The 72,089-nt window shown below is 43.8% G+C and overlaps 2 pseudogenes; one reads left to right on the forward strand and one right to left on the reverse strand.

The window, feature by feature from the left end:
* Nucleotides 1-39,240: 39,240 nt before the first annotated feature.
* On the forward strand, nucleotides 39,241-42,260 carry LOC115329249 (annotated as a pseudogene).
* A 28,267-nt stretch (nucleotides 42,261-70,527) lies between these two features.
* The window catches only part of LOC120847511, a 1,679-nt pseudogene continuing 117 nt past the window's right edge, over nucleotides 70,528-72,089 (reverse strand).

The raw sequence follows: 72,089 nt of genomic DNA on the forward strand, positions 1-72,089 counted from the left end.
GTAGATTTCTTTCTTTGTAAATTAGCGTGATTGTGATTTCGTATAATATATCACGACTACTACTTTTTTCTTCGATAGTAACGCATTTCCTACGATGGGCTTTGCATGCTTTACGTTGACTCGACTTGTGTGTAACAATTGTTCCTTACACTCGGGTCCGACATTTTTTGCATGAACTCCAGCCCATGAACATATGTTTTAAAAGTCATCATCGGTGTAAGAATGCTCTTCTAAATCTAGAGGCTACCTGTGAGCCAATGAGAGTTTCCCTTCCGATTGAACATACTATTAGGAACGGTAAGATGTCGACGGGGTAGTGGCGCGCACGCCCGTGTTGCGCCAGGCCCCACGTGATGGCCCGGCCTTCATAATTTCTGGTGAGTTTTCTCATCTCGTGCCATCCTGTCCTCGCTCCAGCCGACAGCGTCACCCTTACGGTACAAGCGTCATACATGGATTTATGCACCTTTATGTGGGGGTGTTTAAGATATTAAAAAAAAAAAGTTGATCCGTCACCTCGCTATAAAAGGGTTACATGAATGGTATTTTCTTACCTCGTTGGCATCAGGATAATCTCCTCCGCTCTTTTTAGAAAAAGTACCATGGCTGTGACATAAGAACAGAATTCCCAAAAAGAGAGCAATCATTGTTAATCGAGGTCTACACATGCATATACACGCAGGCACAGTGTATGTCTTAGGATAGCGTTACGCTTTTATAGCTACTCGCTGATATAGGTTTCCAATGGACGATCGCCTTTCCTTATTTTTGTTAGCGAAAAATAGCCTGTCACTCATCTGCTGGGGAACAATAATTATTGTTCAAGCATGAAAACATATTATTCACACACACGCTCTTTTGGGTGCACCAACCTTTTCTGTTTGAGGGTCGCATAAAATACCATGGCTCTAGGTATATCGTGAAAGCAAAGTGATAAATCAAAATCAATACGGTTTAAATACCTTTAGGAACAAGAAATGCGGTTCACCTTTCGTATTTTTGCATGTATAAACAGGCAAAGTCAGTGATCTCAAGGCTGAAGATTTTTATTGTCATGGTTCAAAGATTGCATGCTTTTGTATATCTATATATTTTTCTAGAAAACCCGGCCGGACAATTTCGAAATGACTCGTACGGCGCTCCATGTGATAATCCATTGTTTGAGAACTAGGATCACACTTAGCCTGAAGGCACTTGAAGAAAATGGTGCAGTCCTGCGTTAGATCACAGTACAGTCACGGCTCTAGGTGCGACACGTCATGGGGAACGGTCGTCGCGTGCATGCATCGTGGAGCGCATAGAAAAAAGGCTAAGAAAAAAAAAAATGTCAACATTTTCTTTCGAACACTTTTGTTTCTTCTTTGTTCCGGAGAAGAAGTTCTTTACGCATCCATGAAGATGCGTAAAGGCGCATCTTCATGGAAGAGCTCTTGGCATCGACAGTGCCACGACGGTATTTTGTTATCGCCTGTTCATTTGTATTTTTCGAGAGTGCATGTGATGACATAGCCTCCTCTATACTGACAAAGCCTATCAGATCGTCACGAGAGGTGGCCGCCGAAATTGAAATGGTAGAGCGGCAGACAACGGATGAGAGGAGAGCAACGTGACAGGCGCCCCGCTGTGGCAAGACGCGGAAACACACTGCTCCCGAGCGATGGAATGCCAGCTCGAGTTCCTCGCGTTGCTCGGGCTACCGCTTCTTTTCTCGGCGGTTTTGAAAACCATGTTTCGAGTCCTTGCCGGTGCAAAAGCTGTGCGCTAACGTCCAGGTTCCCCGAAAAATGCTCGCGCCCCAAACCTGCGACCGAGTACTCTATGGCTCCGTCGTGTAACTGCCATGCTTTGTGAGTATAGAGGAGACTACATCAGTGGGCGTCGGGTACTAAAAAACACAAAGTTCAAAGTGGGTTCTTAACGCTCTGCTGTAGCTCTGTCGTAACACCCCCGCTTCGGACGCAGGGAACCAGGTTTCATTCCCGCGTGGTGGCAGTTTATCTTTTTCAATAATTAGGCAACATCGACGACGGACTCCCTACTGCGCCAACTACAACATTAACAACAACTAGAACTGCATCATCAACGGCGGACGTTGTTGATATTGCAGTTCTAAGAGCCCATAGCACATATCGCTGTAAAACAACATATTCAAATGTTCATTCACAGGTGAGAGCAAACAACGCTCTCTATAAATCTGTACAAAACTAATAAAACTTGCAGGGATTCTTTTACTTTTTTTTATTATCATGTGCAGAGATGAAGAATTGAGGTGGCGCTCCTTCTTTAGACTGTATTAGCCTCTTAACATAATGGTTATCAGACTGAAAACTGAAAACATAGCGAGGGTCAATGCACCATTCTTGTTGGTTCAGAACACACTGCACGACTTGAAGTCACAAGAATGGATTCTTAAGAAATAACAAACGTAAAGTGAAAGCGGCTGTAGAGCGGACAGCCTTAGGAATCACCGTTTTTCGTCATTTTTTATTCTTATTTTTTTACTCATGAATAGTGGTATGAATTTTAGTAGGAAGCATTAGCAGGCATGGATTAAGAAGTCTCTTATGCAGAAAAGATTACGTATGGAGAGGCACAATTCCATAGCAACTCTCTAAGAACCAACATTTATTCCTAATTAGAAGGACTCATGTTCATACAATACATTTCGTACATAAATATGGAGCCGCGAAATATTCAAGCAATAAAGCAACATACCCTGGACGTCAAACTTCCAAGGGAAATGAAATGAGCAAATCACACATGTTTTAGCGGCAGATACAAATATGATTCCCATAAACAAGGTAATGTTTGCCGGAAAAAAAACAGTAACATGAATTTTTGATTTGTTGGGAAAATTTTATTATTTATGGTAGATTTCAATTTTCCTTTGGAGCTTGGTTGAAAAGCATAAACTCTGCAACTAATATCCGCTAACACCAGCGTTGTTAATGTAAGAATGGGAAGTCAGAAAAAAAAACTGACTTGGGAAGTATACATATTATAAAAATATCTACAGCACGAACTGAAGAAAACATGCATAACATTCTGGCGACTCTGCGGCTAAGCTGAAATGGAAGGCAATTTGCCTGCTCAGAAAAAAGCGTTTTCACAAAATTAATGTCACTGTATATAGGATGTATATTGTATTTCTCACATATTTATCTCTAAACAAAAACATCAGTCGGAACAATAAGGTTTGTTACAGGTGACTAGTGGTCACTATAACTTAAATATTTAATTTGTGTCTCTATTTAATTTCTTCGTTACTCGAAATAAACAAACCGTATCAATTATAAACTTGTTGAGAGTCATCCGAAACCTTTATAAACGTAAGTTTTAGAAAGACAGCGTGTGGAAAGTCCGGTATTCCACTAAAGGAACCACCGATGCTACACGCACAAGGCAGCTGATGTGAAAACGCAGATAAGACACGAAAAAACTGCGCAGGCGCGCTTTCGCAGCGGTAATGCGGGCCAGTAACACGAGTACCATTCAGTAGTGATGCACGACCGCATGCCGGTACGATTTTCGTTCAGATTGGAAAGGGCAGGAGCGGCGTTTGAACCTAGGATTTCCTGGGTGTTATAGCTCGAAAGTTTCGTTCACGTGCTTTGAGCTGTTGTGCGGTAGCCTACTCGGCCACCGATGGCCTTTTGGATTTGCACCGGTTTGCACCTTGTGTTTTTTATTTCAACAGAGCGCACGTTACCTGCCTATCGTTTGCAACTGTGCAAGTTTGCAGCTCTTTGTATCTCTTCGGAGCCGCGAAAATGATCATCAGTTCCAATGCGCCTGCTTTCCGTTTTACTTTTCGGCAACTTTCCATTAACTTGGAAACGATGCGGTTAGTTGCTTCCCTGGTTGCGGCCATGTTTGTCGCGCAGCACCTCTTACCGGCAAAAGGGGACGATCCAGTGATTCATCGTGCAGGCACTTAATAAGGTATAATATAGCGGACACGGATATCTTGTCTACAGCCCTCTTGAGGATCAGACTAGAGTCGATTCATTCTGCCTAGCTTGATAACACCGGCGTTTAATAAGGCTAGCTTATTTCGTCGTTCTTGTATTGCATCCATGTAAAGGCAGGCAGTGCATTGCGTAGAAAACTATGCAAGTGAGCATTGTCAACTAAATTAATTTTGCCTCCTCAAAACTGTCTCTTGCATATTAAGACCTACCCCAATCAACGAACAATTGTTTAAAAAGCAACAAAAAATAAAAAAAAAAATAAAACTCTTCAGTAAAAATTAAAACGAAATACACACAAAATACAAATACACTTATCTTTTCCCATGTTGAACGTCCCTTCCGGAAATTGTACCCGAATATCTAAGTCTTCTCAGAGGTATATTTCTTGAGCTTTACAGGTTGTATCTGTGACGAACGGGTATGCCGCGGTAACACCGCCAAGCCATCATAAGCACCTCAGTTTCCGGATTCTGTTTGTTGCGGGTTTCATCATTGTGTGCAGTCCTTTGATATCGCTTAAAAAAGCTTTGCACACATATGTTGGAAGCAGACATCTGCATGAAGCGAACGTGCTTGGAATACTCTTGATACGTGTTCGCAGAATATAGTATAATTTTCGTAGTGAACATCGTATTTTTTATACGGTTAATTAGTTTTAAAAGTCCAAAACAGCTTGATGAAGAAACTAGTCTCAATTGAAGAGAGCCAAAAGTTGTCTGATACCTGCCTTAACGACTTGCGGTCGCCTTTACGTTCAATGAAGTCAAAATTTGGAACAGGGGCAGACGTTTGCAAATCTTAGCAAATTGCAAAAAAAAAAAGATGGGAGGAAAATTAAAATTATTTAGACGTTTTGTCTGCAAAGCAGGAAGACTCTAAAACCCTGTTGACGGTGCAATCTCCTATCAATGGATTTCAGGACAATAGTTTATGGGAAACGCCTGAGTGATCGGAAGCCGGAGTTAAGGAGGTCCGTAAATTTCAGTTATGATTCGACGTTGTTCAAATTAAGCGAGCTCATAAATTGGGCAAGCTTTCTGCAGAAAAAAAAACATCGTCCGAATATTGTTAACTTGAGATATTTTAAGGAAAAGAAGAGCATCCTCAGAATTGCTCAAGAGCTGGAGAATTCTCCGTCATATCATATGATATTTCGAAAGTTGTTTGCGAAAAACAAAAAATAACATATGTGGCATTATACAAAGGCACGTGGGCTAGAGGGCATAAACACAATCCTAAAATATGACAGCTTGTTTTTAGACAATGCAAAATATTCCTGGAATCATGTCAAAAATTGGATTGTTCGGCACTGACTGCGTGAACGCCCTCGAGCAACCTTCTCGATGTCTCTTGCTATTGTCAGCCTCGAATGCGTCGTGCCTAAGCGCGGCACGTGTATACCAAGTACGTCCGTATACGAAGTTGCCGCGTATATGCGGATGTCATCCTGACGCCGTGCTGGACGTTGCCCTTGAGGTCGTTCTCACGAGTAGTCCTTGAGATCGCGTTAGAGGTTGTCCAAGAGGTCTGCCTAGTCGTCGTTTATGACTTCGTGTGCCAAAAAGGTTTCCTAGATGTCCTCTTAGCAACCAGATAAACCCGTGCCGCGCATGCAGGGAGCTGCAGTACACACAAATTCACATTGGCGGTCAAGCTACGAAGCGATTATCGGTTTAACTTGAGCTAGTTGGCACATGGTCGATGATGGTGTGGGAACAACTTGAACATTAAGCGATTACAGAGCGGGAGGGAATGACACAGACGAAGCTCCAACGGTGATGGGGAAACAGGTTGAATACTAAACAAATGCACAAAAACCAGAAGAATAAACGTTGACAGAGAGTGGAAATAATCACCAGATTCCTAAGTGATGCTCTGTAGTCGCGCTACGTGGTATGTCGTAAACAAGTAATAAAATAGTGTTTTCTCAAGATATGCGTCGTCGTATCAAAGTGAGCTGCATCGTGAATCTCGTGACGAATGCTGTCGCAGCTCACAGACAACCACAATAGTGGTTTCTGAAGCAAATAATTCTTTTACCGAAATTCCAGTGAATGCTCAAGGGAAATCCTTAGTCATTGTTTTTTTGTTTTTTTTTTGGCTACGAAGTTTAATGCCTTACTCGGTTAAACACATTTCCAGTAACCTAGGTGATCACATTGTTTTATCTGTAATTTCAATCTTCCAGCAATTGCATAGTATAGTCAACGCTGGGGGGGGGGGGGCACTGGTGGTAAATTGTTTACTGAGGTGTTCAGCTTATTGGACGTATTTTCGCTGGAACTGTTTGTACCCTAGGACACACGCAATAATGATAGGAGCCATATGGTAGATTTTTTTTTTACGTTGTAACACATGTTGGACGTTAGGACATTAGGGACCTATGAATAAAATTAAGAAAAAAAAATGTTCAGCTTGGCCCAACGCGTATGCTTACGCAAAAGCGAGCAAGGGACAGGCCGTGATTTACACCGGAGTTGCGTGTTCTACCCAACGAAAGAGGAAGGGCCTATCTTAAAGTCAGTGAGATACGGCTTCTGAGAAGTCTCGCTAAACAAAATAATTGGAAAGGGCGGTTAAAGACAAGTAAGAGCCATTTTAAGGCTGCTTCCCTTCTCAATTAGAAAAATAGCATTCGGCGTTCTTCAGAACACTTCTGGAAATACGTCTGCAGTAACGGTAAACACAATTCTTCCTAATTGTGTTTTTTTAAGGTTCGATAATACATGACTCACATGCAATAAAGAGGAAAGTAAAGTTATGACCAGGGATGGACAGTATTTCAAATACAAGTATTTGAAATACGTATTTCAAATACTTTGTGTATTTTGAATTTGTATTTAATTACAAATTGGGTGATGTATTTGACGTGTGTATTTAAATACTAAAACGTGGGGTTTTCAAGTACACTTGTAATTAAATACAATTTTGTGGGCGAGAATACATCCCTCAAATTTATTGTCACGACAATTCTTGTTTTCTCTTTTCTTTGCATGTGGTTGTAAGATATAGTCTCCTTCCTTTATTCGGTCATGAGGCTTTTTTCTTTTTTTCCTCTGGCTTTATTTGAAAGGCACTGTCCAGAGCAGGAAGAAAACTACGTTCTGCACCGAATGCAGTGTCTCTCAATCAAGCACAGGCGTTTAGTGGCTTTGCGATTACGGTGCTGGTGCAGGGAAAGAGTAGTGACGAAATTGACGTTCACAGGCAGACTAGCTAAATGAGTGCTTGTGACAACCTGTGATGCTTTCCAGCCTGATTTCCATCCATATTTTTACCTGGAACATTCTAAATGCGCGGGTCGTCCAGATTTTCGTAACTCGTGCAAGTTACAATGATAAAAAATTCTGTAGCTAGTGCTGCGCGTCTTGGTCGTCTCGCTTCTTTGTTGGTCTATACACAAATGTAATCGACAAAAAAAGCTGTTTGAAGCTCTGTACTTTTTTCACCTATTACGTCCAAGCTGATTAAATTTTTTGTGATTATATTTACTAGAGTCCCGCGCACTAACTCCGGAGTGTGCGATGCAAAGTTAAAATGAGATACCCAGAAACCCGTTGTAGGTGCCCTGAAGTCGCTGACGCAAATTTTGAGGAATGTATTTGGAAAAAGTATTTGGAGGAGACCAAATACAGTTGGTTGTATTTGTATCTTGTACTTAAATACTTTTTTTGGAAATGTAATTAGATTTGTAGTTAAATACTTTTTTTGACGAAGCAATACATATTTGCATGTATTTTGCCCATCCCTGGTTATGACAAAGAAAACATCTAAGGTACCTCTATACTATTATTCGTTGCGCACGTTTTTTTAATGTTTTCATATCAGAGAATGTTCGCCTCTTTGCTCATCGCCGCGATAACCGCTCCCAACTCAAGAATTGTGCGAATGGAGCTTTTATATCCAACTCCTATTATCGCCAATCAGGAGTTCCTTTTCATATGTTTTGGAGGCCATCGCAGCCCGTATATGTTCTGCGAGCGCCCCTCCGATATAAGAATGTGTATATATATATATAAGGTACGATAATACATGACTCACATCTAATAAAGAGGAAAGTAAAGTTATGACGAAGAAAAAAAATCTAAGGTACCTCTATACTATTATTTCTTGCGCACGTTTTTTAAATGTTTTCATATCAGAGAATGTTCGTCTCTTTGCTCATCGCCACGATAACCGCTCCCAGTTTCAGCATAAATGCAATCAATTATTGCACACCGCTAGAGCTTCTATACCATAGTGCACATGAAAATGAACATTTTCCACGTAGCCATGCTTGAGTGGGTGGCTCAGACCTCTAAATTCATTTGCACTGACGAGCGTAGTTAAACAAAAATTTCTAGGCTATGAATTTCACAGGACAAAAAAGTGTATGCCATTGAGTTTTTTAGTGATATATCAGAAAGGGGGCAGCACTGTTTTCCAATTCATATTAACAATAGTGTATTTTTAAATCGAATGTGTTATTTTGATATCCAGACAACAACAATTTTCTTTCTGGGGCGTCTTATTGGCTCCTGCCTTGCATGTTAGAGTCTGTACCTTACACTCGCCCTCAGAATCAGCAGATTTATATAATGCCATAATTGTGAATAAGAACATGTATTGGCTTGATTTCGACTCAGCAAGCACATTAGGAGAAGAATTGTCGGGAACACAAAAGACAAAATATGAATAAACGTTTTAGGTGCAATGTGGATACAATTATGGAAATGGTCATGAATACAGTAAGGACATTCATCACACGAATAATATATGTCAGACGCACACTCTAAAATACCTGCTGCATTTTCTTTCCTGCAAATTAATTTGGAGGACCATTCCATGCAGTCTAGTGAGGGAGCTCGGTGAATGAGTCAGCTAAAAAGAGAGTAAATGAAAACAAAAATCCGAGGAAACCTAAGCCCTTCTTATGAGTTGTGAATGCGAAAGCCTCAATGTCGTTCTTCCGCTCGCTTAGTTTGTCTGGGGCAGAGTGGCGTGGCCGGCCACATTTGGTCGGCGAATGGCCAAGCGCGCGCTCTCGTGAACTGCCCGCGCCGCGCCGACCCGAAGGAAAAATCCATCAATGTAACCCTGTTTGGCAGTCAATGTTTTTTAGTGGACCGCTGACTGTGCCTGACTGTACGTCAAGCATGTCTGATTGGCCAACAAGTTACTCTGACCGACAGTCAAACTCCAGTCAGACTCCGCTTGTCGGCTTTCTGATGGTTTCCTGGTGGCAATCGGCCGCCGCGAATTGCCATCAGGATGTCTTGGTGGCGATCCTAACTGCACATCGATTGTCTCTGACTGTACGTCAAAAAGCTTTGACGTGCAGACAGACGTACAGTCAAGTGACGTCAAGTTCGTTCGGATACCACTATTTCGTCAAATCTATGAATACGAAAAGTAATCTATGCACGAGAAAACGATTTCGGGACGTGAGCCCATAAAACCGCTGATGTTAGAGATATGACACGCAGCCGACCGAAAACCTTGATCAGAAGCCCGCCGAAGCGCCGAACACGACACTTCGCTTCGGCCATAGAGGCTTCGCCGAGCCTTCATGAACGATCGCTCTCGACTCGCTTTGTTCGCCCGCTTGCTCCAACCTGTCGATCCTGCCCGGGCTCTACAATGTCTTATGTTTTAGTAGAATTTCTACTCGAAAAGACCCAGCCTGCTGTGAGTTCCGACGATGTAAGGGACTTTAGCGGTGTAGTTGAAGACGTCAAGGTGTACCAGGTCTACTGGGCCGGTGATGCGCGAACGAAAGGATCGTTCTACGACGCGAAAGTACTCTACATGGCAGGTGAGTAGAACTGAAGTACGGCGAGTGATGTACGAGTGCTTTGCATAACATGCTGACGACTTAACTGCATTTGCAGTCGAAGCATCTCGTACAAAACGAATAGTCGAATCGAGTTTCCAAAGCGGTGGCATGGCAAAGGGGTTACGGTACCCGACTTGTACGCAAGTGGTCGCGGGTTCGATGCGCGGTGATCCTGTTTTTTTTTTTTCTTTTTTTTTTCTCGAACATTTTGTTTTATCGAGGCATTTTGCGATATTTATGAGTGCGTATAGCTTTACTCTTATATAAATAATGCCCTTGTTGATGAAATTCGCTTGGCAGTGGCAGTGAGACGTCATCTGATGGACCATCAGATGACGTCTGATGGTCCATCACGTTCCACCAAGGCTGCTGACTGGCAGTCAGTGTCCCAAATTACGTACCTTGATGGAATTTTCAATAGGGGAGCTCGGCCGTGCCACGTCTCTGGAGCCTCTGCCTGTCTCTGCCGCCAGCAATCCCTCCTCTTACCGGCTGCCGCACCACTGCATGCGGTGCGACGCCATGGAGAAGGCTCCTCTGGTGGCTTTTTTGCAAATACGCCGCACGAGAGACAATGGGAGCCTCGTTCCTTGATGGCGCGCGCCAGACAATTGGAGACTATCCAACAAATATCGGATACAGTCGACATTCGAACGAGAGAAGGTGCCATTTGCCGCGGCTTCATATCTTATGAAGCAGGTTCCCTCTATGGGACAGGAACTTTGTGAAAATATTGATCCCAAAAAGCTACTCTCCGCAATTTGGAAAAGAGCTCGAGGCCTTAAGTCCCCTACTGAGCAATATGCCCACTCCGAGCACTTGCGTTGCCGGTGACTTCTTCTCAAGAGGATCTTGCAAACCACGTTCTGCGCATCTCTCACGTCGTGTGTATTTATGCCGATAAGTCGTCCTGTCCATACCGTATCAGGACCACGTGCTGTTAATGGCTGTAGTGACGATGTATTCACGCCTTGCGAGCTAGATGTCGCTCTTGTTTTGATAAAACCAAACTCATGTCCCGGTCCGGATGGGATAAAATATGATTTCTGAACAGATATGGGAACTGATGCTCGCTATTGGTTTCACTGCGAACTTCTGGCCCTTGTCGTTTACGAACTGTAGTCCACCAATCTTAGGACGCGGTTCGGGCAGCAGAACTCAGACTCGCGTGGTCCAAGTTCAAGGGATCCGCAGCAGCGGGCTCACAGGAAGCTGTTCGGGCCTCGCTGGCTACCGATGGCTTTTTGATGGTCGTCGGAGGAACCGGGTTTGCTTCTTCAACCGCATTCTTAGCCACACGCCTCGTCGCGTTAGCATAACTTGGCCTGGTTTTTCATATCGTTGTGAGAGTGTCGACCACCTTCGCAACGTTGACATTCACAAAGTCTAAGCGTTTTAGCATCAACGCATGGTTCTTTTCAAGTGCCAGCTTTATTGTAGCATTTTCGACCTTGAGGGCGGTCACTTCATCTTCTAGTCGGTCGACCTTCGATAGTAGTTCATTCAGAGCGATAGCCATATCGAATGACTCGTCGTTCGAATCAAAAACAGTAGGCGTAGTGGAGCCCGTTGGCACTACTTCTTCGTTGACGGGGCTTACCTCCGAGCACGGGCGCGTCGTACAGGCACTGCACTGGTAAATGCTGACTCCATCGGCAAAAAAAAACGTCATAATCTTTAGCGCGAACGTTCAAATATTTTGAGTTGAAGTTTCTGTCGCACTCACCACAGCAGGCGAAAGAATGATGCCTGGACAAAATAGCCAGAGTGCACTCTGCGCACAAACCCTTGCCACCCGGCATCATTCGAACAAAAATGTAATCCTAAAATCTTCATAAGTACAGTTTCTTCATGGCTTTTCTACCGGTATCACATTGTTTATAAATGTGAAGCCTTGCAGCCTCTCTGATAGTTCAAACCATACCTGATTTTTTCAAGATTACTCGTCATGAGAAGACGTAACTGGTTTTATGACCTTTCGACAAAAACCCCGAGACTGGGACAAAAAGGGAAGGACAAACACAAAGTCTCAAACACAGCTTTGTGTTTGTCCGTCCCTTTTTGTCCCAGTCTCGGGGTTTTTGTCGAAATGTTTAACCACCACCAGCTCGTTTGCGCCCTTACCTTTTGTTCACTAGTTTTATGCCCTTTTTTTTTCAAGATTACTCGTCATGAGAAGATGTAACTGGTTTTATGACGGACATGTTATGCAATTTTTAAATTATGTTTGTCACACGCATCTCTAAAAGCTATTGAACCCAACATTTCTTTGGGCACTACAATTATAAAAATGCCTACATTCGGATACGGAGTATCTACATACATAGGAAAGAAACAACCTTAGTCTACATGGAAAGAAACACAAATGCATTGAAAATATATCCGTACTCAAACATAGCGTTCAGAGACAATGCTGGAGTTGCGAGAAAAACGAATCTGAACTTTGCAAGGCAACAATATCGCTCGGCAAGCCCTTCCATTCTTTTATAGTTCGGGGGAAGAAAGAGTCACTAAAGAAATCACACTTTGACGTGTATTCTCGAACGTTTTGGTCAGATTAACCATGGAAAATACATTGGAAAAAGTTTAGGCGCAAATACTTCCGTCTAACAGCAAGCGATTTCAATTGCAAACCTTTTTTATTGCTTAGACACTGCTACGAATGTTGTAGTGTTTCGTCATAAACCTAGCGGCACGGTTTTGAATTCTTTCGATCTTATAATTGAGATACTTTTGAAATGGATTCCATACAATCTAAGAATACTCGAGAATGGGCTTCACAGATGAAAAAAGAAACAGAGTGTTGGAGGGATGGTGGAGCGCGCAAGAATTTTCTCCTCAGAAAACCCGGCGTTGTAATAGCTTTCCCTCTTATGCAGTTTATATGTGAGGGCTGTATCAAATCATAAAAAATATCCCCATATATTTAGCTTCTTTATTAACGTGTAAAGCTGCTCCGTGTAAAGTGTACGATGACTGGAAAACGTTGCATTTTCTTGCGAACATTACATGACAGCTCTTTGGAATGCTCAAATTTATTTTTCATCTTGAACACCGCCAACAAACTCTGTAAAATCGCTTTGAAGAGTCGAAACATCAAAGTCTTAATTAATTTCACGGTGCAAATGGCAGTTGTCAGGGTACATTCTCATTCGCGAGGTAATTCCTTTTGTTATGTTATTTACAAAAATAAAAAAAAGACGATGGGCCTGAGCGCGGAGCCCTGTTGTACTGAGGAAGTTACATAAACTAGTTGATACTTTACCTCATTCACAACTAAACATTGTTTACGATCGCTCAAATAGCAATCCAGTAGTACGCGGTCCTATCAATATCTAGACTCCTCAGTTTTTCTAGATTAAAACAGTGCGGAACCGCATCGAAGGCTTTTTAGAAGTCCAAGAAAATGAAATTGACTTGTTTTCTACTGTCCAACGATTGAGATAAGTCGTTGGCCAATTCAGTTAATTGGGCGACGCAAAAGAAGCTGGCTCGAAAGCCGTGTTGTGAGGGAGTAAAAAAAGAATTATATTCAAGCGCAACCTGAGATTACTATAAATGTTGTGTCCATATCTTGCATAAAACACCCGTCAGTGATATTGGTATGTAGTTCTCAACACTGCTCTTGGCTCCAGATTTATGTACAAGTAGAACATTTTCGTGTTTCCAGTCGTGAGGCAATGAACCGCACTGCAGGGAACAGGTAAAATATTGAAAAAGTTATAACTAACTATATCAGCACATGATTTGAGAAAATGGTTCGGGATACCGCTGGGTCCTATCGCCGTTTCAAATTTAATGTTATTTAGTAAATTAAGAATTTTGTTGTGACCTATTCCAGTCTCTGGTATTTGTTCAAAACTACCCTCATTTGCGTGCAAAGGCTTCGCATTTAAACCCAGAGAAAAATTGATTAACACTAACGATTAAAGCAGAAATCTTTAGCGCGTTCATCGGTAGTTAGCGAAATGTCAATCATAAAGGGTGGTAACCCTAATGACTCTTTACGACTATATTAAAAAAAAAAAACTCCTACTTTTGCTTTGGATTTTGTTTGGCCTTGCCTTTGGAAGATTTAAGATAGCCACTCTTCGCTATCCGTGCCTTTCCCTTGAATTCAGCTTGAATATCTTTGACCTTTGCATGCGTCAAGTTTTCTCTACTTTCTTTGTATTTGCTACATTCTCTTTTTGTTTTGTCAATTTGTTTCTTTGTTTGTCTACGTCATATTCGAACAAGTCTTGAAAGTCGCTTGCGAAAATAAACAACACGTGTGGGATAATGCAAAGGCACATCGGCGAAAGGGAACAAAGGCAGTCCTAAAATATGAGTAGTGTTGACGATTGGGCTAGTTGGTCATTCATATTAGCGGAAAACAAACAGCGCAAGGACAAGGACAGAGTAGAAGGCGGTAGACACACGAAATTTCTGAGGTTTTGGCCACTTTTAGTAAATGCTTGGAACCACTGGTTATCACGCATGAATTACCAGTAAACGGTTCCATAAGATTTTTAGACCTTAGGCTGCAGTGTCTCCCCACACACACCTGCTGGCTTTATGAGCCAAGGAGTAATAAACCCCTCCTGTCGTTTTCGTCTGCCCACTCTAAACTGGTAAAAAGGGGAATCATCAACATTTGCTTTAAAAACGCCCTTAATAAATCATGCTTTCACTTAGTCAAGGATAGATTTAAGAATCAAGTAGCGAGGCTCACGGCCGCGGGCTACCCGTTGCGCCTCTTAACGGCAGTCGCAGAAACTCTACTAAAGAGAAGACGGATTGAGAATGCTGAACAAGTTAACAGGAAAAACAGGAACATCACAGTACTGCCGTACCTACACAAAATATCCCATAATCTGAAAAAAGTGGGACGCCGAGCTGGTGTTCACGTGGTCTTTTCGGCTCCAGACAAGCTATCTATGATGTGCAAAAGAGTGAACTCTCATGTAATAGAGAGACAGGTGTGCGCCAAGAAACACCAAAGCCAGTTTGTTGCATGCGTTGCGGGTGTTGTCTACTCTATTCCCCTGTCCTGTGGCCGGAGATACATAGGGCAGACGGGACGTTGTCTTAATGAGCGTTTAAGAGAGCATCGATATAATGTGTCTCAGGTTGTGTCGGGGCACCTTGGGGTGCATTGCCGCGATTGCGGATGTACTCCGTTTTTTGAACGATGCACGGTCATCAGTAAACAAAAAGATAAACTGACACGTGAGATTATAGAAGCCCGCGCCATTGGACAATCGGGCTCTGAGTGTGTTAGTGCCCCGTCACTTGCCTTGACGGAAAAGGAGTGTATTTTTCTACTCAGATCGGAGAGCAACGGCGCCTGCAGATGACTCTAGGAACACGTGTAGTCCTCCTCTTGTGTTTCTTTTCTTGGCTTTTGGGCAGGGCAAATTGTGTATTTATACATGTTGTCAGTGCCAATAATAAAGCTCAGTTGTAAGTCAGCGCTGTGTGTGTCTACCGCCTTCTACTCTGTCCTTGTCCTTGCGCTGTTTGTTTTCCGCTAAAATATGAGAGCTTGCTTTTAGACAATGCAAAACATTTCTGGAATCCTGTCACAAACTAGATTGTTCGGCACTGACTACCTCAATGCCCGCGAGGAACTTGTTCGATTCCCCTTGCTACTGTCAATTATAGAAGCTTGAAAAATAAAGTTGACGACTTCCAACAGCTGCCATTCATGGGTCATGGACATGCCGGACGAAATTAGAGGGCGGTGGTTGCGGAAGTGTGGGCACTCTGGCGGTTTGCCAGCCCACTTGCCAGATTATGGGGCCTAGGCGGCATACTTTCTCGCGGGGTGGTGGAGTCAAGCCGGCCAGGCGCACATCGCGCACGCCGCCTTGATAAGGCGGACCAGAGGCGGCCCAGAAAGGCGGTGCGCAGACTCGAGTGCCGCCGGTTACGACGTTAGAGTATTGCCTCTTTGTGCTTAATTTTTTTGTTTTGATATGAATAAAATGTTGTTTCTTGTTGTGGAAACCGCTGGATGCGTGTTATTCCGCCGGTTCAGCTATGCAGCAAGTCAAACCGACCTCAAGGTCTCAATATATAGACGGGCACCTGCATGCGGATACTGATCTTATACATGAGTTGCACTGACCTAACATCGCACACTTTTGACCAGCATGTAAGAGAAGGCGAAGGAAGCTGCTTTGTAAGAATTTTGAGTGATGGCTTAATCTTTTATAATCTTCTGGGAGGAGAATAGCGATGGTCTGTGCAAAACCGGGAGGCACAAAAGAGGATCCTGGTTAGAAAGGAGCTCCTTCCCCACTTCTTTTGTGGTCATCAAAGTGCTCTTTGAATGATGTCACGTGCAAGCCATTAATATAGCTGTATGGGACCCTGTATACAGATACAAATCCTATAAAGCTTTGTGGGATTCTCTATGTGGATGTGAGTCTCGTATATGTGGAATACACCTTTTTATTTACAAAGCTATTTTCATTGTACTATTTATTAATTATTTTGCACAATCTTGAAGGTGTGCTTTCGTATATTTTTGGGGTTTTGGCCTGTTTTCCTTATTTTTTCATGGAGGATTTCATGCGTTGAATGTGCGAATTTTGAGGAACGTTAAAATCTTTTTTGAATTATTAAATCTACAAATCCTCAAATTTTATATGAAAGTTGTGTTTTCAGAATAATATAGTTGAATCTTGGCGTTTCTCCAGAATTTTATATGTGGTGGCATACTTCATTATTTCCTTTACTTTTGGTAACTAGCCAACACTGACTCTGTTCTGTTTCACCTGTGATATAGTCCAGGAGATGCTCTTAGCCAATTCTTGCAACCAAGTGCATTGAATATGTTGCATGACTCAACGCTTACCGTGCCGCTGCGTCTAGCCAGATAGTCAGATTACATCATCTTCGGCACTTAATTGACTCGAAAGGCTATTCGCATCAGCTTCAGTACACCAGAAGGTGAAACTGAGTATAGCTTTGCGCTAAAATAATTCCTTTTTTTTTGTACGGAGTGGCCTGATGCGGCTTAATCTCCGGTTTGATCCACTACGGCTAAATTCTTCGGATAGGCCCAATCCGATCTAGCTTACGATTTGACGAAGTACGGTTAGACCTCCTGAGCGGTTGTCTCCTGTTTAGTTTCCGGATTTGTTGTCTCCGGTTTATTTTCCGGATTGGCTGTATCCGTTTTAGTTTCCGGATTGGCTGTCACCATTTTAGTTTCCGGAGTGGTTGTCTCCGTTTTAGTTTCCGAATTGGTTGTTTCCGTTTCATTATGATGAACTAAAACTCCGGTTTAATTTCAACACGCTTTTTTCTTTGGGGACCGAATGGCAGGTGCTTCCGGCCCGATGAAAAACAAATCTGCCGTTTAGTAGTCAGTCAGCCCGGCATTCTGGACTGGCTCGTACTGCCCCTGCGGCGGTAACACTTGTGCCCGAGGGATCGGTTTGGTAGTGGGTGCCAACACTGAGTCTGCGTCAAAAGCTCCTGCCAGTACCTCTCTCATGGCTTGAGGACCACCTCGGTGTCCCCCGGAGTCGCAGCGGCCGCAGTCACAGCGTCCCTTTTGAGCTGCTCCCTCTAGATGTGCATCTTGTCCTTGGTGTTCCCCTCCTCGCACACCACGAAGACCTGGCAGACCGCGCACAGAGCTGCCTTTGACTCGTCCATGTAGACGACTGGCGGATCGTCTTCCCGGTCTGCCATGGTCAAGCCATGGAAAGGTGACCTCACCTGAAGCATGTTGTCCCAGAGGGAGGGGAGGTACTGGTCTCTTTATATGATGGGAGGCATAATTAACCCACCACCCGCATCCCAGAGACAATGTTGACGTGGCCGCCTAGCGCATGTTCTTCTCTGCCTCTTCCGAATGTGTGAGGCCAGCCGGAGGTGGCTCCGCGGAGCGGAAACTCCAGCCCTCTCCTCAGCCACGTTTAGTTGCATCATCACTAAGTAAAACCAAAGAGCGAAACCGGGGAGCTTGATTGGTCTTTTTTTGAGGCACGTCAGAAATGCGCGCCCCTTCGGCAGGTAAATGTGCGCCAGTGTTTGACGCGCACACAGATGCCGCCTCCGAGATGGAGGTGCAATCTCGAGAGCAGAACCGAGTATGTAGAAAGTTTGGCCATTCGATGGGCAGTATAGGAGACAAATAAGGATACCTTATTAAACAAAAGCGGACTGGGCGAGTTCCACGGCGTCCTCACAAATTCTAATGTTGCCAACCAGAAGCCGGAAATATTACCCTGGCGGTGGTCGCGAGAAACAAACTTGATAAGTGCCTCGGAGTAACTCTGGCTGACTGAAAATAGGGTGCACGTGATGTTTTGATTACTGTCATGCAAAATAGTGAAAGAAGCGAACGTGCGCTCCAAGCACTACGCTTATAGGACCATGTAGGAGTCCCACGTGGGAGTGGTGCGAGTAACGTCGATCCCGTTTGAAAAATGGGTGGTTTCTGCGCGCTGGGGTGTACAATCCACAGCTCCAAGGAAAATCGGGTCTTTAAACTCTCGAAATCGCCGAGGAGAAGCAAGCTGTGCCTGGACCGAATCAAAAGCGGCGAGAAGTGGAATCCCCTGGACTATAATTTCATTTGCAAGGTGAGGCTTTTGCAGTGCCTCCGTAGTGTCCTTGTGCCCTACCGCTAGAGTGCAGAAAGAGGATTGATCACCAAGTGTTCGCGATCCGACGAAGGTTCATTGCAGAATAAGCGTCCTTTTTAAAGGACGCTTATCTTAAAAATTAAAATCCAGTTTTGTTTTTCGATGGTGCGCGCCAGATGGCACGTCTCCGGTGCCAGACGTTTGGCACGTCTCCTAATCTTACGTTGATGGACACGACTTTGTTGACTGGGTTCTATGGTACCGATTATTTGAGTAAACCAAAAAAGGCGTTGCTCAAGTGTTCTAATTTGTATAAATGTGACTATGGAATAATTGAAACGTGTTCCTACAGCGCAGATCTACCTTCCTCTCGTATGTTGGAGCGGTTGCATTCTTCTTGCTCATGTCGCTCAAAAAGTTACTTAACTGCAGTCCCATTTCGAGCCTTCCCAGTTCCAGACGAGATGTTATGATGACTGGAGGAAGCTGAAAAGCACAACTGCTCCCACCATTATATCTCAACCGAAGGGCCAAGTAAGTACAACTCGAAGGAAGAAAACTAACCCAGCTGTTATGGCTTGGTAGGATATATGCACGCAGGAACGGTATCCATCTAAGGATAGCGCTATGTTTTTTTTTTATTGCTACTCTCTGATATAAGTTTCTAATAAAAGATCGCCTTCTCTTCTTTTTGTTAGTAAAATTTACCTGCTATTCACCTGCTACGAAACAATGGTTATTGTTCAAGCAGGAAAACATGTTATTCTCACACAAGTTTTTTCGGGTGCAGTAATCTTTTCGGCTTGAAGGGCAAATAAAATACTCTGGGTCTACGTATACCGTAGAAGTAAAGTTATAAATGAAACCTCTTGAACAATCTGGTTCAAATAGCTTTAGGACGAGGAAGTGCGTTAAGTCTTACGTGTTTTTTTATGATACTCACTCGCGAAGTCGATGAGATCCAGGCGGAAGTTTCGTATTGTCGTTGTTCAAATATCGCTTTTGTATTTTTTTTTATAAACATTTCGACACGACAATTTTGATATGACTTATACGGCGCTCCATTGGTTGATAACTAAGATCTCGTTTAACCAGAAGGCACTACAAGAAACTTGAGCAGTCCTGAGTTAATTCAGAGTACAGCCACAGCGACTGCTCCGACCACAGCGGCTCTGACACAGCACGGTGAACGGCAGTCGCGCTCATGCATCGTAAAGCGAGTGAAAAAATAAAAAAATAAAAAAATAAAAAAAAAGTATATAAAAAAAGGTCGACATTTTTTTTCGAACGCTTTTATTTGTATTTTATTCCGGAGCGCGTGAAAGCGCATCTTCCGACATCAGCTCGGCATTGAATGTGCCACGACGGTATTTTGTTATCGGCTATTGTATTTTTCCGGAGCGCATGTAGCGGCTCTATACTGACAAAACCTGGCATATCGACACGAGAGGCGGCCGCCGAAATGGAAAAGGTAGAGCGGCAGACAATAGATCAGAGCAGAGCCATGTGAAGGGCGGGCCACTGTGGCGAGACGCGGAAACACAGATCTTCCGAGCGATGGAATGTCCGCTCGCGCTCTTCGCGTTCCTCGCGGTACCGCCTCTTTCACGTCAGGTTTGAAAACCATGGTTTGAGTTCTCGCCGCTGCAAAAGCTGTGCACTGACGTTCTGATCCCCCGAGAAATGCCCTGTGCTACCAAATCCTTGTGCTCCAAGTCTGCGACCGAGTCTGTATGGCGCCGTCGTCGAAATGCCAGGCTTCGTGGGTACAGAAGGGGCTATGGCAGTGGGCATCTGGTGCTACATAATGCCTCAGTGTAAAGGGGGTTCTTAACGTTGTGCTGCAGTTCTGTCGTAACGCCTCCTTTTCGGACGCCGCGGACCCAGGTTTGATTCCCGCGGGCGGCAGGTTATCTTTTTGAAGAATTCAACAACATTCACGACGGTCTCCCTTCAGGGCCAACTACAACATTAATAACAACTAGAGCTACAACATCAAAAACGGACGTCATTTGCAGCACTGGGGAAGAGCCCAGAATATCTATCGGTGTAGAACAGTTCTCCTTAGTGCAGATTCGGGGCTTCAAACTCTTCCTACCAACTGGCTAACGGCAAATGTTACCACGGAGAAAAAAACTGGCAGAAAACATAACGTTGAAAACTACCGTCCTATTACCCTATCTTGCGTCTGTCGCGAAGTACTGGAGCATGTATCGACGGGTTTAACGGTTCAAAACCAGCACATATTCCGGCAGAGGCCATTAATAGTAACACAACTGACAGAAATTATCCACGATTTTACGACTTAGCAGAATGAGAGGGGATAGACGGATGTAATCTGCGTACACCTTTCAAAGATTTCGATCGCGGGCCACACGCGCAACTCATTAAAATCTACTTGACGCCGGTGTAAATTTACATGTATTGTGATGAATCAGAGCCTACCTCACTAATCATACTCAATTTGTAGAAGGAAACGGTGCTCCCTCTAATACATTAAAAGTCACGTCGAAGGTTCCCCAGGAGTCCGTGCTGTGACCGATAATAGTTTAAAGTTTTATTAATTATATTGCAGACAACATTGGCAACATGATCTCTAAAGTTACCACTTGTTTATTTGCAGACGACTACTTAATTTATTCCAGAATTGTGTGTCTTGAAGATCAGATCACTTTGAACATAAAGTTAGAAACTATAAATGAGCGGTGCAAAAGGTCAAAAATGCAAATTAACCATCAGAAAACTGTATGTTCAACAATCACACATCAAATTAAAAAAAAACATGTTTTTTACTTTGAACTGGACGATAGTTCACTAGCGTTAGCCAGTTATTTTGAATACCTAGGTGCAACCGTGTCGGATTGTGGTGCTTGAGACGCAACTGCGAATTAGCAACAGAGAAAGCAAAATCAATTTCCTACTTAACATTTGCACGCCCTGTCTTGGAATATGCGAGCACCGTGTGGGGACCCATACAGAAAAAAAAAGCAGATTGAAAAATTAAAAAAGGTAGAAACGGAAGCTGCCAGATTTATCACATCCAGGTACCGAAGTACTGAACCTGTCAGTGGCGATGCTCACCCAACTCAACTTGTTGCCATTGGAAGAACGAAGCAGAGTAGCCAGATTAAAACTGCGGTATTTGATACAAAACAAAAGGCTAAACATAGATTCGCTGCGATTATTAAACTCTCACGACACTAGAGGACTTCGGGCCGCTCATACTGAAATGCTGATGCCGATGAAAGCCCGGATCGACATTTCTAGTGTGGTTTTTTCGGAGGACCATATCTGAGTGGAACTTCTTCTTGCAATATTCTTTTTCATGTAACACTGTTGAAGGTTTTGAAGCCGGCCTGAAAGGTCTCGCCCAACAACACAAATAATGCATTCTTCTTGCATTTAGTTTTCTGTATTCTTTAATTCGCTTATAATTATATAGGTTCAAATGTGTCTGTGTGTGAATCATTCATATGCGTGTCATTCCTGGAAGTGTGCTATAAACATTTGGTTATTTTACTAAAAACCCGCTAATCTAACGGCCAATAAGCCAAAAATATGAATAAGAAAAAGTCCTTGCGGTTGCGAAGGTTATGTTGACAGTGGGGACAAGTGGTTCATTTTTTTGCTTAAATGAGGCATTTAATTTCTATTCTTCTTCTTCTTCCTATTGTTATGTCCCTCAGATATTCAATTTCTTACCGTCCGACTTCTCTGACTTCACATTCAAAAAGAAAGTTAAAAAAGCTCTTCGCCATCTTTTATTAAACGACGAGGTCCTGTAATCCACAGGTTTATTTGACAAGGCTTTGAATTTTTTAAAAGATGTTTAACACCAGTTTTTTTATTATTTTTATTGGATATTGTTTTTGTTTGACTAAATCAGAACGATCTACACCACCAAGCTTTTTGCGCACCTAGATTGACAACACCAAGGACAAAACACCTCTCAAGACCAACTTTAACGATTACAAGGACCGGCTTGCGTGTCTGTACAAATGTGCATGTGTGTGTACAATTGATTCCCCTCGTGTCTCGGCTTTTTTTGAAGTGTCACTAATGTTATTGGAACTGGCTCAAATATCTTCAGTACTTGGCATAGTTATTTTCATGAGGCCACCGCGTATTAGGTTAAGTCCCACAAGACCTAGATGACTTTGACTAACCTGATTTGTGATGTGGATGTGCATCTCTTGAAATAAAAAAAAAATATTATTATTAAATTATTAATACCATTATTATTATTATTGCTTACGTGCACGGCCTGTGGTTTTCGAGACGCATATCAATGATATGCACGATTTTTCCGAACGTTTTTTTTTTTTATATAACGTAAGATACGTGTAGAATATCGGCGGTGGTGCGATTTTGATAAGAAATGACACAGGTTTTTTGAAATATAGTAAATGGGAGTGCAGTAAAAATGGCCGGGTTTGCGCGAAGGAAGCAATTCATCCGCATGAGTCGTTAAAGGTCGTATCTGTATACGCCCCCAACGACAAACTTGAGCTTACACTTTTTTTTTCACTAACCTTAAGCAGTACCTTAGTACGCCTGCACAGGCCATTCTTGCAGAAATATTTAACAGCGTTTTAAATACTCAAGTCTGCTGAAACGCTCTTTAGTCTAACTCCAGCAAATCAAAATTAAAAAAAAAACTGCTGTGGAAATTTTAATTTTCTGGGTGCTGCAGAAAGGGTCCTCCACCTGAATACAGGCATTAGCAGGGCAGAGGCCATGCATGCTTAGAACGGGTGTAAATATCCAGTGAGCTCACTGGTGCCGTCACCGCCTAGGCGGTATCCCCGGAAGCTTTCTAAGACCATGCACTGGGCAATGTGCGTCTAGGAATGGCGGATTGCCAAGGAAAAAAAGAGCTACTTTTTGGAGCTGGTGGAGGCTTAACGAAAACCAACTTGACGACGAGGCTTTTTGTTCTCGTATAAAATACACTATGGCCGAAGTAGCGCAAAAAGGGGACGTCGATGCAATTGTTTGTGAAGAAATAACAAAAAATGTAAAAATTATATATTTCAATAGAGCAAAACAAAGGCCAGAAGGTAACAAGACGGAAAATATGCTCTGCAACGACCCCTCCGAACGCCCATTGCCGACGAGAACGCAACGACAGGTATCCTCACCGCAGAAATTCGCACAGTAAATCGCGCTTACTTGCTTTCATGGAGCTCGAATGCAAAGGTGCGGTGATAGGAAGCACTCCTCGAGAACTAAAAAAAGAGGAAAATCTCTGAGAAAGCTTTATAAGTAGGGAGCGACTGCTAATTTACCACAACAAAATAAGCACGCTCCACGCGAGGGGAAGTTTGTTCAGGGGCCAAAAAGATATAGAACAAGAACTTTTACGAGAAGTTCGACAGATTTTCACCGGCGAAGGTTATATACGAGACGGTTGGGGGGAGAAATGACTTAAGGAGCTTTCTAAGGTTTCTGCAAGAGTTAAGAGCGCATGATCAAAGAAATTACTTATTCTCATGCATAAGAAAAGCATATAATTTATATTAGTATTAATAGAATCGAATTTTTATGTCTACAATATCTTTTTTTGACTGACAAGTAGTTACAAATATCCTAAAGCTTCGCTGGCCGCAAACACATAAATCCTGCACGCTTTGGAATTTACAAGCACGAGCATGTATTTCAAGCATATCCACGGATGTGCTCAATTAATAAATGGTTATTTTATTTTACTTGACACTTTACTAGTTCACTACATGCGTTTAATTATCATTTAAAACGATTCTTTTAATTTTTTGCACGTTTAGCACGTACCGTAACAACGCGAATTATTAGAATTGCAAGCAGTATTTATATTATTTTAAGTTTGGTTAGTATATGGAGGATAATTTATAAAGCAGAATGTTTTATCAGCCCATGCCATTATGCATTCTACGTTAAATAGAAAAAAATCCGGTTGTAGGATAAGCTTTCGTAGTTTTCGCACCATATGCTTCACAAATATGTATATTTTTAATGTTGGCACTCTGAAGTGAAATTTATTGTGTTTATGTAAAAAAATATATTACCAAAACATTCTATGTAAGCATTATCGATTTTCATGCGTTAGCATCTTATAGATATCATATTTTGAAATTTAACCACCTGATTGTTTTTTAGGAACCTCTCACCTTTGGAACGCCGTAACAGGTGACATAATTTGTTACGACACCACGGCGTTAACTCTTTCAAACGCCGCTTCGGACCGTAAAGGGTGCTCCGTGGCCTCAGAGACCTGAACTTCGAGGTGCTTCCGGACGGTAAAGGTCGTCAGGATGCCACGAGCCACGACCCGAGGTGGAGCTCGTCGTGTACCTCAAGCCGTACTAGGCTCGCTCGGACCGATGAATATTTAAGGTTAAGACGAACCTGCCTTAGAATGTTTGCTGTTATTCGGCCTAGCACTTTATTAGTTTATTAAAGGTGGTATCAGGCCGATTCATTGTTAAACGGGGGAGTAATGCTGCGTCCATGACCGAGAAGGAACGCTTCTCCGTGCATCTAGAGAATTAGTGTTTATTCGTACCCTGAGTGTAAATGATAAAGAGGCAAGACTGACCTTGACTAGTCATTCTCGCCCTTCCTCACTCCCGTACCTGCTAACGGAAATTTTCGAGGGACCGATAGTAGTAGTTAAGAAGCCGAGCGCGGTCTTGCCGATTTATTCCCTTTCGCCCTAGCCAGCTGTGACGCCGACACACAATCGCTCGCTCCTGCCGCCTTCGACGCTCGTTGCTGCTTTCTCAAGGCTTGTTCTTTCTTCGGTTTCTGCCACGGATTTGCAGATTGAACCTTTGTTTCAGTTCGTTGTTATATTGTCTCTTCTTTTTCATCCGGGAAAATATATCTTGTAGGTCGGTATAAACATACCGGTACCATTACGAGAATACCGGTCGCCTGGCATTGTGATCTGTCTTCTATAACATCATGCCGGTGTTGACGGTAGCTCTTCACCGGTGACCATAAAACCCAATTCGGCGGCCCGCATTCGATACCGGGTGACCCGCATTTGTATACGGAAAACCGTACAGCTACGTTAATGGATGATGTGAAAATTCTGGTGGCCTGTATGAACCTGTCTAGTGCCGTATAAAGAGGTTCAAGTTTTCTTCGTGGAAGGTATCCATCAAATTAACCTAAGCCCAAAATATGAGAAAGCTCATTCAGAACCCGTGCTTTTCCCCGAGTGTTTTATTTTTATTTTTATGGCGACATTATGCACGATTTGGTCGCATTCTAGACGAAGTGGAAGTCTAGCTCCTAAACTTTTAAAGGTCATTAGGTGATTTGAGGGTGTCAAGCACAACGGGAATATAACTGAAGCATATATAAAAAGTTCTAACCCGGTACTGTACGATTTTATTACCTCGACAATCTGTGATGTTCAAACATAGAAATGAAGAAGCCAACCAATGGATTTCGAATATAAATTTTATATAACTTGAATAATCAAGTTTTCTTGACCTTCAAAGTGTTTATATAATTTTAGTTATGGTTCTCTGGTCAACCACAGCGACCTATAGTATAGTTGAACGCAGGACCTTTGCAGTGCTCTTGGAATTTTGCTCGGCATCTTGTTAGAGGTTTAGAAAAGCGTTCCTTTGTGACAATCAGGTAACATTCTGAAAAATGAAATCAGTTTTAATTATAACATCGAACTGTTGCGTAAAATAAATTTTCACTTTATACCTTGTTGAATGAAGTATTGGCTAAACAAAAGATTAAAGCAATTTTTTGCTGCCATAGCCTCAATTTGAACACACAAGAAGACTGCAGAACACTACTGCATATATAAAAACGGCATTTTGAAAATTCAAAAACAAGTCGTTATTAGGGTAATGCTTTTAAAACGAAGAATAAAACTGGCGTTTTGGGTATTTCGATATAAAATTATCTATACAAGAAAGTACATTTAATACATTATCGCCATACATTTGTACAGCAGATACTGCCCAGCCCTGCTCTATAGCTATTGTCGTGTCGTAGTGTAATTTGTTCTGTAGAAACTTTGTTAGCGTTATACTTTGCTTGAATTGTAAAGTTTGTTGATAAGATGCAAAAACAAAAATAAAATATATAATTACACAGCAAGAATTTGCTCAGTGAATGCGTTTCATGTGTGCGCTTATAAACGACTGACCAATCGCTTCTATGTCACCGATGTTAATATAATGCAGCTCAACGACGCCATTATTATTTGGCACGCAGCACTTTCTGACAAAGGGCTTATTGTGTGCATAAACTTTTCAGGGGGAGGTGCCAGTAGTAGAGGTGTGCTTGTAAAGAGATTTCCGGCGTCGACTGAGTGTCCTATTCCTATTAAGGGGTGTCTTTAATAAACCTCAAGCTCTGTTGGACGTCGCGTGTTGTCCCTCATTACATGTCTTTCTTTTCCTCCCCTGCCCCAGGTCAAGGTATGTCAGAAGAAACTAATTCTGGTGTCAAGTTACAGGTTTACGCACGCAGAATATCAGTTGTGACTGCATCTCGGCATCTTTGTAAGTACGACATGATTGTGCTTCTGGTTTTATGGGTGGACGCTACTTTACAACAAAACGCTTTTACACAAGATTAGCTAACATTACTGTCAAATCGTAGAACTAAAGAGGAATATTTCTTTTCTAAACGGCATTCAATACTCTGAGCACAGGTAATATTCTTATGCGCGCTTTTCAGTTGCCTAATGCAATACACGGTTAACTGTAAACATTTATTTGATGTCAATGTTTTGAACCGTCAACAGACTCCACTTGTGCTCAAGATAGATTTGGTACCCACCTTTAGACTTTTTCGGGTCCGGGTTTCTTATTATCATACAAGATCGCATGTTCGAAAACAATATTTGTCGAGAGAATGTCACAGGAGCTTCTGTTGAAAAGTATATGGAATATTGTCACAGGCAAAAACTCGACCAAATTAGCGTATTCTTGAACAGCAAGGCTATTGCAATTAAATTGGGTAGGGAGCAATCTGAGATAGCTTTGCTGCAGCATTTGAAGCATGTGGGCTCTCTGCGAATTCCTATCTTGAAGCACACCCGTACATTCGAGGTGATTACGGACCAGCAGATTGCATGCCGACCTAAAATGCCATTGGTGGTACAGATATCCACGACGTAAGGGGAAAGCTGGCAGGTTAAGTACAGGCATACATTCATAGCACGTACATGATATTAACACGACCCACATGTTCCTTAACTAATCAGCGCAATGTTTAAAGGAGACCGCATCAAAAGCTGGTCAAGTACAACGAAACGAATGAGGAAGAACCATCAAAGCTACATGAATATAAATGGAATAAATTACGAATTGCGAAATTGTTTTGAATATAAAAAGCGTATGTCCTAATTTGGCGTCGACATAAAAATAAAGCTATACGCGGTGGCCTACAGACTTAGCAAATAATCCGAACGAAGTATACTCATAAGTCGATATCCATTTTGTTAGCAAAAGAGTTGAGACGTTGGTCGTAATGTAACCGACCACCCCATTGAACAGATTAAGATTTAAAAATTAAACTTGAACTCACCTGGTTTTTCGGCCATAGCCAGTACGTTTTTGTACTGGCTATGGCCCAGTAACGTTTTTTACATAGAAGGTTTTACGAAATCTGCAAAGGAAACAGGTTAAAACGCCGATTTTTGTTTTTGTGATAGACGCACGATACCGATTGTAATGTTATTAATACATTTAGTACTTACGTATAACCGTTGTAGATAAATTTATAATCATATTTTCTGTAGGTCTGATTTCGCTCGGTGTGATTGTAGAAATGGTGATAAGAACATTCTGCTTGCTCAAGATCTAAAGCTGATTGAAGCAAGAATGTTTGAGGTAGCTTCTCCATAACCTGCAAATGTAGTTAGGTATTTAAACACAATGTTGAATAACCTCAATATAAGCACCTAAAATGACAGAAGGATGAAATGACTTTCTGTATCACAAAAGAAGGAGGAAAAAGAATACGTAAAACATGTACCGCAGTATTTCTTTTTTTATGCAATTTACTGGTAAAGCATTTTTTTCTTAATTTCGTTTTATATTTCGGTTAAAATTCGAAGTAATGCATCAATGTTCATTCTAAATAATTAAAATTGGCCGGTGCATAGGTGTACAATACTGCAGAAATTTCCGCGGAATTACGTGTGGGTGGCGCAAAAATAAGAGGGGATTAATTGAAGAGATATTGTGACTTGTATACTCGTCGCAGATGCGTTGTTTATGGCAGCTAGAGATCCGTCCACTGACTCGTGCCGTATGACGATGGCGGTTGCGGGAGAAGTGAATGTCCGTGGCTCAGAGTCCCGTACAAGCAATTATGCATCCCCCCGGGCCGCCATATCTGAGTTACATATGCGGAATCGTGTGCTAAGAAAGTCGACGAAAAAAACCTGGGAGCGCTATTGGGCCATTTCAAAAATGCGATACGACGCTTTTCTTTTCAAGGAGAAGCACGTACGGATGAAAGAAGCCAGCGCCGCCTTCGTGGCGGAGGCGGTGGCATGTTCGCCGCGTAATTCATGTACCGTGGTGCGGGGAGCATCGTCAGGCATGAGAGGTCGCAGTTTTTTATGTTTACATTTTCCGCGTTCAATATAACTTCAATTTTATTTTGACGTGCGTAACATCACTGCTGTGACCAAGTTTTCGTGACACCGACTTCCTAGTTTTGAACGCCCTTGCCAGTGGGAAGAAAAACGTAGCTCTACGTCAAAATCGGGTTTTTTCGGTATTTATAAGGAATTTATGTGACTCTACCAAATTCAATATTCTGGCAAGTCACAAAGCAAAGCGCAGGAAAGAAGTTGGAGTTTAGACCAGCATACTACAAGTAAAACAATATAACTGTAATTATTATAAGCCTACTGTTAATTTCTAGTTTTGAGAAATTATTTTGCAGTGGCAAAATACGCCCCTTCTGCCAAGGAAACACTAATCTAAAATCACTCAGCGGAGCTCATATTATATTTTACGCTCGAAGGCGCACCTAAAGAAGCTCATATCGATACCATGGCCACATTTCCCACTGTTCCCTTCCGTTTTTTTTTTTTTTTTGTTTTTTTTGCGTGCTGTTTTTGCCGCGTTCTTGAGCTTCGACGGAGAAGGACCGGAAAAAGGTTATTCTGGGATGCGTCCCTCTATGGCTCGCTGACGGCTTGATAAGCAGCCGTGGCAGCTTCCGGCGGGCCTCTATCTGAAACATCGTTTTGCGACGCCTTTTCCCGCTGGTGACTTCCTTCGCCCCGTAGTGCTGTATAAGACTACATGTTGCGATCTGGTGCCGGCGAAGAAACGTCACGCCCTGTGAAGTCTCACGCGTGGCTACCCAGGCGTCTGGCCCGTGGTCCGTATAGGAACTGTTTCATGGAGTAAAACCACGGAGCAAATCCAGGGCTCTGACTGGCTTCTTTGAACATCACGCACTTTCGCAAGCACGAGACGACCCTGGTCCTTTCGTGCTCTTTGTTTGAGATAAAACTACTCGTGACAGTGAACCAAGGAGCGTTGACGGTGACGGAATATGGGGACGAAGCACAAAAATAGCGGCTGCGAAACGATGGCTAGTGGATATTGGCTGTAAGCAACCAGTTACAGTAATGGCGCGTAAAAGGGTGCCAATAGGGCAGTAAGCAGGCAAATCTCCGAGAAAACTTCACCATCTCCGAGGCGGCGTCCGTGTACGAGTGAACTACTGCAGCTGTTAAACCAAAACCTCGAGCCCCCCCCCCCAATCCCCCCACTCCCCTTCCCTCTTTTCTCTAACACTTAGACCATAAAAACATGTGTCAGAAAAAAAAAAAAGAAAAACACACACACGCAGGCACTGAGTGTGTTTGGTTGCGGGGGAGCGCGTTACTCTGACGTGTTTGAAATTTTCACATGACGTTACTTAGTTGGATGTGCCATGCGAGCCTCCACTACTGACCTGCTTGAACCCTTGAAGTAGACGCAATCCCGCTGGACGAAGGGTGGTCAGAATGGGACAGCTTGTGGTGTACTTCGGATGTTAATGCAGAGAAGAAATCGTCTGCTTCTTGCGCAAGAGTGCAGGTGAAGTCAGAACGATGCCGAGCTCTGATTGGCTCTTATTGAAGAATAGTGGGTGGACCTCAAAGCAGGCGGCCTTCAGGTGCGCCCGCTATCCTCTATTCAGAACCAATCGAAGCTCGGAGTCGTTCTGACGCCACCGCAGCTCCTGCAAAATAAGCAGACGAACTTGCGGTACACATGAGAACGCTGTAACTCTGACGAAGGAAAATCTGTAACTACAACTTCTTGTATTCCAAAATTGCAAAAATCAATTGTTGTTTCTCTGCGGTTTTTGCAGCAGGTGTGACCGACATGCACACTACCTTAGCCCATCTGGAGTCCACAAGAACTAGCAATTACTGAGGGCTGCTGTAACTGAAATCCGGAAGAATCCTCTCGTCATGTAGACCATTCTCACGGCGTTATGTAAAGGCACGGCGCGGCGTTTTCAGCTAGTTGACAGCGTGACATTCCACTATGATCGCGTTAATGGTGAATGCGTTGCTTTATGGTTAATGCGTTGCTAAGGGGTTGTGAGCCGTATGGGATTTGTTCATGATGGTCATCCAAGACATGAAATACTAATATAAACAACCCATGTGCAGACCAAGGGGACGAGCACAACACCGTCTCTCAACACAGCTCAAAATTTTCAATTGGGAGTCTTCTTAATATACAGCAGCCAATCCCACTATCGAACGGAACAGTAACCGTCAACCCTCAAGGAAGACAAAGTGAACATGAACGGGTGCACTTTGTCTGCTTATTAATCACAGTATTTATTGCTTTATTCGCCCTGCTTATGCACAGTGTGAAGGTGCTGTTTCTAGCTTTTAAATAATCACACCCTTTCACCGTCGCCATCGCCGTCGGCGTAACCACCCGTTGCTTTATGGCTAAACGCCCCATGATGAAACGCGCGTGGGTCTCTCTCGACCCACGCGTTGCATTATAGGACGTTTCCCATAATGACGTCCCCGTGACGTCACGACGGACGTCACGAGTGTCCCGCGCGTTGCATTATGGGAAACGTCCCACGATGACGTCAAGTGTGACGTCACGGTCACTCGTGAAGATCATGAAGAAGGTCAGGACCTTTACTTCACGAGGGCTTTAACGAGTGACGTCATGAGGGGGCAGGCGGAGAGGAGGAGGACAAGGGGGAGGTGCAGGGAAAAAGAGTGAGAGGAGGAGGGTGGAGGAGGAGGGCAGGGGAGGAGGAGGAGGCGAGAAGGAGGAGAGGGTACAGAGGGGAGGAGCGGCCTACATTCATCTCCGTACCCTCCCCTCCTCCTCAAGAGTTGCGCTCTAATTCGGCATTACACGTAGTTGTAAGCGCCTTTCATTTTTTTAACAATTTACAAAGTTGCACGACGGGGTATTTTTAAATAGTGAGATGACTGCAGTCTTGTACACGTTACTAAAAAAAAAGTAATCGATTACAATTACTATTATTCTTGGCTAAAAGTATTCGATTAGATTACTTGATTACTCGACGGCAAAAGTAATTGGACATTACTTAAAGAAGTAATCGTTACTTTTCCGATTACTTTATTGTGTGAAGATACATCTTTAGCGCTCATAACAATGAACTACTTCCAACCTATATTTCACATTTGCACAAGTATTGAAGAAAAACTGGCTCCCTCTTCGTGGACCTTCACAATGCGGACACAAGCGCAGAATTCGTTTGAAGACGTTCAATAATTTGGGCGTTCGCCAGTGTGTGTGTGTGTGGGGGGGCGGGGGGGGGGGGTAGCGGAAGGGGTTGTAGATCTTGTTAAGCTTGAGCAAGGGTTGTCGCTCAAAGTTTGCGTCGCTCATTTTATTATTCACATGTGGATGAGCTCGCATGTTATACAAACGAGCAGCAGTTCCAGGATTTGAAACGAATCATGTGTAGTATCCATTAGCGGAAAAGATCGCCCCGACCACTTCTCAACTCGAAACATTGCTTGTCACAAAGTCCACGTAGGAGAAATGGGGAAATATTTCAACTGCCGTTGTTATATTTTGCATCCGCTTTAGGCATTCTTCGGTTCCGGTTCTCCTACGGGCTGCGAGTAGGTACCCTAAGCAGGATTTTTTAATTTTTTTTTTATTTCTGTGTGTGTGTGCGTGGAGGCGGCTAGTTTGAACGAAGGACCCACAAAGCTACATTCTGCTTCCTCAAACTTCGCCCTGAATGGCCTTTGTCACGAACTGTGGCTTCCCTGGGGCTTCCCACTCCCAGTCCCAGCTCGGAAAAAAAAAGCGGACATTCTACAGAAACTGTACATAGAAAGGGATTGTCCTCGTTTCCTACAGCTCTGCAAAAGTCTTTCTTTTTTCCATTCGGAAAAAAAAAAGCAAATTTTATTTTTGTCATTTCATAAAAAAAAGGCGTGTGCCGGGGGGGGGGGGGGGGGGGTCCCGTGGACAAAGTGTAACGGTTACAAGTAATTTTATTACTTCAAAAAGTAATCAGATTACTCTTGTGATTACTGCCTAATAAAAGTAATCAACTGATCACGAAATTACTCTAAAATGTAATCGATTACAAGTAATTTGGTTACTTGTAATGCGTACGGTACAAGTCTGGATGACTGGTATGTTAGTAATTAATAACCGTCATCAAAATGCCGAAAAATTGAACATAATCTAAATACGCTTCCATTGTTATTTTGCCTAAATTCGTCGCTTGTTTTGGCTAGCTGAGTTCTGGAGCAGTAACAATGTAGCAATCTCATCCTCTTGGTTCGTAAACCACATTTTAGCCGCATTGGAAAGGGAGGATATGGAATTGCCTAGCTTAGCCTCATCATCCCATTTGTTGTAAGGGCATACTGGCTGGTAGACGTCCAGCAAATCTTCCACGTCCTCTTCAAGGACTTCAGAAGAACCTTACGATTTCGGACCTGGCTGGGAGCAAGGCAGGCTGCAGCGGCTGGAGCGCCCGTGGAGGATTGTCTATTGCAGCTCATCGCAGTCGACAGTCGTCGATGTCGAAGCTTCAGAATGCAATGAACTCCTCTTCAGGGTCGCAGGTACTCCGCAAGACCTCAATCAAAGAATGCGAGGAAGATGCAGACTGGGTGACCATTCTCAACGGTGTTCATATTCAGACTTGCCTGCGCTGCCCGGTCGAGACACGCGAACACGTATTTAGTTTTTGTTGGGTTGCCATATTTAAACTTGGACGCTCTCAAGTCCATAAAAAAATATTTTTAGTTGTCCACGGACGATCCGGTTCATAGATATTAACTCGGGTGTTCCCCATGACATGCTAATTTTGCCAGAATTGTCTAGACTTCCAGAGACAAATTCCTGTCCGCCACGCTGATATCGAAGTACAGTAACTGCATGTGAATTTTTGTACATCTGTACTTCAAGTGTAAAACCTGTGCCAAGCCGATTAACCAGCACACGAATGGACAATTATTTTTGAAGCCGTCCTCTAAACGTGAGGATTTTAATATTTTTACCAAAATACATGGTGCATTACTTCATCGCGCATCTGAAGGCACAAAAATGTGAGTAACAGTAATTCACTTCCCAGCCATTAAGAAAATAAATAAAAGTAAACTTCCCATGATGCCGAACAAAAACTTCGGGCTGCGGTTCGCAAGGTCTAGAGTTTGATTCTCACTGAGCAGCTTGATCGATTTCTTTCTTTTTAAATTAGCATGATCGTGAGTTCGTATAATATATCACGACTACTACTTTTTTCTTCTATAATAACGCATTGCCTACGATGGGCTTTGCATGTTTTTTGTTGAATCGACTTTTGTGTAACAATTTTTCGTGACACTCGGGTGCGACATTTTTTGCATGAACTCCAGCCCATGAACATTATGTATTAAAAGTCATCATCGGTGTCAGAATGCTGTTGTAAATCTAGAGGCAACCTGTGAGCCGATGAGAGTTCCCCTTCAAATTGAACATACTATTAGGAAGGGTAAGACGTCGACGGCGTAGTGGCGCGCACGCCCGTGTTGCGCCATGCCCCACGTGAATGCCCGGCCTTCATAATTTCTTTGTGAGTTTTCTCATCTCGTGCCATCCTGTCCTCGCTTTTGCCGACAGCGTCACCCTAACAATACAAGCGTCATACGTGCATTTATGCACCTTCATGTGGGGGGGGGGGGGGGGAAGGGGGATTTAAGATATTAAGAAAAGAAGCTTATCCGTCACCTCGCTATAAACGTGGTACATGAATCGTATTTTCTTACCTCGTTGGCATCAGGAAAATCTCCTTCGCAATTTTCAGAAAAAGTACCATGGCTGTGACATAAGAACAGAATTCCCAAAAAGAGGGCAATCATTGTCACTCGAGGCTTACACATGCGTATACACGCAGGCACAGTGTATGTCTTAGGATAGCGTTACGCTTTTATAGCTACTCGCTGATATAGGTTTCCAATGCACGATCGCACTTTCTTCTTTTCGTTAGCGAAAAATCGCCTGTCACTCATCTGCTGGGGAACAATAATTATTGTTCAAGCATGAAAACATGTTATTCACACACACGCTCTTTTGGGTGCACCAACCTTTTGTGTTTGAGGGTCGTATAAAATACCCTTGCTCCACGTATACCGTGAAAGCAAAGTGATAAATCAAGTCTTTTAAACAATACGGTTCAAATACCTGTAGGAACAAGAAATGCGGTTAACCTTTCGTGTTTTTTCATGTATAAACAGGCAAAGTCGATGATCTCCAGGCTGAAGATTATTATTGTCATGGCTCAAAAATTGCTTTTGTATATATATATATATATATATATATATATATATATATATATATTGTTTTTTTTTTATTTTTTTTTTATTTTTTTTTTCAGAGAACCCGGCCGGAGAATTTTGAAATGACTTATACGGCGCTCCATGAAAATCCATTGTTTGAGAACTAAGATCACGCTTAGCCTGAAGGCACTAGAAGAAAATTGAGTAGTCCTGCGTTAGATCACAGTACAGCCACGGCTCAAGGTGCGACACGTCACGGGGAACGGCCTTCGCGTTCATGCATCATGGAGCGCATAGAAAAAAGGCTAAGAAAAAAAATGTCAACATTTTCCTTCGAACACTTTTGTTTGTTTTTTGTTCCGAAGCGCGTTAAGGCGCATCTTCATGCAAGAGCTCTTGGCATTGACAGTGCCACGACGGTTTTTTGTTGTCGCCTATTTATTTGTATTTCTCCGTAGTGCATGTCGTGGCATAGCCTCCTCTATACTGACAAAGCCTAGCAGATCGTCACGAGAGGTGGCCGCCGAAATTGAAATGGTAGAGCGGCAGACAACGGATGAGAGGAGAGCAACGTGGCGGGTGTCCCGCTGTGGCGAGATGCGGAAACACACTGCTAGTGATGGAATGCCCGCTCGTGCTCCTCGCGTTGCTCGGGCTACCGTTTCTTTTCTCGGCGCTTTTGAAAACCATGTTTCGAGTCCTTGCCGGTGCAAATGCTGTGCGCTGACGTCCAGGTTCCCCGAAAAATGCTCGCCCCCCAAACCTGCGACCAAGCTTCCTATGGCTCTGTCGGCGAACTGCCACGCTTTGTGAGTATAGAGGAGACTATGGCAGTGGGCGTCGGGTACTATACAGACCGTAAGTGTAAAGCGGGTTCTTAACGCTCTGCTGTAGCTCTGTCGTAACACCCCCGCTTCGGACGCAGGGAACTAGGTTTCACTCCCGCGTGGTGGCAGATTATCGTATTCAATAATTAGGCAACATCGACGACGGACTCCCTACTGCGCCAACTACAACATTAACAACAACTAGAACTGCAACATCAGCAGCGGACGTTGTTAATGCTGCTGTTCTAAAAGCCCATAACACATATCGCTGTGAAACAACATATTCAAATGTTCATTCATAGGTGAGAGTAACCAACGCTCTCTATAACTCTATACCAAACTAATAAAACTTGCAGGGTTTCTTTTACTTTTTTTCATTATCATGTGCAGAGATGAAGAATTGAGGTGGCGTTCCTTCTTTAGACTGTATTAGCTTCTTACCATAATTGCAATCCAGATTGTGATAACTGAAAACCTAGCGAGGGTCAATGCACCATTCTTGTTGGTTCCAGAACACACTGCACGACTTGAAGTCACAAGAGGCGATTCTTAAGAAATAACAAACGTTAAGGGAAAGCGGCTGTAGAGCGGACAGCATTTGGAATCGCCGTTTTTCGTCATTTTTATTATTTTTTTACTCGTGAATAGTGGTTTGAATTTTAAAGGAAGAAATAGCAGGCATGCATTAGGAATTTTCTTATGCAGAAAACAGCACGTATGGATAGGCCAAATTCCAAAGCAACTCTCTAAGAACCAACATTTATTCCTAAATAAAAGGGCTCATGTTCATACAATACATTTCTTACATAAATACGGAGCCGCGCAACATTCAAACAATAAAGCAACATACCCTGGACGTCAAACTTCCAAGTGAAATGAACTGAACAAATCACGCATGTTTTGGCGGTAGATACAAATATAATTCCCATAAACAAGGTAATGTTTGCCAAAAAAAAACAGTAACATGAATTTTTTGATTTGTTGGGAAAATTTTATTATTTATGGTAGATTTCAATTTTCCATTGCAGCTTGGTTCAGAAGCATGAACTCTGCAACTAATATCCGCTAACACCAGCGTTTGTAATGTAAGAATAGGAATTCAGAAAAAAGCTGACTTGGGAAGTATACATATCACAATAATATGTACAACACGAACTGAAGAAAACATGCATAACAACCTGGCTATTCTGCGACTAAGTTGATATGGGAGGAAAATTGTATGCTCAGAAACAAACGTTTTCACAAAAGTGATGTCACTGCTTATAGGATGATGATTTTATTTTTCATATATTTATTTTTAAACAAAACCGTCAGTCGGAACAATAAGGTTTATTACAGGTGACTAGTGGTCACTATAACTTAAATATTTAATTGGTGTCTGTATTTAATTTGTTAATTACTCGAAATAAACAAAACGTATCAATTATAAAATTTCTGAGAGTCATCCGAAACCTTTATAAACGCAAGTTTTAGAAAGACAGCGTGTGGAAAGTGCGGTATTCCACTCTAGGGACCACCGATGCTACAGGCACAAGGGAGCTGATGTGAAAACGCAGATAAGACATGAAAAAACGCCGCAGGCGCGCTTTCACAGCGGTAACCCTGCGGGCTTGTAACACGAGTACCATTCAGTAGTGATGCACGACCGGATGCCGATACGATTCTCGTTCAGATTGGAAAGGGCAAAAGCGGCGTTTGAACCCAGGATTTCCTGGATGTTATAGCTCGCAAGTTTCCTTCACGTGCTCCGAGCAGTTGTGCGGTAGCCTACTCGGCCACCGTTGCCCTTTTGGATTTACAATGGTTTGCACTTTGCGTTTTGTGATTGCAACACAACGCACGTCTGTGAAGGTCAACGTAAATGACAGCCACAAATCCAGAGGCGCGACATGCGCAGGGTTTCGGTACAGCGGCTGTAGTTTCGGTTTCTTCTTTCTTTTCGCTCAGGATGACTTTAAAGTGAGCGACGCGACTGTGGCTCGAGCGATACATGGAAAGAGGAGAAAAGGAAGAAGGGAGATGCGCGAGGGCCGTGAGGAACGCCGGTCGGGCCACCTTTCAATCTGTACTGTAAATAGACGTTTCTTTTTATTTTTCTCTCACTGATGGAGTCCTTTCAGTCATTTTTTTAGACCATCAACATCCGCACACCATCGACGTTCCCAGTCATCGGGTCCCTGACGCAATCCTAAGAAGAAAACGAACCTTCACTGGCGCAGTCGACAGGATTGCGTCAGCGGGCCCCGCCGGCTGGAACGACTCAGCAGATTCAGCGGACAGCGACTCCATTCAACAAGAAGAGAGGCGGCAAGTTCCTGGGCCTCGGCAGCCGTGTTTAACGAAGAAGACTTGGATTGCCGAGACTTCGCGTCGACGCGGCTTCGGGAAGTGCTGCAGACCCACAGCCCCGCGAAGCGTCTACACGACTCGGACACCGTTATCGGGCCGGACTGTTCCGATCGACAGACTGCGTGTGCTTGCCATAGGGACTTGTCAACCTTCAAGGGTAAGGTGATTATTTTGACTGGTGCCCGCCGTGGAGCTACGCAGTGGGGAACGGCTTAGGCCGGTCACCTCGTTGGATCGGGTTGGAGCTAATGATAACGATGTCGGAGAGCGAGGTGAACCGTCACCTCAGAGTAGACCAGCAGCGAGCGTGGGGACGCACGAGGACGGGGACCGGGATGGCCGATCGAGTAGCTCACTTATTGAAAAAGAGATTGAGCTCGTAAGAGAAAAAGAACGGCTAGTGCGTCTAGAGCTTGAACTAGAGCGAGTTCGTGCGGGAAACAGACTCAGAACTAGTGGAGGCGGCGCAGAACTCAACCTGAGGTAAGAGGTGCTTAGCTTTTCCAGGCTCATGAAGGGTGTGTTGACATAAATGCCGTCGTCTGAACTGCTCGTACCAAGCTGGTTCGACTGTGTCGAAAATGTCTTTGCGACATATGAGGTGCCTGAGCGCCTGAGGGGTTCGCTAGTGCGACCTTATTTTACTGAGCGCATGCGGGCGCTGGTGAATAGGCTGCCTGTCGGCGAAGCGAGTGATTACGGTGCGGTTAAGGAGCGAGTTCTCTTGGAACTCAAACTGTCGCCGGCTGAGTACAGGAGGCTTTTTCTTAAAGCCACTAGAATGGAGAAAGGATCCTGGACTCAGTTTGCGACACGGGTTGCGAGCTGCTTTGAGTATTATGCTCGAAGTCGCTCGATCGACCCTCTTGAGGACTTGCTAGCATTAATGGTTTCTGACCGCATTAGAGATTCCTTGCCTGTCGACATGCAGACCTATGTAACGCTAAATGAGACCGGAAAATGGCTTAAACCAGTAGAGGTGGCTGCGCTGGCTGACCGTTTCGACGAGGGCGAGCGATGCAAAAAGCGACATCACCCGCCAGCTAAGAGCTGCGCATACAACACAGCAGAGGCCACTTCTCTCGAGGAGAAACGCGAGAACCGAAAACAGGGCACTAAACCTAACGCTTCTCCGGTGAAGTGTTTCAGCTGCAAGGGAATGGGACACTTTCTCGTGACTGTCCGCGTAAGACGGCAGATGGAGAACCAAAAAATTACTCCGTGGTGGGCAACATCTCAACAAATTTAACACCATCTCAGCAGAGTATGTTTCAGGACATAAATGTCAATCAGAACGGTACGCGTGCCGAGTTGCGGAGAGTGGAGGTGAAATGCGGACCGAGGATGGTGCAGGCGGTTATCGATTGCGGAGCGGAGATTAGCGTAGTGCGTAAAGGGGTGGCGCCTGAAATGAAGGGGTCGGCCGGAAGGGTGACACTGACTGGGGCGTTCGGGGACAGCGTGAGCGCCGTTTTACGCCATATACCGATGACCCTTTCCACAAGCTACGTTGTGTATGCTTCTCGAGAGGTGCCACTCTTGTGCGCCGTCACTGAACAATTGGTTAACGGCATGGACATGCTGTTGACGCCCGATGACTACGACAGCCTAAAGTTGGCGTGCGGGAGGGTTGACTTGAAACCGATGGTTTGTGAAGCTGAAGACGCGCTTACTGACGAAGGTAATGAGGTCGCAGACGACGGCTATGGCGCTCAGCTTCGGTTTCTACAAGGACAACCGGCCCGAGGACAAACCGCGCGCGGTGGCCTTTGTGGACATGAGCCAATAGGCGCTCCAGGTGGTGCTGGTGGCCTTCAACAAGGACCGACTCAAGATGCTGGCCGCCACCGTCGATGGAGTCGGGCCCCACGACTTCGGCATGGTGCTGCTGCGCTACTTCGTCCAGGAGTTCAAGGAGCGCTACAAGCTGGACATGGCCACCAACTGGCGCGCCCTCATGCGCCTCACCACCGAGTGCGACAAGCTCAAGAGGCAGATGGGTGCCAACCCGCACGACTGGCCGCTCAACATCGAGTGCTTCAAGAACGACCGGGACGTTGCGGGCAAGATGAAGCGGGAGACCTTCGAGACCATGTGCACCGAGCTGCTAGCGCGAGCCGAGCGCACGATGGCGTGGGTGCTGACGGTGGCCGGGCTGCGGCCGCCGGACGTGGAGTCGGTGAAGCTGGTCGGGCGTGGCATCCGGGCGCTGGCGGTCAAGCAGCTGGTCCGCAAGTTGTTCCAGCGGTAGCCCTCCACGACACTGCACCAGGACAAGGCGGTGGTCCGGGGCTGCGCCCTGCAATGTGCCATGATGTCACCCATCTTCAAGATGCGAGACTTTGCGGCAGAGGACGCCCAGCTCTACCCTATCGAGCTGTGCTACGACCCGGGCAAGGGAGAGGAAAGTCGGGCAGAGGTGTTTCCCCGCTGGCACCAGCTGCCCTTCAGCAAGATGCTCACCTTCTACCGGAGCAAGCCCTTCAACCTCGAGGCCAAGTACCCGCAGGAGACGGCGGTGCCCCACGCGGACCTACAGCCGAGCAGCTTCCCGGTGAACAAGGTTGTCTCCGCGGCCGGGGGCGATGCGTTCAGGATCAAAAAGAAAGGGCGTCGCAACCTGCGGGACGTCTTCTCGGTGATGTCCGCCTCGGACCGCAAGCCCGACGGTCGACAGGCAAGTGCTGGGTGTGCAAACGATGGCTACCTAGCGGTGGTGGTGGCGGCGACTGGCGAAGAGGCACCCCCGACCCAGGGTGGAGACCCCGACAAAGTGGCCGAGGGCGAACCTGTCAAGAAGGAGGATTGGCCCAGTCCAAAAGAGAAGCAGACCAAGGCCACAGAGCTCCCGGTTCGCGGCCGGGTGCCGCAGCTGAGAGCCTTCGAGATGGACCAGCTTGTGGACCGCGAGGTCCACATGGTCCACACGGACCGCATAGAGAAGGAGCGACTGCTTTGTCAAGCAATGGTTTTTGGTTCGTCGCATGCGCGAACCGAAGTTTTGGTGTGTCTTTTTAAATGGATTGTAGACTTTAAGTTGGTGAGATTTTTTTGTTGTTGTTGGTATGACTGAATGGGCAGTTGCGGGTATTGGGAAAATAGCCTGGTTTAGAGAGAGCATATGTTCTGCATACGCCTTTGCAGATTTTTTTTTAGATGCACGTTTTAGTTCATATTATGCAAGCCTTAAGGCACTTTTGGTAGTAACGGGGTGTTTAGAGCCTTGGCGGGCACATTCAAAATCACCTTACCAGAGCGACCACTGTATGACGGGCGGACATTTTTTTTGTGTGTGATAATTTTGTGACATTGAGGCCCCAAATTTATACTTGCTGGGGAGGTGTGAAGGTCAACGTAAATGACATCCACAAATCCAGAGGGGCGACATGCGCAGGGTTTCGGTACAGCGGCTGTAGTTTCGGTTTCTTCTTTCTTTTCGCTCGGGATGACTTTAAAGTGAGCGACGCGACTGTGGCTCGAGCGATACATGGAAAGAGAAGAAAAGGAAGAAGGGAGACGCGCGAGGGCCGTGAGGAACGCCGGTAGGGCCACCTTTCAATCTGTACTGTAAATAGACATTTCTTTTTATTTCTCTCTCACTGATGGAGTCCTTTCAGTCATTTTTTTAGACCATCAACATCCGCACACCATCGGCGTTCCCAGTCATCGGGTCCCTGACGCAATCCTAAGAAGAAAACGAACCTTCACTACGTCACCTGCCTATCGTTTGCAGCTTTGCAAGGTTGCAGCTCTCTGTATCTCCTCGGAGCCGCAAAAATGATCATCAGTTCCAATGCGCCTGCTTTCCGTTTTACTTTTCGGCAACTTTCCATTAACTTGGAAATGATGCGGCTACTTGCTTCCCTGGTTGCGGCCATGTTTGTCGCGCAGAACCTCTTACCGGCAAAAGAAAACGATCCAGTGATTCATCGTGCGGGCACTTAATAAGATATAATATAGCGGACACGGATATCTTGTCTAGGATTGGAAATATCAAACTACAGCCTTCCTGAGCATCAGACTAGAGTCGATTCATTCCGCCTAGCTTGATAACACCGGCGTTTAATGAGGCTAGCTTATTTCGTCATTCTTGTATTGCATCCATGTAAAGGCAGGCAGTGCATTGCGCAGAAAACTATGCAAGTGAGCATTGTCAACAAAATTAATTTTGCCTCCTCAAAACTGTCTCTTGCATATTAAGACCTACCACAATGAACGAGCAATTGTTAACAAAGCAACAAAAAATAAAAAAAAAATTAAAACTCTTCAGTAGAAATTAAAACAAAATACACCGTTGAAACTTCAAAGTAGCACGAGCCGTTTCATTCAGGCTTAGCTTCTCCCATGTTGAACGTTCTTTCCGGAAATTGTACCTGAATATCTAAGTTTTCTCAGAGGTATATTTCTTCAGCTTTACAGGTTGTATCAGTGACAAACCGATAAGCGATGGTCACACCGCCAACCCATTAGAAGCAACTCAGTCTGTGGATTCTGTTTGTAGCAGGTTTCATCATTGTATGACAGTCCTGTGATATCGCTTAAAAAAGCTTTGCACACATATATTTGAAGCAGGCATCTGCATGAACCGAACGTGCTTGGAACATTCTTGGTACGTGTTCGCAGAATATAGTAATATTTTCGTAGTGAACATCGTATTTGTTATACGGTTAATTAGTTTTAAAAGTCCCAAACAGCTTGATGAAGAAGCTGTCTCGATTGAAGAGAGCCAAAAGTTGTCTGATTCCTGCCTTAACGACTGGCGGTCGCCTGTATGTTCAATTAAGTCAAAATTTGGAACAGGGGCAGACGTTTGCAATTCTTGGCGAATTGCGAAAAAAATGAGAGGAAAATGAAAATTATTTAGACGTTTTGTCTGCAAAGCTTGAAGACTCTAAAACCCTGTTGACGATACAATCTCCTATCTATGGATTTCAGGACACCAGTTTATGGGAAACGCCTGTGTGATCGGAAGCCGGAGATAAGGAGGTCCGTAAATTTCAGTTAGGATTCGACCTTGTTCAAATTAAGCGAGCTCATAAATTGGGCAAGCTTTCTGCGGGAAAACATCGCCCGAATATTGTTAATTTCAGATATTTTAAGGAAAAGAAGAACATCCTCACAATCGCTCAAGTGCTGGAGAATTCTACGTCATATCTGATGATATTTTAAAGTTGTTTGCGAAGAAAAAATAACATCTCTGGGATTATGCAAAGGCAAATCGGCGATTTATGCAAAGACAAATACAATCCTAAAATATGACAGCTTGTTTTTAGACAATGCAACATATTCCTGGAATCGTATCACAGGTTATATTGTTCGGTACTGACAACGTGAATGCCCGCGAGCGACTTACTCGATGTCTCTTGCTATTGTCAGCCTCGAATGCGCCGTGCCTAAGCGCGGCACGTGTATACCAAGTACGTCCGCATACGAAGTTGCTGCGTATATGCGGACGTCATCCTGACGCCGTGCTGGACGTCGCCCTTGAGGTCGTTCTCACGAATAGTCCTTGAGATCGCGTTAGAGGTCGTCCAAGAGGTCGGCCTTATCGTCGTTTATGACTTCGTGGGCCAGAAAGTTTTCCTAGACGCAATTTTAGCACCCAGATAAACCCGTGCCGCGCATACAGGAAGCGGCAGTACATACCAATTCACATTGGCGGTCAAGCTACGAAGCGATTGTTGGTTTAAGCTGAGCTAGTTGGCACATGGTCAATGAGTAAGGCATTTAACTTCATGCTACGAAGTTAAATGCCTTATTCGGTTAAACACATTTCCAGTGACCTAGGTGATCACATTATTTTAGCGGTGATTTCAATCTTCAAGCGTTTGCACAGAATAGTGAAAATTGGGGGGGGGGGGGGGGGACTGGTGGTAAATTGTTCACTGAGGTATTCAGCTTATCGGGCGTATTTTTGATTGAACAGTTTGTACCCGAGAACACACGCAATAATGATAGGAGCCACATGCTAGATTTTTTAACGTTGTTACAGATGTTGGACGTTTGAAAGCTGGCACACGGTCCCAGGGATTAGTGACCAAAAAGCTAGCTTTTTTGAAGTAACACCTTTTGGCGGGCTAGTTGGTTCATAATTTGTAGAAATAAATTAACTGCGCAAAGGACGAGGACAGAGGTAGAAAGGAGTACGACACACGGAGCGCAGACTTCCAACTGTTTATTTCGCGCAGACACAACAGCATATATAACAGCAGGAATCAGTTTGCAGCGAAATAAGGCTTAAACATGACCATCCAAAAAAGAAAATTCCTTGTCTGATAGTGAAACAGATTGCATGCTTATGCAGTCGTGACCTTTCTTTTTAATGAAGTAGGCTTCTAGGAGTTTTCTTTCCGTTGTCTCATTTGGTCTTGCGGGAACACGTGTCCTTTGCAAATCAGGATGACAACCGCATTTCAAACAATGTATAGGCAAATGTCCGCCTGTGTTGTTTTTTTAATCGACAGAAGCCAAATAAAATTGTGTGAGCTTTACAAAATCACGTCAACGTATGACCATTTTATGACTGGCAGATCAGACAAAAATTACACTTGCGCTCGAATCTTACCTTTTATTTTTTGTTTTTAATTTGTCCGAACGCTCGAACATTAGGGACCTATGAATAAAACTAAGGGAAAAATGCTTAGCTTGGTTAAAGAGTCCGTTCCATCGCGTATGCCTACTCAAAAGCGAGCAAGTGACAAGCCGCGGTTTACACGTGAGTTGCCTGTTCTTCCAAACAAAAGAGGAAGGGCCTATCTTAAAGTCGGTGAGATACGGCTTCCGAGAAATCTCGCTAAACAAATAATTTGGAAGAGCGGTTAAAGACAAGTAAGAGCCTGTGGCCGTCAAAAGACCCAACAGATGCCAGTAAAGAAGAAGCATCGCCGACAAGCTCCAGTGCGCCTTTTGCACGTGCGAAAGACCACTCGGGCATGAACACGCGCGTCCCGAGGCTGAAGCTCTGACCAACCGCCATTCTCATTCTAACTGATCCCGGTACTCGCGCTACATTGGTGACCCGGACTCGGACCTCTAGCTTCTCATCAACCGTGCCACATCCCTTCGACAGCAATGACGGAGTCTGAACCGCCAACTGGTTCTCCCGCCGCTGATCCTATCTTGCCGGCTGCACACATCGCCAGCGCAAATTTCAAGCTGCCCACCTTTTGGGATGGCGACGCGGAACTCTGGTTCTTGCACATCGAGGCCCTGTTCCGTTCTCATCGCATTGCCTCCCAAAGGTCCCGTTTTGACTTTGTAGTAGCCGCGCTACCCCAGGCTACAGCCGTGATTGTCCGTGACATTCTTCGTGCACCACCAGACAATCCATTCGATCACCTTAAAGATGAACTTATTCGCCGCACCACGGCGTCAGAGCAACGCCGACTTCAGCAGCTCTTGACATCTGAAGAATTGGGTGATCGAAAACCAACGGACCTTCTGCGACGTATGCATCAGCTACTCGGTGACAGACCAGACAGAGTCGAGGAACCAATTTTCCGAGAACTATTCCTTCAGAGGCTCCCAAGCAACGTCCGCATGATCCTGTCCGCTTCGGAAATAGCATCTACCGAGGCCTTAGCCCGCATGGCTGATAGGATCATAGAGGTGAATACACCTGCCATTGCAACTCTCTCCTCCACGACACCTTCATCGAACCAAGCGGTTGACCGTCTAGAGAGACTCAACGACGTCGTCCTACAGCTCTCAAGAAAGATGGACCAACTCTCTTCTGAGGTGTCATCTCTCCGTGTCACGGAGTCGTCTTTCTCAAGCAACCGTCGGGGATCATCCAGGTTTCGACCCAGAGCAAGCAGATCTCCTTCCGCCGAAGCAAGCGGATTGTGCTGGTACCACAAACGATTTGGCGACATGGCCCACCGCTGCATTTCTCCCTGTTCTTACCAGGGAAACTCCCCAACCACGCATTAAAGACGGCAAATGCCGTGGTACCTGATGTCAGCCGTCTTTTCTTTATCACGGAGAAGAATACTAAAATGTATTTTCTGGTCGACACAGGGGCGGAGATCAGCGTTATACCTCCAACTCCAGACGATCGCCGACACCGCCAAAACTGCTTGACACTTCAAGCTGCAAATGGTTCTCCCATCTCAACGTTTGGGGAAAGATCGCTCACGCTAGATATTGGTCTTCGTCGCACTTTTCGCTGGGTGTTTTTAATAGCCGAGGTAACTCGACCCATTCTTGGAGCCGACTTTCTACGCTTCTTCAACCTTATTGTGGACGTACGACGTAAAGAACTGACTGACGCGGGAACGCGACTCAGCATACAGGGGTTATGCTCAGACAAACCGCCCCTCAGTCCCATCATTTCAAAGGTCATGACCGATTCTCCATGGCACAACATTCTCAAAAAATTCCCCGCCCTCACACGGCCCTCTATAACAGAACGACCTGTCAAACACACCGTAACTCATTGCATTGAAACAACCGGTCCTCCCGTGTTCTCCCGACCACGCCGTCTTGCTCCAGACCGTTACCAGGTCGCCAAGAACGAGTTCAACCATATGCTTGAACTTGGCCTGGTACGCCCTTCTTCCAGCAACTGGTCTACTCCACTTCATATGGTACCCAAAAAGTCAGGTGATTGGAGACCTTGCGGCGATTATAGAGCCCTTAACAAGGTCACGACTCCTGACCGGTATCCTATACCCCATATTCATGACTTCACCGGTACCATCGCAGGATCAACAATATTCTCCAAGATTGACCTTATTAAGGCCTATCACCAAATCCCGGTGGAACCGTCCGACATTCCTAAGACAGCGATTATTACACCTTTCGGATTATTTGAATTTTTGCGCATGCCTTTCGGCCTCCGTAATGCTGCACAAACATTCCAACGTTTTGTGGACCATATCTTGAGAGGGCTGCCGTTCTGCTTTGCATACTTAGACGACATCCTTGTCTTCAGCCACACTGCAACAGAACACGAGGAGCATCTTCATACCATATTTTCAAGGTTAGACGACTACGGCGTTACCATACAACTTGAAAAATGTGAGTTTGGCGTGCCGGCACTTGACTTCCTTGGCCACCACCTTGACCGAAATGGAATACGTCCACTACAGTCTCGAGTCCAAGCAATCAATGACTTCCCCGTGCCGTCAACGGTGAAGCAGTTGCGAGAATTTCTCGGCCTACTGAACTTTTACCGTCGATTTCTTCCAAATGCAGCAGCAACACTCAAACCGCTCAACACCTTACTAGCGGGAATTAAGAGCAAAACCGCACCACTTGTGTGGAATGACACAGCAACTGCCGCGTTTACTACTGTAAAAAAGCAACTTGCTGATGCAGTACTTTTGACTCATCCACACTGTGATGCCCCCTCTTCATTAATGGTGGACGCTTCTGACGCTGCAGTTGGTGCAGTTTTTCAACAGTATCTCGGGGGCAAGTGGTGCCCGATTGGATTTTTCTCCAAAGCTCTCTCTCCAGCTGAAACCCGTTATAGCACGTTTGGCCGAGAATTGCTCGCCATCTACCTCTCTGTGAAATACTTCCGGTACTTACTCGAAGGACGTCAGTTTTCTATCTACACCGACCACAAGCCGCTCATATATGCAATGACCTCTAGCGCTTCGCACTCACCTCGAGAAATCAGGCACCTTGCCTTTGTCTCTGAGTTTACCACAGACATTCGACACATCTCCGGCCACAAGAACGTCGTTGCAGATGCCCTATCAAGAATGACTGTGAATGCAACAGGCGCCACACGTCCTTCCATCGACTATCCTGCGCTGGCCACGTCACAAACTCTGGACAATGAGCTTCAACAACTCCGAACATCAACAACTGCCCTTGTCCTAGAAGACGTCCAGCTGGATTCACCTTCAGTGAAATTGGTTTGCGACATGTCAACTGGCACACCTCGACCTTATCTTCCCCCCGAATTCAGACGAAAGATCTTCGACATGTACCATTCTCTATCACACCCTGGCATTCGTGCCACTCAACGCTTAATTGCAAAGCGATATGTGTGGCCTCGAATGAACACAGACGTTCGTCACTGGGCTCGGACATGTCTAAAGTGTCAACAAACCAAGATTCATCGTCATACTACTACCCCAATTTCAACATTTCTTTCTCCAGATGCAAGATTTTCCCATGTACACATTGACCTCGTCGGTCCCATCCCGCCGTCAAGAGGATATCGGTACATGTTGACCTGCATCGACCGATTCACACGTTGGCCCGAAGTGTGTCCCATTGTTGACGTGTCTGCAGAGACGGTCGCGAAATCCTTTTTGTCAACTTGGATAAGTCGATTTGGCGTACCGGCGACTATAACAACGGATAGAGGACGACAATTCCAAAGCCGGTTATTCGAAGAAATTTCACACCTACTCGGCATTAAGCATATTTCAACGACAGCATACCATCCCGCTTCTAACGGACTAGTCGAAAGATTTCATAGGCAACTAAAAGCAGCACTGAAGGCTTCAGACACCACATCCTGGACAGAAGCCCTCCCCATGATTCTTCTAGGAATCCGAACTACGCTCAAAGAGGACACCGACTGCACCGTAGCCGAACTAGTCTACGGATGTTCGCTTCGTCTGCCAGGGGACCTTTTAGTTGCCTCACCAGACGCGGAGTTGCCAGACCCTCTCAACTACGTAACACGACTTAAAACAATGATGCAGGCCCTTCAGCCCGTTCCCTTTCGCAAACCACGTCAACCACAAGTGTTTGTGAGCCCCGATCTGGAAACGGCAACCCACGTATTTGTCCGAAATGATGCAGTAAGGCGGCCACTACAACCTCCGTATACCGGTCCTTTTAAAGTAATTTCGCGATCGTCAAAATATTACAGGCTTAACATTAATGGCAAAGAAGACACAGTATCAATAGACAGGTTGAAACCCGCTTACATGGCCAACACACTCGACACAAATGCAAGTAACCTTAAGTCTTCCAACGCCTCCACAAAAGCTGAGACAAACGACTCAACTAAAGGCCATCCTACGACAACCACAACCAAGGCACCGACAAAAAATACGACTCCCAAAAGGGTGCACTTTGTTACTGAACCTCTTCCACACCATCGTAGCACACGACGTGTTCCCCGTCCTGTGACTAGGGGGGAGCTCCTGTGGCCGTCAAAAGACCCAACAGATGCCAGTAAAGAAGAAGCATCGCCGACAAGCTCCAGTGCGCCTTTTGCACGTGCGAAAGACCACTGGGGCATGAACACGCGCGTCCCGAGGCTGAAGCTCTGACCAACCGCCATTCTCATTCTAACTGATCCCGGTACTCGCGCTACAAGCCATTATAAGGCTGCTTCCCTTCCTCTATTTAGAAAATAGCATTCGGCGCTCTCCAGAACACTTCTGGAAACACGTCTGCAGTAACGGTAAACGCAATACTTCCGTATTGTGTTTTTTAAGGTGCGATAATACATGACTCACATACGATGAAGAGGAAAATAAAACTATGACAAAGAAAAAAATCTAAGGTACCTCTATACTATTATTCCTTGCACATTTTTTTAATGTTTTCATATCAGAGAATGTTCGACTCTTTGCTCATCGCCACGACAACCGCTCCCAGTTTCAGCATGAATGCAATCAATTATTGCACACCGTTAGAGCTTCGATATTATAGTGCACATGAAAATGTACATTTGCCACTTAGCCATGCATGAGTGGGTGGTTTAGATCTCTAAATTGATTTGCACTGATGAGCGTAGTTGAATAAAATTTCTAGGCTATGAATTTCGCAGGACAAAAAAGTGTATCCCATTCAGTTTTTTTTGTGACTTATCAGAAATGGGGCAGCGCTGTTATCCAATGCATATATAACAATAGTGCATTTTTGGCACGGTATGTGTTATTTCGATATTCAGACAACAAAATTTTCTTTCTGGGGCTTCTTATTGTCTCTTAGCTTGCATGATAGAGTCGGTACCTCAGATTCGCCTTCAGAATCAGCAGATTTATATAATGCCGTAATAGTGAACAAGAACATGTATTGGTTTGATTTCGACTCAGCAAGCACATTAGGAGAAGAGAAGTACTGTCGGGAACACAAGACAAAATAGGGATAAACTTTTTAGGTAGTATATGGATACAATTATGGATATGGTCATGAATCCAGTAAGGACATTCAACATATGAATAATATATGCCAGACGCACACTCTAAAATACCTGTTGCATTTTCTTTCCTGCAAATTCGGAGGACCATTCCATGCAGTCTAGAGAGGGAGCACGGTGAATGAATCGGCTAAAAAAGAGTGTAAATTAAAACAAAAATCCGAGGAAACCTAAGCACTTCTTATGAGTTGTGAATGCGAAAGCCTGAATGTTGTTCTTCCTCTCCCTTAGTTTTTCTGGGGCATAGTGGCGTGGCCGGCCACATTTGGTCGGCGGATGGCCGAGCGCGCACTCTCGTGAATTGCCCGCGCCGCGCCGAGCTCGGCCGTGCCACCTCTCTGGAGCCTTTGCCTGTCTCTGGCGCCAGCAGTGCCTCGTCTTACCGGCTGCCGCACCGCTCCATGCGATGCGACGCCATGGAGAAGGCTCCTCTGGTGGCGTTTTTTTTAAATACGCCGCACGAGAGCCAATGGGAGCCTCGTTCCTTGATGGCGCGCGCCAGACAATGGGAGCCTGTCCAACAAATATCGGATACAGTCGACATTCGAACGAGAGAAGGTGCCGTTTGGCGCGGCTTCATATCTTATGGTGTAGGTTCCCTCTATGGGACAGGAAGTTTGTGAAAATATTGATCCCAAAAACCACTCCGGAATTTGGAAAACAGCTGGAGGCCATAAGTCCCCTACTGGGCAATATCGCCCACTCCGAGCACTTGCGTTGCCGGTGACTTCTTCTCAAAAGGATCTTGCAAACCAGGTTCTGCGCATCTGTCACGTCGAGTGTATTCATGCCGAATAGTCGTCCTGTCCATACCGCATCAGCACCACCAGCTGTTAACGGCTGTAGTGACGATGTATTCACGGCTTGCGAGCTAGATGTCGCTCTTGTTTTGATAAAACCAAACTCATGTCCCGGTCCGGATGGGATAAAATATGATTTCTGAACAGATATGGGGACTGATGCTCGCTATTGGTTGCACTGCCAACCTCTGGCCTTTGTCGTTTACGAACTGTAGTCCAGCAATCTTAGGACACAGTTCGGGCAGCAGAGCTCAGACTCGCGTTTTCCAAGCTCAAGGGAGCCGCAGCAGCGGGCTCAGAGGAAGCTGTTCGGGCGTCGTTGGCAACCGTTTGCTTCTTGATGTTCGTCGGAAGAACCGGGTGTGCTTCTTCAACCGCTTTCTTCGCTACACTCCTCGTCGCGTTAGCATAACTTGGCCTGGTTCGACGAATCGTTGTTAGAGTGTCGAGCACCTTCGCAACGTTGAAATTCACCAAGTGCAAGCGTTTTAGAGTATACCCATTGTTCTTTTCAAGTGCCAGCTTTATCGTAGCATTTTCGACCTCGAGGGAGGTCACTTCATTTTCAAGTCGGTCGACCTTCGATAGTAGTTTATTCAGAGTGATAGCCATATGGAATGACTCGTCATTCGAATCGAAAACAGTAGGGGTAGTGGAGCCCATTGGCACAGCTTCCGAGCACGGGCGCGTCGTGCAGGCAGGGCACTTGTAAATGCTAACTTCGTCGCCAAAAAGCACGTCGTAATCTTCAGCGCGAACGTTCAAATATTTTGAGTTGAAGTTTCTGTCGCACTCACCACAGCAGGCGAAAGAATGATGCCTGGACAAAATAGCCAGAGTGCACTCTGCGCACAAACCCTTGCCGTCCGCCATCATTCGAACAAAAATGTAATCCTAAAATCTTCATAAATACAGTTTCTTCATGGCTTTTCTACCAGTATCACAATGTTTATAAATGTGAAGCCTTGCAGCCCCTCTGATAGTGCAAACTATACCTTTTTTTTTCAAGATTACTCGTCATTAGAAGACGTAACTGGTTTTATGACGAACATGTTATGCAGTTTTTAAATTATGTTTGCCACACGCATGTCTAAAAGCTATTGAACCCAACATTTCTTTGGGCTCTATAATTATGAAAAGTGCCTACGTGCGGATACGGAGTGTTTAAGAATATTTTCAACCATATTTTTGTGGTTGTTGACTACACTGGGCACAGTCTATAGTCCGTAAGATAAATGTTTAAATTCTGATTCAGGAGTGAGAGTAAACAACCTTCTTTATAACTTTAAGCAAAACAAATCGGAATTGCGAATGCATTATAATTTAATGACTATATGCAGAGATAAAAAATTGTGCGACGTGACTTTCAAAACTGAATGAGACTTTATAGTGATTGCGGCCACATTGTCATTACTGAAAACATAACCAGGGTAAAAGCGTCATTGTTATGGGTTCGAAAACACATCTGGACAGTTCGAAGTGATAAGACGCGATTCGTATGAAATAACAAACGCGAAGTGAAAGGGACCGTAGGAACTGACAACATTCGGAATCGCCCTGTGTCGTCAATGGTTTATTTATTTTTATTTACTCATCAATGGAGTTTGAATTTTTGTAGAAAAAAACAGCAGTGGTGGATCAGAATTTTTTCTGTGAAGTTAACAGCAGTTATAAACCAGTAAAAATTCAATGAAGTCTCTAATAAAAAATTATTTATAATTACAAAAGACTGATGTTCATTCAACACATGTCACACTAAAAACGCAACTGCGGAAAATAAAACGAAAAGCAACACGCCCTGGAATTCACACTTGAAAGTAAAAAGAAATAAAAAAAAATCACACATATATTTCGCCGGTGGAAACTAATGTGATACCCATAAACGAGGCAACGTTTGCAAAAAAAACATTTGCGAGCATTTTTTATTTGTTACAGCATGTAATTGACTATAGTAGATTATATTTTCCTTTGTAGTTCGCTTCAAAAGCATAACATTTTTCAACTATCATCCGCGAACACAAAGATTTTTTTTTTTTGATGTACGAATGGGAATTGAGAAACTCAGAGTCTTATAAAGTTTAGATATAAAAATATCCACAATATGAACTGAGGATAAGCATGCATGACAATCTGACCTGTGTGCGACTAGCCTGCGATGGAAGGAAATTGGCGTGCTCAAATAAAATGTTTTGAGAAAATCTATGTCATTTTTTTATTTCCCCGAGATTTGTTTATAAACAAAGCGATGAAAGGTGGAATAATAAGGTTTGTGCAGGTGGCTTATACCGCGAAAATGTTTGCGGTTGCGCTAGTTCGTGGTGCATACTTGCTTCGTTGGAACAGCACTAGAAAACGAAGTGCCAAAACGAGTAAACACACTTAGTTACGCAGCCTGGGGGCATATCTGAGGTGGCTATTACTCACTAGAACCTTATAATTTAACTTATATCTGTATTTAATTTGCTCATTACTCAAAATAAACAAATGATATCAATTAGAAACTTGCTGAGCGTCATCGCAACGTCAAGATAGGAAAGTTTGGAACGACGGCCTGCGTGAAGTGCGGTACTCCACTGAAGTGACCACCGATGCAACAGGCACAAGGCTGGCAAGGTGAAAACACGGAAAAGACACGACAAAACTGCGAAGGCACGGTTTCACAGTGGTAAGTTTGCGCTGCTGTTGCACGAGCACCATGCAGTAGCGATACACAAAAGCATGGCTTTACGATGCTCGTCCAGATCGGAAAGGGAAGGAGCGGCGTTTGAACCGAAGAGTTCCGAGGTTTTATGGTTCAAACATTTGCTTCAAGGGCTCTGAGCTGGTGTGAGGGGAGCCTACTCCAAAACCGATATCCTTGTGGGTTTATATCGATTTGCACTTTCTGTTAAGTGATTACAACACAACCCACGTTACTTGCGGACCGTTTGCACTTTTCCGAATGTATTGGCAGGCAGTTGCAAAATTTGCAAGTTGGAAGCTCTTTGTATCTCTTCGGTACATCAAATTGATCGTCATTTCTGCTGCGCTTGCTTTCTGTTTCACTTCTCAGCAACATTCCTTGAAGCTGGAAACGATGCGGCAAGTTGCTTACCTGGTTACGGCCATGTTGGTCGTGCAGCGCCCCTTACCGGCAAAACGGCACAATCCAGGTATTCACCGTGCTGGCACTTAATTCGATTTACCATAGCGGACATCGAGATCTTGTGTTGGGGTGGGTGTATCCAACTACAGCCTTCTAGAAAATTCGACTCTATTTGATTCAATCCGCTTACCTTAGAAATCCAGGCGTTTAATGGGCAATAAATATGCCAGCTCAGTTCGTTGCGCTTGTATCGCATCTATGTGGAACAAGGCGGTGAATTGCGTATAAAATTATGCACGTGGGCATTTTCAACTAAATTAATTTGGCCATCCCAAAACTGTCTCTTGTGTAATACAACCTGCACCAAACCATAAACAATTATTAAGAAAGAGACAAAACAGTAAACGTTAAGACTTTTCAGTAAAAAATAAAACGAACACCTCGGTGAAACTTCAAAGTGGCAGGCGACATTTCATTCAGGCTTAGCTTCCCCCAAGTTGAATGTCCCTTCCGGATGTAGTATCTGAATATCTAAGTCTTCCCAGAAGTATGTTTGTTCAGGTTCACAAGTTGTATCAGGGACGAACCGTTAAGCCGTTGTCACAGTGCCAACACATCACGAGCAAGTCAGCCTGCGTATTGCGTCTAATGCAGGTTTTACCATGGCATGACAGTCCTGTGATTTCAGTAATTAAATATTTGCACACATATGTTTGAAACATACCTATGTATGAAGCGGACGTTCTTGGAATTGTTTTGTTACGTGTTCGCAGATTATTGGGCAATTTTTGTAGTGAACATCATATTTTTGTATGATTTAAATAGATTTTAATGTTCAAAAGAGCATGATGAATAAGCTTGCCTCAATTGAAGACAGCCAAAAGTCGTTAATACCCGTCTTAACTACATGCGAACTCCACTATATTAAATTGTGTCAATATTTGTAAGAGGGGCAGACGTTCGAAATAACGAGTTGTAAAAAAATGGAAGAAAAAGCAAACTTGTCTATACGTTCTTTCTGCAAAGCTTGAAGACTTTAAAAAACATATTTGTTGATCCAATCTCCTTTTCTAAAGATTTCAGGATACCAGTTCATGGGAAGCGCCTGTATCAGCGGAAGCGTTAGCTAAGGAGCTCCGCAAAATTTCAGTCAGGATTTAACTTTGTTGGGATTGAGCGAGCTCACAGATTGGGCAAGTTTGCAGCAAAAGAAACATCGTGCGATTATTGTTAATTTCTGATATTTCAAGACAAGCAAAATAACATAAGAAATGCTCGAAAACTGTAGAAGTTGTTTTCAATTATTTTGTGATTTATTTATTTCCCACAGTGCCCTGGAGGGCATTGCAGTGGGGGACATTAACATTAACGAAAAATTGATTTTGAACACACGAGAGGTCATCAAGAGACATAAGTACGCAAAGTATCAAGCAAACTCACACACGAATATAAACATACATAGGAAAGAAAAAAACCTTAGTCAACATGGAAAGAAACCCAAATGCGTTGATAATATATCCGTACTCAAAAATAGCGTTCAGAGACAATGCTGGAGTTGCGAGAAAAATGAATCTGGACGTTGCAAGGCAACAATATCGCTCGGCAAGCCCTTCCATTCTTTTATAGTCCCGGGGAAGAAAGAGTTACGAAAGAAATCAGACTGACGTGTATTGTCGAACGTTTTGGCCATGATCTACTGCGTGCGATACATAAAATTGCTCTAACAGGTAAAGATATCTTTCATGTTTAGATTAACTATAGGAAATACAGTGAAAAAAGTTTAGGCGCAAATACTTCCGTCTAACAGCAAGCGATTTCGATTGCAAACCTTTTTTATTGCGGAGACACTGCAGCGAGTGTTTTAGTGTTTCGCCATAAACCTAGCGGCACGGTTTTGGATTCTTTCAATCTTACAATTGAGATACTTTTGAAATGGATTCCATACAACGCAAGCATACTCGAGAATGGGCTGCACAGATGGAAAAAAAAACAACAGTTTGTTGGAGGCATGGTGGAGCGCGCGAGAAGATTCTCCTCAGAAAACCCGGCGTTGTAATAGCTTTCCCTCTTATGCAGTTTACATGTGAGGGCTGTATCAAATCATAAAAATATCCCCAGATATTTAGCTTTTTGTAAACGTGTAAAGTTGCGCCTTGAAAAGTGTACGATGACTGGGAAACGTTGCATTTTCTTGTGAACATTACACGACAACTCTTTGGAATGCTCAAATTTATTTTTCATCTTGAAGACCGCCAACAAATTCTGTAGAAATCGCCTTGAAGAGTCGATGCATCAAAGTCTGAATTAATTTCACGGTACACATGGCAGTCGTCAGCGTACATTCTCATTCGCGAGGTAATTCCCTTTGTTATGTTATTTACAAAAATAAAAAAAAAAAGACGATGGGCCTGAGCGCGGAGCCCTGTTGTACTGAGGGAGTTACATAAACTGGTTGATACTTTAACTCATTCACAACTAAACATTGTTTACGATCGCTCAAATAGCAATCCAGTAGTACGCGTTCCTATCAATATTTAGACTCCTCAGTTTTTCTAGAATAAAACAGTGAGGAACCGCATCGAAGACTTTTTAGAAGTCCAAGAAAATGAAATTGACTTGTTTTCTACTGTCCAACGATTGAGCTAAGTCGTTGGCAAATTCAGTTTATTGGGCGACGCACAAGAAGCTGGCTCGAAAGCCGTGTTGTAAGGGAGTAAAAAATGAATTATATTCAAGTGCAGCATGAGATTATTATAAATATTGTGTCCATATCTCGCATAAAACACCCGTCATTGATATTGGTATGTAGTTCTCAACAATGCTCTTGGCTCCAGATTTATGAACAAGTAGAACATTTCCCTGCTTCCAGTCTTGAGGCAATAAGCCGCACTGCAGGGAACAGGTAAAATATTGAAAAAGTCATAACTAACCATATCAGCACATGATTTGAGAAAATGGTTCGGGATACCGCTGTGTCCTATCGCCTTTTCAAGTTTAATGTTATGTAGTAAATTAAAAAAATGTGTTGTGACCTATCCCAGTCTCTGGTATTTGTTCAAAACTACCCTCATTTGCGTGCTAAGGCTTCGCGTTTAAACCCAGAGAAAAATTGATTAACAGTAACGATTAAAGCAGAAATCTTTAGCGCGTTCGTCGGTACTTAACAAAATGTCAATCATAAAGGGAGGTAATCCTAATGACTCTTTACGACTGTATTTAAAAAAAAAACTTCTACTTTTGCTTTGGATTTTGTTTGGCCTTGCCTTTGAGAGATTTAAGATAGCCACTCTTCGCTATTCGTGCCTTTCCATTGAATTCAGCTTGAGTATCTTTGACCTTTGCATGCGTCATGTTTTCTCTACTTGCTTTGTATTTGCTACATTCTCGTTTTGTTTGTTACTTTTTTTCTTTGTTTGTCTACGTCATATTCTAACATGTTCTGAAAGACGCTTGTGAAAATAAATAACACGTGTGGGATGATGCAAAGGCCCATCGGCGAAAAGGAACAAAGCCAGTCCAAAAATATGACAGCTTGCTTTTAGACAATGCAAAACATTTCTGGAATCCTGTCACAAACTAGATTGTTCGGCACTCACTACCTGAATGCCCGCGAGGAACTTGTTCGATTCCCCTTGCTACTGTCAATTATAGAAGCTTGAAAAATAAAGTTGACGACTTCCAAGAGCTGCTCTTCATGCGTCATGGACATGCCGGACGAAATTTGAGGGCGGTGGTTGCGGAAGTGTGCGCAGTCTGGCGGTTTGCCAGTCCACTTGCCAGACTGTGGGTCCCAGGCGGCATACTTTCTCGCGGGGTGGCGGAGTCAAGCCGGCCAGGCGCACATCGCGCATGCCGCCTTGATAAGGCGGACCAGAGGCGGCCCGGAGAAAGTCGGTGCGCAGACTCGAGTGCCGCCGGTTACGACGTTAGAGTATTGCCTCTTTTTGCCTAATTTTCTTTTGTTATGAATAAAATGTTGTTTCTTGTTGTTGACACCGCTGGCTGCGTTTTATTCCTCCGGTTCAGCTATGCAGCAAGTCAAACCAACCCTAAGGTCTCAAAATATAGACGGGTACCTGCATGCGGATACAGATCTTATACATGAGTTGCACTGACCTAACATCGCACACTTTTAACCAGCATGTAAGAGAAGGCGAACCAGAGAAGGCACTTTTGACCAGCATGTAAGAGAAGGCGAAGGAAGCTGTTTTTGTAAGAATTTTGAGTGGTGGCTTAATCTTTTATAATTTTCTGGAAGGACAATAGCGATGTCTGTGTAAAACCGGGAGGCACAAAAGTGCGTCCTGGTTAGAAAGAGGCTCCTTCCCCACTTCTTTTGAGGTCATTGAAGCGCTCTTTGAATGGCGTCACGTGCAAGCCATTAATATAGCTGTATGGGATCCTGTATACAGATACAAATCCTATAAAGCTTTGTGGGATTCTGTATGTGGATGTGAGTCCCGTATTTGTGCAATACACCTTTTTATTTATAAAGCTATTTTCGTTGTACTATTTATTCATTATTCTGCACAATCCTGTATGTGTGCTCTCGTATACTTGTGTGGTTTTGGCTTGTTTTCCTATTTGTTTCATAGAGGATTTCATGCGTGAAATGTGGGAGCTTGAGGAACGTTAAAATTTTCTGGGAATTATTAAATCTACAAATCCTCAAATTTTTTATGGATCTGTGTTTTCATAATAATATAGATAAATCTTGCGCTTCTCCAGGATTTTATGTGCGGTGGCATACTTCATTATTTCCTATACTTTTAAGGACTAGCCAATACTGACTCTGTTCGGTTTCACCTGTGATCTAGTTGAGAGGATGCTCTGAGCCACTCCTATCAACCAAGTGCATTGAATATGTTGCATGACTTAACGAATTCCGTGCCGCTCCGTCTTGCCAGATAGATTACATCCTCTTCGTCACTGGATTGACTCGAAAGGCTATTCGTATCAGCTTCAGTACACCAGAAGGTGAAACTGAGTATTGCTTTGTATTAATCTAATCAAGTTTTTATATGGAGTCGCCTGACACGGTTTAATCTCCGGTTTGATCCACTACGGTTAAATTCTTCGGATAGGCCCAATTCGATTTAACTTACGATTTGACGAAGTACGGTTAGACCTCCAGATTGGTTGTCTCAGGTTTATTTTCCGCATTGGCTGTATCCGTTTTAGTTTTTGAATTGGTCGTCACCGGTTTGGTTTCCCGGGTAGTTGTCTCAGGTTTAGTTTCTAGATTGGTTGTTTCCGTTTCCATATGACGAACTAAAACTCTGGTTTAATTTCAAACCGTTTTTTTTTTTTTTTTTTTGGTATGCCGCGGACCGAATGGCAGGTGTTTCCGGCCCGATGAAAGACGAATCCGTTGTTGAATAGTCAATCATCCCGGCATGCTGGACTGGCTCGTACTGCCCTTGCGGCGGTAACACTTGTGCCCGAGGGATCGGTTTGGTAGTGGGCGCCAACACTGAGTCTGCGTCAAAAGCTCCTGCCAGTACCTCTATCATGGCTTGAGGACCACCTCGGTGTCCCCCGGAGTCGCAGCGGCCACAGTCACAGCGTCCCTTTTGAGCTGCTTCCTCTAGATGTGAATCTTGTCCTTAGTGTTCCCCCCCTCGCACATCACGAAGACGTGGCAGACCGCGCACAGAGCCGCCTTTGACGCCTCCATGTAGACGGCTGGCGGATCGTCTTCCCGGTCTGCCATAGTCAAGCCATGGAAAGGTGACCTCACCTGAAGCATGTTGTCCAAGAGGGAGGGGAGGTACCGGTCTCTTTATATCATGGGAGGCATAATTAACCCACCACCCGCATCCCAGAGACAATGCTCACGTGGCCGCCCAGCGCATATTCTTCTTGGCCTCCGCCAAAAGTGTGAGGCCAGCCGGAGTGAGCTCCGCGGAGCGGAAACTCTAGCACTCTCTTCACCCACGTTTAATTGCATCATCACTAAGTAAAACCAAAGAGCGAAACCGGGGAGCTTGATTGGTCCTTTCTGAGGCACGTCACAAATGCGCGCCCCTTCGGCGGTTAAATAAGCGCCAGTGTTTGACGCGCACAAAGATGCCGCCTCCGGGATCGAGGTGGAATCGCGCAAGCAGCGCCGACTATGTAGAAAGTTTGGCCATTCGTTGTGAAGTATAGGAGACAAATGAGGATGCCTTATTGGACAAAATCGGACTGGGCGAGTTCCAGGGCGTCCTCACAATTTGAAATGTTGCCAACCAGAAGCCGGAAATGGTCGCGAGAAACGAACTCGATAAGTGCCTCAGAGTAACTCTGGGTGATTGAAAATATGGTGCACGTGATGTTTCGATTACTGTCTTGCAAAAGAGTGAAGGAAGCGAACGTGCGCTACAAACACCACGTTTATACGACCACGTGGGAGTTCCACGTGGGAGTGGTGGGAGTAACGTCAATCCCGTTTGAAAAATGGGCGGTTCCTTCGCGCTGGGGTGTACAAACCCCAGCTCCGAGGGAAATCGGGTCTTTTTCTTTATTTTTTTGTTTTACGGGTTTTTTCCGCTCCGGGGGCAGAGATAAAGGCGAGAAGCCTGACAGAGTCTCTGCCCCCCAACAGTTCAACAGCAAACAGTAGAATGAATATAATCAGCAAAAGGTATACTCAGTACAAATTTAAAAAAGGCACAATGAAACAGGTACTTTAACATTGAACATTGTGAATTTTAATATAAAATAAAACACCACAATCAAACAACCAGCAAAAACATGTTACACAACAAGCATTATTCGAAGCATATAACATATATAAGCATATAACACAGAAGCATCATATCCCTAATAAAAACATTAAAAAAATTACACAAAAAAAGTGAGAGGGACACAGCATAAATAAGGACTGATGGCCGCTATTTAGTATAGCAATGAAGAATGATCTAATATATGTCAAGAGCCACATTTTTCGTCAAATACAAGTACATAATAGAAATAGCCTACATAGTACACAACTGAGAAGCTGATACAACTGCCCACGAGAAAGCTTCGGCACTGTTTCTTGAAGGCATAAAATGTTTTATTATAATCTGTAGTCATGTCTGTTCTGTTTAGCATCTTAGTTATCTGATAGTACAAAGTAGTGCGTCCATAACTGGTTCCTTTTGAAGGCATCCTTCGCTTTGGGTCTCGTAGTTGGTACGGACCTAAACTCGATTTTGGTGTGGAGTATATTCTATGCTTGTGAATCCATTGTAAGAGCTTAAAATAGTGTATTTGGTCTGCCTGAAGTATATTATATTTGATGAATAGTGGTTTCGTTCTTATGTTTCTAATATCTCCTTTATAATTTTCGCACATGCGAAGAATCCTCTTCTGCAAGGTGATAAGTTTGACATAGTTCGAATTAATCGTCGTCCCCCAAACTAAGACGCCGTAACTGATTTTAGAGTAGAACAAAGAATAGTACGACGCCTGTTTTAGCCAAGTGGGCAGTAAGTTTCGTATTTTATATATACTTCCCGTAACACGAGATAATTCACCTTTGAGTTTATTCATGTGAGTGTTCCATGCAAGGTCCTCGGTAAATCATACACCGGGAAATTTTGTTCCAACACTTGCTCAAGCACAGTGTCTTCAAATTCCAAGCTTATGGGGCTGCAGTCGAGTTTATTTATTGGCTTAAAAATAATATACTTAGTTTTGTTTGTATTTAGTTTTAAACAATTTGTTTGTAAACAATTGGATAGCTTCAATAGGTAGACATTTGCAGCACTTTCTAGGTATTTTTTCGTCACTCCAGAAAATAATACGTTGGTATCGTCTGCATACGTTATAAGGTCGGGGGAACCGGATATAGGCGTTATATTATTAACATAAATAAGAAAAAGAAGTGGACCTAAAATTGACCCCTGAGAAACACCACGCTGTATTTTAAGTCTATTTGACGATTCGCCATTTATTAGTACATATTGGTAACGATCTGCAAGATACGTTTCAATTAATTTTAGAGCTACTCCGCGTTCTAAACTCTCAAAACCGCCGAGGAGAAGGAAGCTGTGCCTGGACCAAATCAAGAGCGGCGAAAAGTGGGATCCCCTGGACTATAATTTCATTTGCAAATTGAGGCTTTTGCAGTGCCTCCGTAGTGTCCTTGCGCGCTAACGCTGGACTGCAGAAAGACGACTGATCACCAGGTGCTCCTATCTGACTGAGGTTCATCGCAGAATAAGCGTCCTTCAAAATATCGTTAGGCGGTCAAAATTAAAATCCAGTTTTGTTTTTCGATGGTGCGTGCCAGATTACAGGTCTCCGGTGCAAGACGTCCGGCACGTCTCCTAATCTTACTTGGATTGACACCACTTTGTTGACTGGTTTATATGGTGCCGATTATTCGAGTAAAACAAAAAAAGGCGTTGCTAAAGTGTTCTAATATGTATAAATGTGACTATGGAATCACTAAAACGTGTTCCTAAAGCGCACACCTATTTTCCTCTCGTATGCCGGAGCGGTTGCATTCTTATTGCTGATGTCGCTCAAAACGTTAGTTAACTGCAGTCCCATTTCGAGCCTTCCCAGTTTCAGACGAGATGTTATGATGGCCGGAGGAAGCTGAAAAGCACAAATGCTCCCACCATTATTTCAACCGACGGGCCAAGTAAGTACGACGGGAAGGAAGAAAACTAACCCAGCTGTTATGTCTTGGTGGGATATATACATGAATGTGCAGTGATGCATCCTGGAAACTTCATGAACGCTGTGCGATATATTGACTTGCATCATCTGCAAAAGCAAAAGCAAAATCCGAAGATGTCTAGAAGTTCTGGAAATATCATACATCGCAAAACCACAGCTTAAAAATATGTTTCATTATCCTTAGTATAGACAGATTCTACGAATGTTAAAAAAAGAATTATTAATATCCACATCCTTATCCTGAGGGCCAGCATGCATATTTATTGCTGACTGTGGTAGAATTGTGCAAGAGTGCATGAGACATCATCAGCCAGTGTTCCATCGTTATGCAGCACCAACCATCATCTGGTCAACTTGGCTGATCCTCTCCTGCTTCCTAGTGCAATGTAAGCGAAAACCCCAAGTTCCAGGCAAGAGGCACATATATGAGTCTCACTTCTGCTCCTGCGTTCATCAGCAACCATCAGCTTCGGCTAACTGGGCATGTGCTACGACTCTTGGAGGCTACACTGAGAGACTGAGAATGACTTTTTCCTTCAACAAGTAGAGCCTACTTCGTAAGCATCTTTAAGCTCCCTCCGTAGCTCAGGGTTAATGTTACTGACCCTAAAACTGCAGGCAGCCAGCAGTTTGCAGCAGTACGCTCCCAGCGCCCCTGACCAGCTCAGAGACTCTGCCTGTTCAGTACGCGTCACTGTCCTCGCGCCAGCTTGGTGTGAACTCTGGCACTAATCAGTGTTAAACCTTGTCTGCAGGATCCTGCTGCCGGAAGTCGTGTGACCCTGGTCCACGCTGTCGAACAGCCCGACCCTCAACTAGTGGAGCCTTCTTCGTAACCATGTTTGAGCTCCCTTTGTAGTTCACGGTTAACGTTACCAACCGTGATACTGCAGGCAGCCGGCAGTTTACAGCAGTACCTTGCCAGTGCCCCTGACCAGCCCAGGGCCTCTGGCCTCTGCTGTTCTTTTTCATCCGGGAAATTATATCTTAGAGGCCGGTTTGAACATGCAGGTACCATTACGAGAATACCGGTCGCCTGCCATTGTGACAACATCATACCGGTGTTGACTCTAGCTCTTCAACGGGGGTCATACAACCCGTGTCGGCGCCCGGTATTCGATACCGGGTGACCCATATTTGTATACCGCAAACCGGACAACCACCCTAGTGAACGACGGGCTTCATCCAGTGAACACAACTTCTCCAAGCCATGCCAAAGGTTCCACCGCCACCTCCGATTCCTAAAAGAAAATTGATGGCTCTTGACCGCAACGTTTGTGGTGCCTCTCAAGCATATTTTTTTTTACGAAAAACATATTTCATGGGGTGATGGTGGTTTGAACTAGTAAAAAGGGGGTTGAATTACGAGTCATTGAATAATTGGTGAAAAGTAAGACTTTTTTACGGAACACTGGATTATTTTTGCCTAAAAACCCTACGGTATTTGGATTGCTATGTATAAGGATCATGGTCATGAAATTTGGTATGCTTGAAGCAGTTTTAAGAATAAGCAATATTAGAGCATTTTAGCACATTTAAAGTTTTGTTACAAACTATGGCTTTGCTGCTTGCGTCTGTAAATACTCTTATTGACAGCCCTGTAGGTATACTGTACAGAAAAAGGGTTTCAGCCGGCACAACTAAATATATTGGAAAAAAAAAAACCATTTCTGCGAATTGCGTTTTGCCGTTTAAAGAGCTGTCAATTCGGCTTTGAGGTGGCCCAAAGAAAAATACGTAACACGGTGACTTCTACAAAACAGTTTATATACTTTTGTTCTTGAAAGTTTAATTACAATAATTTTGTTCAATATTTGTTCAAAAGAGTAAAAAAAAATAATTTTGAAGTTGAGCTTTCGCGCCGCAACCTGCCGTCGTTCCTTGCGCCTCGTCTCTGCACAGCACGCCGCCGCCGAGCCCGGCAAAGCGTGCGACGGTGTCACGGTGTGCGCACGCGGGTAGAAAGCAGGACCTCGAGTTGTCGGGTACATCGTGTTGCTTTATGGCTTTTCCTATTTTAACCGTTTTGCGCGGCTCTGTCCTCCTATGGATTTCCACTGACTTGAATGCATAGCGCTGCCGGGCCAGAGCATCCACTAGCAAGCTTGCTGTCTGTCACGTACCCATCGCAAACGCTCTCCATTGTCAACGTCAGGACACTGTTTAAACAACAACACAAAAGCCCCGTGAAAAGGCGATTTCAAACGACGAGGCGATGTGGTGTTAACGACTGCGTGCCGTTGGAGGCTCGCCCCTCGTTTCTCTTTAAATCGGCTTTGAAGCGGCAAATTCTTGCGTCGCTGAATAGTTTTCCTTTTTACCGCAGTACGCATGACAGCTAGATTTCACTGCGATATTATCGCGTTTCCCTTTCAGGAGATGTCAACGTCAACTGATGCCGCCCGTACTAAGCATCGCGTTTTGAGCCGCCCTCGGGTACAAAGGGCACAACGGGCCTGCTATTGCTACGCGCTGGCGGCACCTCCGAGTATTATACGATACCCGCCGTTTCTTTCCTTGCAGCCGGAAAGACGGACAAGGGGAAGCGGCAGAAAACTCCGCTCTTTCTTTGGACTTAATCGCGTCAGCTATCGTCGCAGGTGGCGTGCTGTGCGGCGAAGAGGCGTTTAGAAGCGACGCCGGATTTTGGTGCGAGATTTCAAATTCAAAAATTGTTTTCTCACTTTAAACAAAAATAACTTTGATTAAACTTTCAGCATCAAAAGATTATCGATTGTTCTTTTAAACCCACCATATTTTATACTTACATTTGGACCACCTCAGGATGAAATAAACGGCTGTTTTTGTTAACTGTGCGATAATTCATTGAGAGGTTTTAAACATTTTTACCTACAGGGCAGCCGGTAACACGTCATATTAAGTTCCGGGAACAATTAGACAATTTTATTAAAATAACAAAAATATTAAAATTTTCAAAGTTTTTCTGTTTTTTTTTAATATAATTAAATTAAACAAAACATTACAAACCCAACCACATTGTAAGTCAAAAGCGGTGCAAATTTAAGAAAAAATACTGTTGGATGTTTCACTAAAACTGATTTTTCAGGAATTATTGAGTGATGCCTAGTCTCACGCTGTTTTTAAAAGTTAAATCGCGCTCACGTCAAGAAAACGTTTTTTTTCTCCAAAAACTATTTCAGGGCATGGCTACAAACATTGCACCAAAAAGTCATGAATTTTTTTTTGTTTTTTAAATCGGGAGGGATCGAGCGGAACGTGTGGGACGTTTGACATGGAATGACCGATACGTGTTTTCACATCACCTGCCTTGCTCCTCTTGCATTGGTGGTCAATTGAGTGAAATGCCGCACTTTCCACACGCCGTCTTTCTACAACACACCTATATAAAGGATTCGGATGACGCTCAGCAAGTTCATAATTGATATCGTTGGCTTATTTCAAGTAATGAACAAATTAAATACAGGTACAAGTTAAATATTTAAATTATAGTGACCACAAATCACCTGTAATAGACCTTATTGTTCCGACAGACGGCTATGTTTAAAAATAAGGGAGAAATAAAATGAACACCCTATTGCAGTGAAAGAGATTTTTTTGAAAACGTTTTCCCTGAGCAGGCGAATTTCCTTCCTTTTCAGCTTAGTCGCAAATAGTCATTGTTATGCATGTTTGCTTCAGTTCGTGTAGTGGACATTTGTAATGTGGGTGCTTCAAAACACTCAGTTTTTTTAATTCCTATTCTTACATTAAGAAAACTGGTGTTCGCGGATATTAGTTGCAGTGTTCATGCCTTTGAAGCAAGCTGCAAAGAAAATTGAAATCTACCGTAAATAATAAGGTTTTGTCAAGAAACCAAAACTCCACGTAAATGTGTTCTTTTTTTTTTTTTGTTCTTTTTGCAAACATTACCTCGGTTATGGGTATCATGGTCTCTCCCGCCAAAACATGTGTGATTCACTCGTTTCATTTCACTCGGAAGCTTGACGCCGAGGGTATGTTGCTTTATTTGTTCAAGTTTACGCAGCTCCCAATTTATGTAAGTAATGTATTCTATGAATATGAGCCATTTTAGTTAGGTCGAAATCTTGGTTCTTAGAGAGTTACTTTGAATTTTTTTCCTATTCATACCTGCTCTTTTCTGCACAAGAATCTTCTTAATCTATGCCTGCTCTTTCTTCCTACTAAATGCAAAGCACCAACCATGAGTAAACAAATGAAAATAAAGAATGACGAGGAACGGTGATTCCAAATGTTGTCCACTCCTACTACCCCTTTCACATCCTTCTTGTTATTTCTTAAAGGGCAACTCCGGTCCATACTTCCGATTTTGAGATTATGACTGTTTTTAGTGCAGTCAGCGTCCCTGAATTGCAAGGTGTAATTTTTTTCTCGTTATTGTGCGTAGTTTTAAAGATATCGACACCTGAAAGTTTTTTTCGGGGCGCGGCCAACAAAACCGAAACTAGCCGCTCGAGGCCCCGGCAACACTGAAAATCAGCCACTATGTGAACGTGACGTCAGGATCGTTCTCGTTCAACGAGTACGCAGGTCGAGCGCCGCCTACCTCTATTGCGCTAGCCGTCTAAAGATAGGAGGTAAGCCGATTTTATTTTAATTCTGTATACGTGGTAGTTATCGAGCATATGTAGCAAGAGTTAGTGCGTATACCCAAACGCTAGCGACTGGAAAAACCGTAAAATCGTACGGTGCCGTACTCAGCGGCCACCGCCGTGCGTGCGCTATGCCGTACTCTTCGCTTTTATACCCAAAAGCTAGCGACTGGAAAACAAGTGAACTCATTCGGTGCCGTAGTCGGCGGCTGTCCCCGTGTGTGCGGTCTTCCGTACTCGTCGCTAGGCCTAAATTGTCATCTGGGCTACGTGCATGGAGCGGCATTGCTTTACGCCGCGCTGCCAGTGACGTACAGTACTGGGGGCCCTCTCGCTTTCGCGCTGTGGGTCAGTCCCAGACACGAAGGTTTGAGGCTCTTCGGCGCGGGCCGCGGCGCCCGAACGCACATGTGCTGGGCTGTACACGACTGTTTTTTTTTCGTTCTTCTTTCATCGGGAGCGTAAAAGCCGAAGTCCAAAGTTCACTCGTCGAACAGCGTTCACCCACACCTTCTCCAATTTCCGGTCCGTCGGACACTTGTGAAAAAGCACCTCCGTGTTCCGCAGCGGGTTGTTTGAGCGGCCCACAGCGCTACAAGTTGCACTCGGCATCTTTCGAGGAACAGTTGGGCAGGCTTGGGCGCACCGAGTTGCTCGCTAAAACGAGTCTTAAAGCAAATAAACAAGAGGCTATACCGAAGCTACACGGGCTACAGATAAAAGCAACGTCTAAACACGCCAATCACAAGCCAAAGTAGCGGTGGTAGCGGCTCAAAGAAGCGCACTCCGCGCAACGCCCGGACCGGAGGAAAAAAAGAGAACGATACGGACGTCACGGCCCAATGTTGCTTTAGCGATCGGCAACCCGCTGGCCGTCCGCTAAGGAGCAGCGGCTCGCGGCGGGTCGCATTTTGGTTATCGGCATTAGTTGAGAATGCGGCGTCCTACGGACGTCCCTGTTGGAAACTTTCGATGATGGAAAGATTGCGGAAAAGGCTCATACAAGCGTAACCGTAATATGGGACATCCTATACAAGCGAAACAGCGGTTCCAGTATAGTGGATTAGGGCGGAACGATACAGGTAGGCGGAACTATACAAGCGTATCGTATTATGGGACATCCTATACAAGCGTAGTGGATTATGGCGGAACCATGTAGGCGGTCAGAACCATACATCATTGCGTAATATGGGACATCCTATACCAGCGAAAAGGCGATACCAGCATGGTGGAGCCATATGGCTCCAGCGTGTTGGTTTCGCCTTTTCACTGTTGTACTCAATTACTCAATTTCTAAGTGAGAGATAAAAAAAGGAAATAAACTGTTCCTCTCGACCTGCACCACCTGACGGTATAACAGGTTTGATCCAATATAATATAAAAATGAGGGCCGTAATTGACCAAACGTTTCTTTAGTCCTTAAAGCCTATTAAAAAGAAAAACAGGGAGACAGCTGAACATTGGCATTGGAACGAACTTGGAGAATCTTGCGAGCAATTATGAGTATTTGTGTTTCGTTTTTTTCCTTTGGTATTAAGTTATTAATTGTTGTTCCGCTTGGTCCTGCCTCTTGTCTTCTGTGTTCTTGACGACGAGGAAGTTGTCTTCTTTAAAATTTTCGTACTGGAATATATAAGAAAATGTATTGGAAACAATGTTAAAATTTTATTATCTTTTAATGATTTTATTTTAAAATTAGTTATGTATTTCTATGTATCTTGGCGTTCTCATGTATGTTTTCATTTTATTTCTTATTTGTCTGTCGCCTTAATTATTTCTTGAGGGGGGGGGGAGGAGGGAGCAGACAGCATTGTAATTTTTCGTTGTTTATGATTTTTTTAGTGATTATATTTTACAGCAAGAGATTATTATTATAGCTATACATACCCTAGTATTCACCTATTTACATATTTACATTTTCCCCCGAAGGAGAAGGATCACACTTATAAAACTTCATGTTTGCATCCTGTATTCTTATCAAGTGTTGCTATTAATCTTTTTTTTTTTTTTTGAGATTGGAAGGAATGAGGTCATGTCTTGAAACAGACACTAAATATTTAGTCGTTTTCGTCAGTATTACTTTTCTTTTCGTACGTTGTTTGTTGTTGGTGGTCGGTCTTGAGGGGTGCAATAAGAGATCAACCTCTTTTCTTTTTCACTGTCTGTCTTGGTTGTCCGCTCCTGAACACTGTTGCTCTGAGAGTAGATGACTTTTCGTTCCAGTTTTATTGTAGATACTCTCGTTACTCTTGCTGAGAAGCCCAGAACTGTAACTGGTCTTAGGTCCTCGTAACCTTTTGTTTGGGGTCTTCTCTGTGGATGGCTGTTTGTCGCGGGTGGTTAGTAGAATCCCAGGGAAGGAAACTGGCTCACTCCCCCTGGTCATGTTGTGGGCCTTCCAATGGCCATTGATTGTGGTGTTGTTGGTTCAGGATGGAAAGCTAAGGAGAAGCTCCGAACCAGGAACTAGTCCACGGCTCTCCTAACCAAAGATGGAGTCTTCTCATGGAGATGGCGTTTTTTTTTTTTTTTTTTTTTTTTTTTAAGAAGCTAAGGAAGCCCGGAGAATGGAACTGGTCCAAACCCCCCTATCCACCACTTTTGGGTCTTCCAAGGCCATCGACAGTGTGCATATTAGCAGTTCAGGGTTTAAAGATGACTTTTTTTTTGTCTTTTTCTTGGATTCCGTTCTTGTTTGGGTTAAAAGTTAGTCTGTAAGAAATGTTTTTTACAGTAGTTTTTGTTTTTCACTTGAGATTGATATCTTCCATTCTCAAGTTTGTTACAAATACATATAATCATATATACATATATATACATTTACATACACACATACATACCTACATATACATACACCCACGCGCCCATATAAACACACATACTTATACATTCACATATGCATACATATACACACACACATATATATATATATATATATATATATATATTTATTTATATACTATGGAATGTTGTCTGAAATATGTTTAACTAACGCCTCCAGAGTATTTATATGAGTTTTAGAGTTCAGTAGCTTTTGACGAATATTCAAGTTTATGTGCGATATTGAAAGTTTTTGAATAAATGGTTTTGTTAGATGGCATGCAGTAAAGTAATGATCCATACTAGTACAAGTTTTTCCACAGGGACAAGTAGTGTGGTTGTGTATATTAAATCTATAGAAATAAAAAGGAAATCTGCCGTGTGCAGTAATAATTTGTGTGATGTTACTAGAAGGAGGGAAGCTAATGGGTATATGATTGGTTGATGGTATCCATTTAAATAATTCTGTGTTTTTGCCATCGTTTTGCCAAGAGTGATCCCATCTCCTACGTGCTAATTCCATTATTGTATGTTTTATATTTTGTTTTGATTTTGGTAGGTGTATGCATTGGCCATGATAACGTGCCGAGTTTGCAAATTGGTCGGCTAGATCGTTCCCTAAAATATTAGTATGGCTTTTGACGTGAAAAAAGCCGTTGTATTAAATCTGTTGACTGATTGGATTATATGTTTTATTTCGTTAATTAAAGGAATTGCATTGTTTGGATTTGCCAATGCTTGTAGGACTGATAGGCTGTCGGTGTATATGTTACAATGTAGTCCATCTCTTGTTGCAAGAATATAATCAAGGGCTTTTAATATGGCAATAGCCTCTGCATCGAATATTGTACTGTGTTTTGGTAAGCGATATTTTCCTATTTTTATAATTCTTCCATTGTTTTTCAGAATAACGAATGCTGCTCCCACCTGATCTAAGTACACTGAACCATCTGTATAGAGTGATATGACGTTGGTTATTTGAGATACAGTAACAGAATTGATTCTTTGGAATGATATATTGAATCTCTTTGTTGGATGAGTTTTCCAAAGATCTATAGGATACGATACCTCTGTGGGGGAGATACTAAAGCTATCGAATTGGGCGGGTATCTTAAGTTGGAAGACATTAAACATAAATGATTCTACGTCAAGAGTAATGTTGATTGGGATGATATTACATAGTATAGGCAGGCTTATGTTAGAAACTGTGCGGAACGCTCTTGCTATTTTAAGTAATGGTAACCTTTGTATGGATTGCAGTTGTCTTAACATATGTGAATTTCCTGATGGTCTCCACCACCCGGGTGATCCATACACTATATATCTTTCTACGCTTCGTAAGTATATTTCCCGTAGTTGGCTTGATGTGATACCCCAATTTGTTGAGTATATGTTTGAGATGTTGGCTGTATGGATTTGAACTTTCTGTTTTATATATTGAAGGTGTGGTAAGAAGGTTAAATGTGAGTCATAAATGACTCCTAAAATTTTAAGTTGTTTCACTATTTCTAACTTATGATCGTGAAATTTTATTATTGGGGGTCTTTTTTTATATAGTTCTCCTCTAGTTATTATTAGACATTTACATTTCGAGTAGTTCAAATATAGTTTACGTTCGGATGTCCACTGTCCTATTTCTTGCAGTATTTCGATAGTTCTTTCTTCTAATTCTCTTCTTGAGTTCCCTTCTATGATAAGTAC

The sequence above is a fragment of the Ixodes scapularis genome, unplaced genomic scaffold (genome assembly GCF_016920785.2).
Source record: "Ixodes scapularis isolate PalLabHiFi unplaced genomic scaffold, ASM1692078v2 PGA_scaffold12__126_contigs__length_90152505, whole genome shotgun sequence".
Lineage (NCBI taxonomy): Eukaryota > Metazoa > Arthropoda > Arachnida > Ixodida > Ixodidae > Ixodes > Ixodes scapularis.